This window comes from Patiria miniata, unplaced genomic scaffold, assembly GCF_015706575.1.
Source record: "Patiria miniata isolate m_02_andy unplaced genomic scaffold, ASM1570657v1 HiC_scaffold_6, whole genome shotgun sequence".
Taxonomy (NCBI): domain Eukaryota; kingdom Metazoa; phylum Echinodermata; class Asteroidea; order Valvatida; family Asterinidae; genus Patiria; species Patiria miniata.
The window spans coordinates 23072466-23144554 of NW_024037073.1; the positions used below are offsets into that span (position 1 = coordinate 23072466).

The following is a 72089-nucleotide window of genomic DNA, read 5'->3' on the forward strand; positions in this document are numbered from 1 at the left end:
AGTGCAACTAGAGTTTGAGTGAAACCACGAATCCTCTACACAAGGATAAACGACACATCTGAGCTTGTGTACAAAATGTGTGCAACGGTTTGTCTGCATTTATCATAAGCAGCGTCAGCGCATAAAACAACGTAGAACGTGTAGCGTAGAACGTGTAGAAAATGTAGAGCAATGACAACAACAGTGCACACCATGATCGCCCACAGCCATGACAGCTGGCATCCTGACAGAAATCTGACCACTGAAAGAACGCAGTCACATTAGTGTGCCTGCATTAGTTCTGATCAAGGTATGTCCCCCCTCCCACTTTTCAGAAGCGATTGACGCCCTTGGTACCTGTTGCATGCAGGGAACAAGATCCAAACTCATTCTTAGACCAAGACCAGATGGAATGCCCACTCACCTTTGTGCGAAGCCTTTCTATAGTGCCTTTCATCCTGTGCTCTGTCTGGGCCCACGTGGTCCGCTCCTGCTCTAGAGTCTTCTCCAGACGTTCCTTCTCCTGCAGCAGCAGCGACAAGTTGTGCTCTGTGTAGCAAGTCTCGTCCTCCAAATCCTCTTTGCTTCCTTCGTCTGGTATCTCAATAAGGACAACTGTTTACGAGAGGGAAAGGTTGAGTAATTATCCTGGATAATAATTCCTGTAATAATGAAAGTCGGTCATCAAAAGGTCACTCCAGGTGTGGGCTACACAAAGAGGGCAAATGATGGGAGGAGTTTATGGAGTAGAAAGGTCGACATATGTGTTGCGCTTGAATGGGACAAATGATATGTAGCGGTAAAAACAGGATACAGGCAAGAAAGTCCAAAGTGATGCAGTGTGTCAAGAACATGTAATTCCTTGTAACTGGGTGCGAGCAATCCCTCACTTTTTCAAACCTTATTCCTAAAATTAGGTGGGCAAGGTGAAGGACAAATGCCAATATTTAATTAATTGTTGAAGTCAGCTCTCAAAATGTACTGCGACCCTGACTTATTAGATTTTTTTTGTTGCTTAGAACCTTCCTGAATCCTCCAAAATTCAATATACTTAAATAACACCAATGGCACACCCTTTGCACCTTGTAATTTCAATTTGTAAAATCCTCTGTCAATATTGGCCCTCATCCACCCCAACCCCCTAAAAAAATGCTGAACTTTTGGTTGTTGTTTTATTTATTTTATTGACCAAACAAGTGCAGGAGTGAAGACAACTGTATTAAACATGCTGTTGTCTACCCATTCCCTTCTTCCATATGGATTCACGATATATCAATTGAAAACAAAGTGGGTGGGGGGGTGGGGGGGGGGAAGAGTTCTTCCTTGCATCAAATGCCTCCCCCTTGGCTTTTTGGTCAGCTTCTTCTAATTATCCTTCACTGCTGGTGGCATTATCCACCTTAACCTCTGGGTAGATGCTGCAGGATTTTTGGAGGGTCAGGGTTAATATTCTTACCATCTTACCTTCCCCATTGGCAGTGCTCTGGCTCGGATCATTGATGCAGGCGTACTGGTACTCGATCTGCGGCTGCTGCCCGTCAGTCTGCTCATAGCCCCGGGGATGATGTGTCCGTCTCTGATGGCTGCTGTGACTGGGGGACTATGAGGTGTGTTACCAGGCAGGTACTGTTGGGTGCTGGGTCAGTGTATGTGGTGAAGATCTGGTTGACATCCTGGGTAAAAATGGTGGAGTGCAGTCGTTAAGGTTGATAAAATGAGACTTAAACCTGCAAGGTAGCAAAAGATTCAATTTACGACACAAACGTACAGTGATTAACTTAGGTTCACAATTAATTATTTTAAAAGACACGAAGTGTTGGCATTTGATATAATCCACCCAAATCCTTGTAGAACTACCATACCTGCTCACAAGGTACATAAATTTCAACTGATTAAATTTATTTCATGGGGTTTTTTTTTCATGCAGATTGTACAAGGGGACCATTACATCACAGCAACGGCATACTCAGTTGTCTTGAAGCAGCACTGAAACTGTGAAGGTTAAAAATAAGTGCGCTTTCAAACACTTTAAACCAAAAAGGTGTGTCTAATCATTCTCAAAAGAATGGATACTTGAGGCAAAACTTTTCGATTAAAAAAACCCAGATTTTGTTCAACAAGTTCACTTCATGGTTTTTTGAAACACCCCTCTACAGGGAGTTTATCGAACACTGATATCTGCTAAGAATAACCAGCCCAGGTATCTGTCAATTTCATAAAACTCCCACAAATGCCACTACCTTGTCCTGCTGTCCACTACCTTCAACTTACCTTTATAATTAACCCTAACCCTGCCACATGCAGCACAGTGCGCATCAGCATCAGTCTTGTTCCCAAACTCACCCCCAAAGTTGATGCCTTTATCCACGTACTTGACCCTGTACGTAGTGCGCCTTGAGGAGAATCTCCTCAGTGAAGAGACTGTCCTGGGAGCAGAATGGACAGTGCAGATGCGGAGCCTTCATCAAGGAGTGGCTACACTCCCTGTCTGTGCATTGTATGGGCGTCCAGTCTGCCTCAGCGCCTTTCGTCTGCACTGATGGATGCGCCTACAGTTGCGAAAAAAACAATTGAGAAAAACTGTCAAGTTAACATGTATGATGTCAAAAAAATGTTATAAAATGGCTACGCCAATGAAATCAGTAGAAAATCTCATTTTGTACTCAAATCCAAATCTTCACAGCAGTTTTCAAAGTGGCAGTTCATAAAAACCAGGCATAAAACATTTAACAAAAAAAACACTCGCAGATGGGATCTCTTTTGAGGCGGTGGAAGAGGTTTTAGAAGGCTTTCTTGGAGAGCCAACAGTCACCTCGGAAAGAATGTTGCAACCTGACGCTACTTCTGCAGTTGTGTACAAAGTCTATGGAGAGTCAAGATTTTTTTGAAGTATTTCCTAACAAAATTGGAAATGTTTCTCAGTCCAAGATTCATGTCTTATCAATATATCATCATTTTTGCAATTACTGACCTTCATTGAGATGATATACGAAGGAAAAAGCAGCGTTAGGTGGCAACATTCCGTCACCTCTGATGCTGAACCAACACGAGGTAGTGATGTAGAAAAACATTGGCCATTTTTTGCGCACTTAGTACTTGGACCAATTTTTTTCTTGCATAAACTAAATCCTACACAGTTGTGGACTTTAACATTGAAAGAATGACTAATATTAACTACATAGAAAAATAATTTGAACAATATCGAACGTCAAGGAAGCACCAAGAACGTCATCGTCTGCAGATGAGTCAAATTGGCTGCCACGAAAGTCTCCATTGTGTCCTACTTCCTAAACCAAGGTGGATTTGTCATCCGACATTGTTATTAAATGCGCGTTTGTTTATATATGAAATAAATGAATTTCTTTCCATTTTGGTAAAAACAACTGCATGCATAATATTTAAAATCATATCATAATTGAAAATAGGAGGTAAATAAAATAAATCCACAAATATTATAATATACTTTTGTCGAAAGTCTAAGAAGCTTAGTTAAATCCTATGCATGGAAAGAGTTCCGAGAATGTTTTGCTGAAAATCATCCGTGTGCCAATTACATAACATTTTACAAATGTATACAGATTCTCCCAAAATAGAAACATTTGCAATATAACTTTAGTATGCCGTTGCTATATTTTTAAAGTTTAGTCGGACTCCCTATTATCGCAGCATCCCTATTATCGTGGAATGGGAAATTTCTCTTTTTGTGTTGCCTAAACTCCTTCAAGTGGCGATTTTTATCCAGTTCACCAGGCATTAAGGACTTTCTGCCGAGTTGTATAAAAAGGATGATTAAAAAATGTTGTGTCTTTCTAGTTTTGTTTTGACTACTTTAGGTATCTTAATTATTTGTGAGTTGTTGCTTCACCACTGTAGCGAACCAGGTTGGCAGTGAAATGCAGTAATAATAGGTGAGCTACAGTGACGCTGTGTTTAATCAATTTAAATTTTTCGGCAGTCTTTTTTTATTATTCTTTACTTCGTGTGAAACAAATATCAACCTCATTTATATTTCATAGGTAAAAATACTGTCCAAAGTATCTCAACAGTTTTTAGACAAAAGTCTGTTAATAATTATTTCTATTGGCAAAGTTATAGCCACAAAAAAACATTTCATTTAGTGTTTACTTATACATATGCACCCGTCACTGGAAACATTTAAGCATATAGTTCCCTCCAGCATTCGAAGTAGAATTCAATATTTTGTGTCGCTCCTGTACGGTGGGGTTCAACACTGCTATATTATTACTTTTTTATTAGTATAGATATAGGCCTAGTTTGATGCTCCCGGCCCGGGATTTGTAAAATGTCCAACATAATATTTGCACATAGCCCCTCTCTAGCTCTATTGACGCTCTTTCGACTTTCATTACCTTGGTGAAGAGCCACTCAAACTGGTCAAGGGGAAAAACTGAAAAACTAGTGTTCAGCGTAAACAGCTTATTTATTTCCCTTAAAGCCATTTCTCCCTGTGGAAACTTACTTGAGTTGCGTAAACAGCGCCGGCCTAGCCCTCCAGAAAAAAAAGAGAACATGGGTTTAAAGAGTTTTTAAAAATTCGATTCATTCCCAGCTGCGGCTTCGTCTACTATAAAAATTTAAGAAGATTATGAAATTTCCACACAGCTACCCAGAAAGCGTGAGTTGTCAAATAATTATAGACAAATAAATATTGTTGAGCTTCCGTTATGGAAGACGTATGCGTCTCGTTAAAAAAAAAGGATACCAGTTCAATATATGAAGCTGAAGCAGTAGGGACCTGCGATGGAGGCCGATGTTTCGAAAGAGCTTGCATGCCAATCGAACGACACATGAGGGCAGCATTCAACAACATAAACACGCGACTGTAAATCTGGCGCTGTCTTCCGAGTGGCCGAAACCTGTTGCCTGTGTCACTTTCTTGGTCAGTATCAGTAGATAATTTTATCTAACCATTTAATAAATGATAACATTAATTTAGTTGTTTATATTAGCTATTTGTGAAATCTGCATTATTTTATTTAGTGAAACTGAAACGTACTGCAAAAAGTGGCCATATCTGACATGATACTTTGAGTTTGATAGACGTAGGCCTACTGCGTTTATTATTTGTATTCAATAGCGTGGTATCTCATTTGTGAAAAGTTTGAGATGCTTAATTAACAATAACAATTAACATTAAAGGAAAGATTCCCATATCTGGCCATCACTTGCCACCCTGTGCACAAACCCTTTGAGACTGGTCTGAAAATTTTTAAGTGTTTTCTCAGTTGAGTTGGCTGGAGTTACCCAGCACCCAATTGGGTATCATTGGGTTGTCATCTAGATGACAACCCAATGATAAAATTTAGGGCTGGGTAACTCCAGCTACAGTTGAGTTAATACTTCGGCCATCGTGAAGTGCAGGGCCCGGTTCCTATAACTTGGGGAACAAAATCCACTTAAAAATTATTTGACCTACCATAATAGTTTGCAACATTCTCAATAAACAGGTTTGTCATAGATAGAGGACAGGGTTTTGATGTTTTGAGGGAAATTTGGGGGTAAAATGACAATGACGGCGCGGCGACAACATGCGACCCGAAATTTGAGATGGCAATCACCGCGCAATGTTCCGTGAGCATGCAAGGCGCGCTGAATCCCAAGGTACAAACCGCGCAGGAAAACCGTGATTTCTACCCCAAGAATCTGTTCAAAATTGTAAAATGGGTGTTATTAGAATTGAGAAAAGGCTGCTTTTGATTGTAAAAGTGAGTTTTGAGCAATAAAAAACATTTTCGATTTTAATTTGATCAAAACAAAACGGGGGCCCTACACTTCACGATCGCCGTAATTTTTCCCTTAAATGACCTATCAGCCATCAGAAAATGATATGTCCTAAAAAGTCAAAATTAGCAGGGACAAATTTTGACCCCTCCCCCTAGATATCCCACTGGTCATGGCTTTCAATAGTATACAACTGCTTTATGTGCAGTTTCTTTATATTTCCAGTGTGTTTTTGGTCCAACGTAATAACACCAAAATGGATGAGAAGCAGGGACCAACTTCTGATGATGTCCCAACTGGGGAGGTAACGTCAACCACAGTTACAGAGGGTGATGTTGTCAAGATGCCAACAGATGTGGCCATCACTATGGATGCTATTCCCAATAAAGATGAGGAGGACAAATCCAAAGGTAACTTGTTATTCTTTTACTTGGTGAGGACGTTTGCTCCTTTGCCAGGTCAGCTAAGTGTAATCTCATTCATGTTATTTTGTCCATTCTTGCTTATTGGAAACTTAATACTTTAACCCAGTGAAATTAATTTTGCTGCAAGATAGTTTTGTTGCTTTCCAGGTAATTTTTATAAATTGGGGGAATGAGGGTTCAATTTCATAAAAATATTGCACCTGTACTTGGTACTTGGTGGTTATCCTGAATACTCCACGTGGAAGTCTAGCAAGGAGGCCTTGGGGAAGTGGAACTAAATTAAATCCTTAAAGGTGTTGTGGTTTGGGGCGTCTGTGGTGTCTTGAGGGAGCTTGTTCCATTTCCGGATAGTTCTGGGTAGGAATGACTGCATATAGATGTCTGTCCTTGCTGCAATTTCTGTGAACTGGTGGTTGTGAATTCTATGAGCCGGTGCTGGTTTGGGGACTATGGATGATGAGTTAATGTGAACTATGTTGTGTATTATGTTAGTAGGTAAGTTGGTTAACTTTCCTTCTCTCTTCCAGTGAAGACCAGCCTAGGGTTGTCAACATGTCGGTCACACTGCTCAGTCTGGAATAATCTCGCATTACGAAACGAGCAGCCCTCATCAGTTGCACTTTTTCCACGGATGTTATGTTCTTAGCTATGTGAGGGTTCCAAGCAATGCTGCCATATTCTAGGTGTGGTCTGACTACTGCTAAGTACAGCTTTTCTTTGACTGATCTGGATGCAGAATGAAAATTTATTTTGATGAAGTTCAATATACGACTTGCTTTGGAAGTGGCATGTGCTGTTTGGTGATTCCAACTTGGGTTATTCTGAATGATTATTCCCAAATATGTGATGTTGGTTTTCTCTACGAGGTTGGATCCTAACATGGTGTAGTTAGTTTTGCCGGGGTCCCGCTTCCCGGAGATTCGCATGATGTTACATTTGCTGGAGTTAAATTTCATTCCCCAGGTTTGCGCCCAGTGAGCCAAGTTGTCCAGGTCTTTTTGGAACATCAGTTCATCAGTTGATGAGCAGATCTTCCGATATAACAGGCAGTCGTCAGCGAAAAGGAGAGTTGTGCCAGTCACTGATTTGCTAATGTCATCGATGAAAAGTAAAAACAGGTGGGGGCCAAGCACGGTGCCTTGTGGTACGCCACTGTCGACACTTTGCCATTTCAAAGATTTTCAATTTACCACAACTCTTTGTGACCTGTTGGTTAAGAATTCCCTGATCCATCTCTGTGTTTTTCCCCTTATCCCATTCATTCATTCGTTAAACATAGGCATTTGCCCGTGGTCTCCTCCTCAAATTATACACAGTTGGGATCACTGGCGCCGCTCCCACCACAGCCCGTCTTTCCAGTGCTGCTGCTTTCAGTTCGTTGGTGTCACACCCAGACCATTCACGGATGTTGTCCACCCAGCGCATCTTTGGCCGGCCCACGGAGCGACGACATCCCACTGGCATCCCATCCACAACAGATGCCGCCATGCCGGACCACATGGCCCAACCATGCTGCCTTTCGTTCCATCACTGCTGAAGCACCACCGGTCGCCGATCACCTCCATCAGTCTTTCATTTGTCACATGATCTTGCCACTTGATATTGAGCAGGTGACGCCAAATGGTTCGGCCAAAACTGTCTAGGCGTTTGATGTCAGCTGCCTTCAACGACAGGGTGGTGGCACCATACAGTACCCTTGATATGACTAGGGCCCGAGCAAGCTGTACCTTTACCTCAAGGCTGATGCGGGGGGAGCGCAGATACTTGCACTGCCGAAGAGTGGATCTGCCCATACCTAACCGCATCCGAACCTCCTTGCTGTCGTCTAGTGTGTGGTCGATCAACACTCCTAGATACTTGAAAGATGTGACACGAGGTATTTGTGCCGAGCGGTATGTGATGGTGCTGTCATCGGTTGTTGGCTGGATGATCATATATGCAGTCTTACTAGGGTGGATGGCTAACCCATACCCATCAGATATATCACCCAGGGTAGTAAGCATCTCTTCAGCATCAGCTCTGCACAGTGCCATCAGTACCAGGTCTTCAGCATATCTGATCTCCTTTAGGGGGATACCACTGACATCTGGAGCCGTTAGGTGTGCTGTGCGATTGTACCACTCTCGCATGAGACACTCAGTGTAGAGGCTGAAGAGTGTTGGTGACAATGGACAGCCTTGGCGTACTCCGACTGGTGTCTCAAACTCGCCTGTCATCCGACCTTTCCACCGGAGCTTGCCATTTGAGTTGATGTAAAGATCCTCAAGTAGCCGCATCACATTCTCCTCCACGCCAAGATATCGTAGCTTTGCAAACAGAAGTGCATGATTAACTGAATCAAATGCCTTCTTATAGTCAACAAAGACCAGATGGAGAGGGCGTTTTCCTGCGTAGTGCGATTCCGCCACACCTTTCAGGAGGTAGATTCCATCAGTTGTGCCTTTACCGCTTACAAAGCCACATTGGGTGTCACTCACTTCGATGTTAGCGGTTCTTTCCAGTCTGCATTGTATCACATTCAGAACAATTTTGCTGGCATGACTGATTAGTGCAAGTGTTCTGTAGTTGTTGCACAAGCCTCGGTCACTCTTTTTGTGCAACGGGATGTACACTGACTTGGTCATCGACTGTGGCCACTTTCCAGAGTTCCAGATGTTACACACGGCCCCATGAAGGGTTTTGAATATCTCTGGGTCCTGTGTCGCAGCTTTAAGAGCTTCAGATGTGACGCAATCAACTCCGGGAGCCTTGTGGTTTTTCAGTGCCTGTATGGCTTTCTTGGTCTCTTCCGGTGTCGGCAGGTTTCGTTCAACCTCAGTTGTGTGATGGGGTGGACGTGGCCGATTGGACTCAAATAGATCTACAGCATACTGATGCCAACGCTGTATTTCTTCTTCAGCTGTCTCCAATACCAGACCGTTTTCTGAAGGAGAACATCAGCAGTTTTGAACAGAGTTCTGCAATTGTGATTCTGGTATGCTTGGTTCAATGTGTTGATATTAGTTACCAACCATTCATTGAGATCTTTCTGGCATGCATGTTTGACCTCATTCCTCAGAGCTGTGAATTCTTGAGTGCCTACAGCCTTCCTCTTGCGCTGAATCAGATGAAGAGTTAATTCAGACAGGTACGACTGTTTCTTCTGGGATGTTTGTGTACCACAGGTCCCAAGAGATGCTTCGTGTATGACACATGCGACAGCTTCAAGAGAGTCACCTTGAGTAACACGGGATCGAACCAGCTGCTGAAAGACTTCAGACGATTGTTCCGACTTCAGGGCTTCAACGTTTGGATGTTGAGGTCGTAGTCCACGTGCAGTAGCATGACGACGGAATTTCCACTTCAGGTTGCAGATTACTAACCGATGGTCAGTACTTATCCCGTAGTAGTCTAATGTTTGGACCAGTTTTTGATGAGAAATTATGTTGAATGCTTTGGAGAAGTCAAGTACTGCCATTTCTGTGGTGATTTGATTATTGTAATTGTAGGAGATGTCATCCAGAGTTGTTACGAGTAGGGATTTGCAGGACAGGCCTTTACGAAAAGCATGTTGGTTTTCATTCAGGATGTCGTGTTCCTGGAGGTGTTTCATTTATTGGCTATCAATGATGTGCACTAATAACTTAAAGCAAACAGAGGTCAACGACACAGGTCTGTAGTTTGCCGGGTCTGCACGAGAGCCTTTCTTTAAAATGGGTGTTACGTTGGCTTTCTTCCAGGCAGATGGTAGAGAACCCAGGTCAAGTGATTGTTGGAATATGAATGCGAGTACTGGGGCAACTTCATTGGCAGCTAGTTTCAAGTTGAGCGACGTCAGTAACTTGAGGACTCCGCTAACAGACACGGTGATGTTTGTCAAGTCTGAGTAGGGACTCGGTGGTAGAACTGGCTGCACATCGGTGTCATCCCTGCTGAAAACACTACAGAATTGGTCTTGTAGGGTTTCAGCTTTTTCTTGGTCAGATGTGATATTTTTCCCGTTGAGTTTTAGAACCTGAACCCCTGTGTTGTCTTTGCGAGTGCTGTTTACGTATCGCCAAAATTTCTGGGGGTTATCTGTAGATGTAGTTTCTTGTAAATGTGTGCGTTTAGCCCTTCGGATTTCGCTGTTCACTTGCTTTTGCAAAAGTTTGAATGTAGACCGCTTGTTACTGCCTTCACAAAGCTGCGCTCTTTCTTCCTGCAGCAACGGATTAGGACAGTAGTGAGCCATGAGGGTCTAGAATGTCCCTGGACTGGTTTTTGTGGTACTAATTCGTTAGTTTTCAGCCTGTCCCTAAAAATACTCCAATTTGCCTCAACTGTTCTGGTTTCTGGAGATGACTGCATGAATTCAGTCTTAAGCTCGAGGACAGATTTTTTCAGCTTGGATTCATCCACGTCATTCCACTTGAAGATGGTCCTAGGGGGCTTGACAAACTTGTGAATTTCTGATGAATGAATGCAAAGTTTACAAAGCCATTCATATCTTAAAACATTCATTCTTTTATAAAGCCTTGTCCGCACTGGACTTTTTTTGGTCAAACTTACCGAGACTATGGGTACTTTTCCCATTTTAAGTCCAGTGCGGACAGCCTAGGACGTTTTCCTCTCAGTTACTTTTCCTGAGTCCAGCGGTTACTTTTACTGGCCAATTGCTGCCCAGGAAAACTGACCACGCACCCAGGAAAATTGACCAGGTCACTTTTCCTGAGACGATAAGTCCAGTGCGGACAGTGCGAGTCGGTAAAAGCCGCTCAGGAAAGTGAGATCCGGCCCGAGCGCGAGTATCATGCATACAGAGACCGCACGATCCCACACGTGATGTGGCCCAACATTTTGTGGAAACACGTACCGGTACGCTGCGGTGTGTCAAGTCCGAGCGGTAAAATCTCGTTATAAATATATTTTAACGGAGAATACATTCACAGAAAATATCAAGATCACGTTCTGGGAAATACTTTGCAGTTATTCTTTTTCTCCGCCAATGTTTGTTTTGTATTTTCTACGATCCAAATTCGTCCTGTTACGCCGTGCAGTCTGCATGGCACCGTACGTAGGCCGCAGTCCCTGGTTCCAGTCCTACATCATAGCTTTGATTCTGTTAGCATGCGGTGGGAACCAGCAATTACCGATGGAACTGCTGCCGTATGGCTTCGATGTCATCCATCACTAATGCGTCAGAATAGTAGGCATTTTCGTCAAGATTTATCGTGTCAAGATGAAATAACATCGTATGTTACGATTATATTGTGCATTTTAATGGTGTGTGTAATATTATACTGTGCGTATCGGGGGCTGAAAAAAAATGTGATCGGCATTTTATTTCCTGTGCACGTGACTGTGACAGCTCGGCCACTTCTCCCACGCGGTCTGGGTAAAATTTCCCATGTCGAAAGTCCAAGTGCGGACGTGGTCACATTTGACCATTTCTCATTTTACCATCATCTCGGTAAAACCTTCCAAAAAAAAAGTCCAGTGCGGACACGGCTTAAGATGGAATTTTGCGTCGGGGTGATGTAAATCAAATTGGGTTTTGCCCTTCACCGACTATCCATTTTATGAATAGTTAATGCAGTACCCGCTGCTATGACATCAGATTTGAACCAACCAGCTCGGTGGTCGAGTGGTAAGATGTCTGCACTAGAAAGTAGGAGGTTGTGGGTTTGAGTCCCACCCGAGTGATTTTTTTCCAACTTTTACTCGGGAGGTACCACACTGAGTATACAGTGATTATACATCGGTGAAGGGCAAAACCTAATTTGATTCATTCTTTTGTTGATTAATACAAAGCCCATTAAAAAAGGCAAATAAAAATATCAAAATATTATGAGGCATCAATAAAGTATCAAGTATCAGAAAAGCATACTAGTTCAAATACCAGAATGGTGATAGTACGTAGCATTATTTGTGCTTGGCAGTTTTGAATTGCGCACACAACAGCAGCTTGTAGAAATTGGTCATTTTTGGGAACCGTCCAAATTAAGATATTTATATATAGGTTTATCTCTAACTTTACAAAGAGGTTCATATTTTAAAGCATTAATTTTTTTTTCAGGTACTGTGTACAATTGTTGTACATCTATATTAACAGTATTCAACTTTGGGATGTTTTTTATTCAAAATTTGCAATTCATTGATCTGTTTGTCAGTGTGAACTGATTTTGTTGTGCAGTGTCTCACTTGAAAACTCATAATTAAACTTACAAATATCTCATGCTTAAAAAAAATCAAAGTAAATTTATTTTCTCTGATTGGAGTTGGTTTTTTAATTGTTCGTTTTTGTCTATCAGGTCTTGACCCACAAGATAACCATTCCACCAGCACCTCTGACGTACCAGTGATTGGTGCTGCCATAACGGATCCTTATCACTATCGGACACAACAGCACTTCACCTCAGAGATCTTCAAGATTGAGATCCAAAACCTCCCAAGACATTTTGGATTTGTGGTGAGTTTGCTCTCTAAGCATTCAACTCTCGATAATGATAATACAGTTTGTGCTCTATTAAGAGTTCACGATGTTCTCCATGGTGAAGATTTCTCAGGGTCTTTATGTAATTTTGTTTAACAGAATTTAAAGGCAATTGGATGAATTTCACTAAAGCCTGGAAATATCCTAGCCTCATGTCTATATGAAAGTAATGGTAAACTGCATGTAGAAAGTTTTGATGGTGGGTGATATTGGTTGGTCGTGAGTGAGAGCTCCCTCTTGCGGGGGTTATCGCTGCGGGGGTTATCGCGTATCAAACCATAATAACGTCTAGCCCCTAGACTAGGTATGTGGGGCTGTCTGATGAGACAGGCATTGGTGTCTGTGGTTATCACTTATTGCACCATTGGTAAAAACCTAGCCTATTCTATGGCCACACACTGGAGTAATCTCTGTGCTAAGGGCCATACAAATGTGAGCACAGCAAGTTGGTAAAATGATGCATTTTTTTCATGGAAATATTTTGGCCTGATATTTGGCATAGGGATTCTTTTTACCCAAGCGTCCCACTTTGTGCCGAAACCTCATATGGTTCAATACTTTGAGGTGTCCACTGGAACGTAAATTGTCAAACAATTGGCCATGCACAACGGCCAATTCAAGATCAACACACAGTCTGGCCTGTATGACTTCACAGACTTTTGTGTGTGTGCAAAAGCAGAACGTTACCCAGAGGTGAGTGGAGGCAATTTTGACCTTTTAACCCTAGAAAATCCATCAGCCCTGCCTGTGCATAAAAACAGCCAGTGCGTCTTATCACGTCCTCTGATGCAAACTGGTTAAGATGTTACTTTTTATTGTCAAAAGAAGTCAATTTGGTATCTTTCTTTTTTTGTTGGTATGAATTCAGGGAGACATCAGTTCCCAGCTCAACAGCTCCACCAGTGATCTTCAGGACCTTACCAGACAGTTGGAGAAAACTAACGCTATCATTGATGTGCTACTGTCACTATGCAAGGTAATGATCAACTCCGTATGGCAAGACAGAAACGTTTCCCTAACAGGAACAGGGTGTTTGTGTTCTTGGGCAAGACACTTTACCGCAGTTGTCTTTCTCAAGGTGTACAAATGGTTGCCTGTGAGGGTTGAGACCATATGTGACGCGATCAAGCTAAATGAATCATTTGTCGGGAACTTTCATTTGGAGATTCGGGCCAAAATAGAGCCACTTCATCACATCACATCTCTTGGTGTTCCGATTTCCATAACTTTTGAACTAAAGATGGTACCAGCATGCGGTTTTTACACCAGTAATGCTGAGATTGTGCTCTTTTCAAATCTGTAAAAAAAATTGACCAGGGTCAACAAACGACTCATTTAGCTCGATCGCATCATATATTGGACTGATCTTAGGCTGTTGCAGAAAACTGGTCTTGCAGCCTGGTGGACAGGGGTGAAATTTATGACGCACTTTGAGCCATTATAGTGTAAAGTTCCTATAAGAAAAGGGAAAATCAAGTTATTGAACTCACAAACTGGAGTTTATAGCGATGTTTATAACCAGCATGACTCATGGACAGAGGGTAAGATTTTGATTATTTATGGAAATTTTGGAGTAAAATTACAATGAAGACAACAAAACCCAACACGACAGACCGTGCGTGTGCAAAAAAGTTGATTTCAATGGCATCAGCTGAAAAAATATGTAAAAAAACTGCATTTTCTACCAAAAGATACTGTTCAAAATAAAACATATGGTCATATTTGTTTTTGTTGTGCTGAAGGAACACTTAATATGTTTTGGTGATCCGTGGACAGACTTTTAAAAGTAAGGTTGTGTTTAAAATTACATAAAATACATGAGTGATTTGAATGATTGTTGTACTAAAAGAAAACTTATGAATTGGGCTTTCATATCTTAGAATTTGAAAGTGCTACATGCAGAACATCACTAAAATAATGCAATTTTTTTTTTTTTTTTTTTCACCCACCCTGTCTGTACTTGACCTAAACTAAACAGGGGCCCGTCACTACATAATCGCCATTTTAAGCACCACATTTTTATCCTGTGATTCCTTGTGGATGAATCATTTTAGATCATGGAATCAAAGACAGACGTTGGAAATCATTGTTGACAAGTAAGTTTGTCTTATAATTTCATCCTCTTCATATTAAGAAACCCCACTTTCCTGACGATTCTAATGATTTGTCCGTCCGTTTTGTTTGACGGGTTAACAGTTTACTGACAGACTTTCAAAGCTTCGTCCAGAACAGTGAGTTCCTGCAAGCAGCCGATGCTGTCAATGAATTGGTAAGAGACAAATGAAAGTAATTGCCAAATAAAATTAAGATGAGACTTGGTTCCTATTTTCCAAATTTGTCTTCTAAAAGGAATGCAAACTTCTCTTCTGTACGAAGTTTACTTTAAAATTACAAATTTCAGGTTGTTTTTGTAAACTTGGAATCCACTGTAATCGAATTGTACTTTGCATATTTTGATTTTTTTTTTTTCCCTGCAGAAATCTGATTTGGATGTTCTCATTGAAGACGGATACTGTGAGCTGAAAATTGTCAAGGCTCTAAGGGTAAGGAGCTTATCCGTTGTCTGTTTACTTGTAGCAGGCCAGTGAGGATGCAGAAAGTGGATTGATTTTGTTAGAATCGCATTTACATCGCGTCAACACTGCTTGTGAAATATTGTTCAATTACAGATATACGAATAGACACGGAATGCGCAAAATCTGAGACAAACAAAACGTAGTGTACAAATATTCCATGGGGTTGTCTAAAGGGGCGTGGCTAACTCGCAAACGGTGACAGGTCAGTTGGGATGACGTTGTTGAATTTTGCCAGCCAGAGAGAGACATTGCTAATAAGAGTTTTTTTTCCCCCGTTTTAGTCTGAGCTGCGAGTGAACCAAGAGACACTGCTGCATCATCTAGGAGAGGCCTGGTCTGCCATGACTGTCTGGACTATACCCCATGCCAAAGAACCTGTCACCTTGACCAACGTCAGCCAAGTCCAACTCAAACTAGGTAGGTCAACAAGACGTGGGACGCTATGGCATGTGGGCTGGAGTATCATATTCAGGATCTGCGGGTAATTCTGTAGGTTGTGGGTTCGAGTCCAGCCTGGGGTCGTGGTGCGTGTGTCGTGCACATGACATTTTGACACTCATTGCTTCTCTCCACCCAGGAGTAAATTTTGTTTTACACTTTTTTTCACCAGTTCATAGTGAAAATCCTGCAGTTACTGTCAATACCATGAACGAGGTTGGAATTCTGAAGAACAAAATGCAAGTTTTCGGTGAGTTTCTTGAATGTTTGTCCTCTCTTTGTGACCGTTTTTCAAAACCAAGCTTTGATAAACCAAAAATGCATTGACGGAAGGAATGTATAACATCACATTAGAAACATAATTCGCTCATTTTATCCTTTCATTCCTAAATTTTCCATTTTCAGGAAAGAAACTGATGGAATATATTCTGAAGCCGGTTGTGACATTGTCAAATGTTGCGCCATCAATTAACGCAGCTAAAAAGGTACTGTCATTCTCCATTAAGTCTTAATTTACAGGTGCATTTTGGTTTCTTTTACAAGAACAAGAAGAAATGATTATATTACAAATTATGCAAGTTTATAAGTTCATAAATATACAACGTTTGTTTAGGCATGGAAAAGTTATACTGGGTGAATAACAGCATAAATTGTAGGCATAACTTGTATTAAAGCTCCTTGCTGCACTGACTGCTCATGATCTCCCTATAATGGACACATCCTCTGTTAGCAGAGAATAACTTGTTAAGCACTAGGACAAATTCCATAGAGCTGCTTTTAAGCAGAAAAGATTGCTTAGAAATTTTGTTTGCGAAAAATCAGCTGGGAAGCGAAAAATCAGCAGGGAAACAGTCTAAGCAATGACATTTTGACTGACAACCTGTTGTTCCTAATAACAACTTGTATTTTTAAAGCACTACATCATTATTACCCTGCTAATTGGGCCAAAGAAACATTTCAAAGACATTCTCAGCCCCCTGGGGAGTGTGTAGCTCGATGCTGCCTTTTCGGCACAATGCAGCTAAAATCAATCACAATAACCACCTCTGCCCTCACAGGTACCCATTTACTCCTGGGTGGAGAGAAGCAATGAGTGACAAAGTGCCTTGCCCAAGGGCACACGCACCACAACCCCAGGCTGGACTCGAACCCATAACCTGCAGAATTACCCTAAGACCACGAATTCAATGCTCCAGACCACGAGGCCACAGCACTCCTCAGCAAAACCTTTTTTTGTGCGTTTAGTGAATGAACGTGCTAACATCTTCTTTGCAGTCGCAGTCAACCACCGTTGGATTCAAGGTGCTACCCAAGAGCTCTGAGGAGGCGTCTGATCCCGTAGCTGTGTACAAGAGCACACTGGCAATACTGAAAGCACTGAGTGGGCCGTTACTTAGCCTCAAGACAGAGGGTAAAAACAGAGATGAGAACACTACGCTGATGGCTATGCTAGGTAGGGACCATCTCATTAGCAAATTGGAAACAGCTTTTGTTTTTTTCCTAAGAATTTTTTTTTCTTCCTTTTATTCTTTTCCCCGATTTTGTCTATATTTTGTGACAACATTTATTGACCAAATTATTGTTGAAAAGCATACTTGGTTTAAAGATAATAATAGCACTAAACTCCCTGTGAAATTATTCTTTCTGGCATGCTGTCACTTTGAAGAAAACAATATAAGAAGGTCATTTCCAAAGATGAGTCAAGTGACGCATTTTTGGAAATTTCCGTTTGTAATAATAATAATAATAACAGGTTCTTATATAGCGCTTTTAACTAAGATCAAAGCGCTTTACATTATTATTACCCCTGATCAATGGGCCAATTAAACATTCCATATACCATCTCAGCTCCCTGGGGAGTATACAGCTCCATGCTGCCTGTTATGCGCAAAGAAGCTAATTCAATCACAATAACCATCTCTGCCCTCACATGTACCCATTTACTCCTGGGTGGAGAGAAGCAATGAGTGACAAAGTGCCTTGCTCAAGGGCACACGCACCATGACCCCGCCAGGACTCGAACCCACGACCTGCAGCTTTACCCACAGACCACGAATCAGTGCCCTTAACCACGAGGCCAGTTGGTTTGTAGTTGTGTTTGTAGTTGGTTTGTAACACGCACACGCTCGCGCGTTGTTGCTATTACTCATCAGGTTCAGTTGCGCGACATCTCATAGCTGCAATCAGCTGAATGAGAATGTGTCCCGGATACTGATTTCGGGTGCAATTCAAAATATGAATGGGCAACTTTTGAATTGAAATGAAGATCCTAGAATATTGTTTTCTCAAAATATACAGCATTCACAGAGCTAAAACTTCATCAGGTCAGTTGTAAAGCATCTGTCTATAGATTTTGAGCACTTTTGTTGTTTCAAATGAAGCAAATTGCAAATGTTCTTATGAATGAAAGGTTTGCGGAAACACCTTGTGGGAATAAGTTTCTCAAACTAAAGAGAATGGTCAGAGCACACTGACCAGAACGTTGAGTTTATACATCTGGTTCTTTCCAGAACCATTCACTTTAGTTTGAGAAATATATTCCCACATGGTGTTTCCGTAAACCTTTCATTCATCTCCACCATGCAAAGCCTCAAATCTTACTTTCACATGATCTACTCTGCCTTTAATTGTAAGAGATCTTTCTGTTTCTGATCAAACAAGTGTCGGTGAAAGTTTCTTATTAAACAGATCTTTCTTTTCCAGGGTTTATTGCAGAAACTGCTTCTCTGCTACTGACCTACGCCAGAGATGTCAATGTCCATTTTGCTAACAAAAAGGTATAAACAATATATTTTTTTAATGTCTATTATTTTTAAAAATCTTGTGGGAACATTTCTTGAATGGCAACAGTTGGACTGTTTGGTCCCTTCTGAATCTTTGGTTCGTCTCATTCACATATGACCCTCCAGCAAACCAGTCGGAATTTGTACGGCCGTATTTTGAAATGCAACCTGTAATACATAGAATGTTGATGATATTTGGGAACTGAAAAAATCAATAGCTCCGTCAGATTTTGTCCGATTCACATATTCTATACATCATTGGAAAGTTCATTTAATGTCCTTTCCAATAAGCTCAAAATCCTGGTTTTCAAAAATTGGCTCTGGTTTTGTGCTGGAGGGTGACACAATTATTGTGGAATGCATCAATAAACTGCTCTAAACTTTGGGGTGAAAAGCGTTTTTGCCTTCATGACAAGGACATTCTAGTCTCTCGAAAGCCTATGATGAAAACTTTTTGTAAGTTTTCCCAGAGTGGACTTAAACACAAATGCTACTGCTTAATGCAATACTACAGCAATCCACCATATTCTGCATATTTTGAATCTTCATCAATGTTAACCTCTTGTGACTGGACTTGTGACTGGACTTGTGACTGGACTTGTGACTGGTCTTGTGACTGGACTTGTGATTTACTTGTGGCTGAACTTGTGATGGATTTGACTTCATTCCTGACATTGTTTATGTTTGGTTTATTTCCTTTTTGCAAGTGTCAAGAGCTGATAGTTGAAGCCCGCAAGCTGATGAAGAGAGAGCTGCACAATACAAAGAGAGTCGGTACAATGAAGGTTGACAACAAGAACGTCAAAGATCAAAAACAAGATGCCAAGGTTAGAATTTGTTGGAAATTGTGCGCTTCAAGACTAAACTGGATATGATTTTGTCATTCTAATCAGCCTTTAAGAGTTCTTGCAAGTTTAAAACATTAATTGAAATATTTATTGTTGAAATGTGTTGAATGAACTTATCGTATTAAATATTCAATTTCACTTGAGGACACTTGCAATGTAATTTTTTTACTTCTTTCAGGACAAGTGCCAGGTGAGCGAGGGTATCTTTGCACTGCCTGAGTGTGCAGTCAGTGAAAGCATAGAGTGTCTTGTTAATCTAGCCTACCAGACATTACAAGAAGCTGCTAGTAATACACCACAATGGTGAGTTGGAAAATGTGTCCATCTGGCTTTGCATTTTCATTAATTAATTTGGGGAGCTAATCATCCTTACTCGCAACAGAAGCTGAATTGTGAAGGACACGGCTACAACGTGGTTGAGCCGAAGGCATGTTATGTACAAGCGCCTCAAGCAGCCGTCGTATGACCCTCGTGGCACAGGAGAGAGTTAATGAACAACTCTACTCACATATTACCCGATCCGGGAATCGAACCCAGGCCACAGCGGTGAGAGGCAAGTGCTTTACGCACTGCGCCACCCATGTCATCTGATGTGTTTATAGTAAATTAAAGTCTGTCGTGAGCCAATATGGCCCATCAGGCCACCATTTATCTATGGTTTCCTTTGCATGAAACGACCGGGAATATTTCTATTCACCCTGGATGGGATGCTGGTCCATCTTAAGTTACTCCTCAGCAAATGCCGGTACCCATTTGTACTCCTGGTTTAAGAGAGTCAAGTGGGGATGAAGTGGCTTGCCCAACATATGACCAGTGACTGAATTCAAACCCACAACCCTCTTGCCTTTTGTCCAGGCAAATTGAATTGTGTTGAACATTTTGTAGGTCAGTGTACGCAATATATTCAACATTAACCCACAGAGTGTAAAGGATTTTTGATAATGTCTTATTTGTATGTTTGCAGTGCCATCCAGCTGCACACGATATATCACTTTGTGGGGCAACTGACACATTTTATGGGAAGATTTTGTACCATTACTAATTTTTCACCGAGTAGGCCTAATTTTTGTAAATAATTTGGCCAGTTTATTTTCAACAAATGAACGAATAATTAGAGTCCAAGTCTGTGTCATGAAAATGTGAACATGAGTCAGAAGTGAACATGAGTAGTCACTAAAGGCCTTTTTACACTAGAGCCTCTCAACCCGGGTTGAAAATCTCAACCTGTCAACTGTCTTTTGATCCAATGAAGATCCAAACTTTGCAAAAGCAAATGCTACTCGTGTTTAAAATACACTAACAAAATATGAATTTGTCGTGTCAGTGCAATAAGGTCGTAACTCCATTCTGCAAAAAAGTTGTATCTTGCACGAATAAACTCAGTGTAAAAACGTTGTATCTCAACGTCCGTTGACTTTGTGTGTTACATCCGGGTTATTTTAAGTGAGATACAACCTTTTGACGTTCTGAAACTCGCGTTTTTCGTACGGCCCATTTTAGGAGATACGACCTTGTTGCACGAACATGACGAATTGCTAACTTGGGTTGTTAATGGCACATAGGGACATTTGCAATTATCCCGAAACATACCTATCGATTTAACGAGAAAATCCTAGCTCAAAGTGAAGATAGGACCGGTACCAAATAACTTGTGATTGAAACTATTCTGCCTGGTATCATTCAGAAGAAAATAATCAGTGAAGGTGCTTTTAGAAAGTGTGCCCGCTGGCACATATTTTTCATGTGTTAGCAATGAAATCCAGTTATGAGACCCCTAAAATTGTGCAAACATTTTCTCTGTTTTCTCAAAATGTATAGTAACCACTGAGCTGAAATGTCAACAAGTTAGTTGTTATGCACCCTTCTTACGATTTTGAGCAATATTGAGCCCCCCCCAAAAAAAAAAAATTGCACCAAAGGCAAATATTCCCATGTTCCTTAAACCAGTTCATGCCGGACGCCATGTTTACACGCAAAGATGACAGATAAACACACAGGGAGCAAGGCCGGAAATATCTGTCAGCGACTCGCTTGCAGCGAGTGAGGCCGGAAATATGAGTGTGCTGCCCGAGGGTGATGGCTTCAACCCGCCTGGCTTGAGGTTGAGTGAAAATATATCCCGCTCTTCGTTCCGTTCTTGTCAAAATAATCTCAACTTGAACTTGTTAAAGCAAGGATGAAATCAACAACCAAAGTTATATTGATATTGTCTTACAATTGCTTTACAGAAATCTTGACTTCTGCATTATTTTTTCTCATTTTTCTTGTGAAACAGCAAAAGCTACCCCAGGTGTGCGCTCTCCACCTCAACAACTGCATGTACATCGCCCATCACCTGCTGACGCTGGGCCATCAGTATCGTCAATCCTTACCCCCACCCCTCTGTGATGGCACGTCCATGTTTGTCGAACTAATCTCTGTCTTCAGGAAGCTGGCATCCGAATGTTTCTTGGCTCAAATGGTAAAAAAAATAGAAGCCTATTTTTTCTCATTTATACCCAGTCAACACATGTTGGGTTTCTACTGTACCTCCCAATATTTCAGTCGGACTAATCTTCAGCACTGAGTTTTTAGCAGCGGCTAGCAGCTCAACAAATCATCATGTCTCTCCGTTAGTCCGTTCAAGGGCGGATCCAGAACACAATTTTTTTGGGGGGGCCAAAAAAAATTTTGGTGCCCCAAAAAAGTGGGTCAAAATTTTTTTGGATTCTAGATGCTCTGTGGTGCGATCTGAGGCAATTTCTGACCACTTTGACCAATGTTTTTTGAGGAAAAGATGGTGGTGTACTCATTGCCTGCCTTTATTGTGATGTCACATAAAAAAAAAGAAATTGGTTTCGTTTTGGGGGGGGGGCATGGCCCCCTTTGGCCCCCTGGATCCGCCCTTGAGTCCGTTCGTTAGTTGGTTAGTAACAAATGTTGACATTGTCTGTTGCTCCTACATACTTTGACAGATTTTAACCCAACTTTGTCAAAAATATCAGTAGCCCAGCCCCACCATGTCACATGACCAAACTGGGGTTAAAGGTCATCATGGGGTCAAGGTTAAGATATTGTCGAATTCCAAATAAGCTCAAATGACAAAAGTAGCACTGTCAACATGTTGGTTGTGGGTCAAACATTAAAACATGTCCCTGGTGTCCTCTTCATCTGACCTACAGCTATGGGGTAAAACGTCAAAATAAGTTGCACATGCATTTGTTGGCCCGCAGCCTCCAAGATCCGATCGAGCTTGTTTAATTATTGATGTAGAACTTAGCCGCTTGTTAACCCTAACACTGTACATCAGGTGTAATCCTCTGTGGGACCTTGCTGCACTGAGCCACCAACACCATTGCATAGACGGCCAATTCTAAAACAATCCAAGCTAGTCTCATTGAAAAATGCCACAGTTGTATCCTGCTGCATTCAGTGACCACAGACTCGGAGGCAGTTTTGACTGGAGATTTTTGACCTGATAGATCTTGCTGAAAGAGCAGACATGTCATTTTGACAAGTGTTACACATTGCTGCATTTAGCAGGGTTTCTAGCCTGAATACCCTGGAGGGTTAGGGTTAAGGCCAGTGTATCTTTCTTGGATTTGCCAATCCTAAGTTTTGACATCACAGCAGGTATTCTTGCTGCAGATCGCAGGAGTTGCAGATCAAGTCATCTGCAGCGAATTTGGCTTTGAATGTTATGTGATGTCAAATGTGCACATTCAAGCAAAATAACCTTCCTCATTGTGTTATTGTTACTGCTTCTATGTTGCAGAGAATTCAGCGAGATCAATTAGTGGAGAGTCTGTCTGGTGCTGAGGGCTTTGACCAAGTAGCGACTGACGACAACTTCTTGGTGTGTGAGAGGGCCATTAAACAAGTACGTTCCGCAATAATTTTAAAGAAATCCTCCATTTTGCATTTCTGAAAATTACAGCCAAAGCAAATGTTGTATATTAAGCCTTTAACAGGTGCGATTTTGTCTGAAATCAGACCTTTTGAATCTGAGAGAAAGACATTACCGGTCTCGAAAGGAATGCATCTTTCAGAGGCAATCTCATCCCTGTCTTTATCCCAATGCTGGTTGTCCATCAGTTGGGTCACCTCCAGCGAGTCTGAACCGACATCCTCCCCAGTAACATCTTCACCAAGGCCGTGTCTACACTCATCAACATGGTACTCATGCACATCGTGGAGAAAGTCTCGTCACTTGAGGTGAGAAGATCCCTAAAGTGTTTGACTGTTTCATGCACGTATGTCGTAAAGAACACACAACTGATTGAATTCTGTGCAAACCTCAGGCGTCTTGGCATGGGCGTCAGGCGCCGTTGGCAATGCATTAGATTGTCCCTCCCAGTGGTCTCCCTGAACTCTCCTTTTGAAAGTGTGGAGGTGGTACTTGTGCATGGAGTGCATAGGCTGCCAACAAATTCCTAACTCAGCATGTCTTAGGGACTATTGTTAAGCTGTGGCAGGAGCTTCTACATGTCACTTGGTGGTCAGTTGGTCAGTCTGTCTGTCTGTCCCCAAAAATTGACCAAAAATCTTTGACCAAAAATTGACAAAATGCCATGCCGTTGTCAGTAAATGCACTCTAGACGAAAGTTATCGGAAAATGAGGTTTGTCTCGATCGATGCGTATGCGCATCTATTTTGCATATGTCTGTCCTCGGAAAATTGAGCAAAAAAGCTAGCTCCCTAAGTTTCCAATATAATGTAACTACAACATTTTCGCAAACAAAAACAGTGATATAGTTAACAAAAATTGTTTGTAACATTTTGTAAAGTTGTTCATGAAAATTTTGTAAATGGAGGCAAGATAATGCTTAATAATGTAGTCATGTAGTGTGTAGCCCGCTATTTTGATGGGAAACTTAGGGGGCTTATTTCGGTCAATTTTCAGCTTGTGATGTTCACGTGAGACGGCTGCCCGGGCTTGTTTTTATGCACAATCATTTCATGCAAGGTGACCAGAGCTTATTGTGCACTCACACTTGTTTCGTCTGTGATATCCTTGTGGAATACCGCCACTAATTGGTTAGAACATTTTTGTTGTTGCTCAACTTGACAGGACATCTCAGCTGATGATGCGCAGCAGTTATATTCGTTACTCTCGGGACTGCAAGACAGAATTCCACACTTGATCAAACCAGGAGAAGTTGAGGTAAGAAAGCAATTCCTGAATCTAATTTGTTTGTTGTTGCAGAATTTTGTGCATACCAAACATAAACACAAATGTTGGTTGTTTGTTTTTAACAAGCACATTCTGTTGAATGCAAACAACATATTACCGTTGAGAGGTGCATTATTTCACATTAAAAAAATGAATCACTGTGGTTTTTGTTAGGTGTGTAGCAGACCACTCCATAGCTTAGAAAAGTGTATGATCTCTGTATATATTGTTGCAGAGGATGGACACGACCGATAATGCATTGCTTGAACGATACGTGATTACCAATTCAAGATTAGGCCAAAAAAAAAAAGTCTCCGGTTTCTGGTATGGAGCTTGCCCAAAAAGTGGTGCGGCGACGCGGCTTTTTTTTTTTTTTAACCGACTTTTTGGCTTCAAATGTGCTTCAAATGTCGGCTGATGACTGCAAATGGTGCCCGACTAAACTTAGTGCAAATATATGGGAGTCCAGAGAGGCCACATAAAGCTTATTTTCGATCATAACCCCATCTAAAAACACGTTGAAATTGCGCAGCAGCAGAATTCCAGTCAAACCAGTGAGTTTGGCGGTTTTGAGACATCATCTTTCATTGAAAAAAAAACTTTTTCATTTTGCCGACGCGCATGGCTACGGCGACGCGCGCGCATACCAGAAACCGGAGACTTTTTTTTTTGGGCCTTATGCTTCATTTGCTCATAAATTGCCCACAAATCCACTTTTCAAACAACTAGAAGTGCATGGGCGTCGCGAGGGGGGGGGGGCAAGGGGGGGCACTTGCCCCCCCCCCCCCCGGAAAAGCCCAAAAAAAGAAGAAAAAAGAAAAAAGAAAAAAAAAGAGGCGCGAAGACAAAGTGTTGTGTAAATTTAATGAGTTGGGGGGGGGGCAAAATGTCCCTGCCCCCTTCTAAAACTGATAAATTGAGAATGTGTTGAGAAATACAAGCATTTTGGGGCAAAAAAAATTTGCCCCCCTCTAGAAAAATCCTGGCGACGCCCATGTAGAAGTGTATTCCTTATTGTAAAGGAGGTTGACTGTTCGTATTTGGATTGATGCGTAGGAACCAGTTTTGGTGCAGAGTACCGTTGATCAGTGGATGTCATTCAGCGAGATGCTGTTTATGCTAGACGCCAGCATGCAAGATATTGTTGACAGGTGGGCGGAGGGCAAGGTGAGATACAACACAAATCAGATTCAAATTATAAGCTGGAAAATTCTTTCAGGTTGAACAAAGAAATTGACTGGAGTGGGGTTTGGACCAATGACCTCCGGATTGTCGTTCCAGTGCTCGATCAACTGAACTATCTAGCCCTATGCTGGCAATTACCCATTTGTAATAAAAAAAGTTGTTTCTTGTCTGAGTGATCCCCGTTTGGTATTTGTAGGTTTGCAGCATTGCTAACGTTGCTAGCATCGTGACTTAGGGCGTGATCCCTGGCTACATGGCATATATGGGATTATGGCTTCTGACTAGCACCCCTTGAACAAAGACATTTACAAATCACCAACATTGGGCTGGATAGCTCAGTTGGTAAGAGCACCGGAATGGCAATCCGAAGGTCACAGGTTCAACCCCTGCTCCAGTCAATTTCTTTGCTCAACTTTAAAATTAAAAACATTGTTTATGTTGGGAACTCCTCTTCTTGTCTAGTTGCTCTTTAAACATTTGAGACTGTGATTCTCTCCGTCATTCCAGGGACCACTTGCTATGGTGTTCAGCGCCAGTGACGTGAAGAGCCTGATCCGGGCCATCTTCCAGAACACCGACAGACAAGCCACAGTGCTCGCCAAAATCAGATAGGACCAGCCGGGAAAGTAAGCTGAGTTCAAGGCATATAGGATCATTTGCCATCATTTCATGAACTGGACCAAATTTAAGGGCTAATAATTTATAGCTGACGTCGTTCCACTGAGCTGTTCAATGTATTGTGTCTCCATGCTGAAAAAACACGAAAAAAAGCTGTTCTTTTTCATCCCTCAAAGTGCAGTTTGTAGAATCTGTCATGCATAGAATCCATAGGTCACAGGGTGTGCCTGAGTGCCAGCTCTGTCAGGGGAAAGTAATGCACAGATATATGTAGTGTACCCGAGCATATGCATGAAGTCAACAGCCAACTCACAGCTGTTTAACAGATGTAGTATTTTAGATAACTGTCTGTTCTCAGCGATGGTTGGGTCCGTATGATAGGCAGAGTGTGATATGGACCATGGTATATGAGATATTATCTTCATATAAACTTGAATCCTCGATCCTGATTGGTGAATCCATGGCAACAAGCCGTGCTACATATAACAATGTAGCACGGCCACAGTCCATACTGCACTCCGCATATTGCACTATTCTAAGATGCGCGCTCCATTCCATACGAACATGAACAGCGGCATGTGTGTTTCATCTTACTGTGCCTCAAGTTTGCTTAAAGATGAATTTGTTATCGCGCTCACGTTTGTGGAACACAAAAAATGCAGTGCGTCTGTGTCCCACATACCACTCAGCCGAATGTGGGACACAGACACACTGCATTATTCCGTGTTCCACTCGCACTCGCGGGATAACTAATAATACCACATTGTTGCCATGGATCGACCAATCAGGAACTAGTCATGGCGCCTTTCATTTGCAAACATCAAAAACCAAAACTGCCAAGTTATTATGAAATATCTTGACTGTTAGTGAATAATAGTCTCAAGCATCCTGTGAAATCACAGCACCTGGTGTGCTGTCATTTTCAAGAAAAGTGGGATTTTGTATCAATTTCCACCGATGGTCGGCCCTGTTTGAGAGAGAAGCTTGACTTTCTGTCTGTTCCCATCCATCTACTGTTGCCGTATACCTAGATGTAGAACAAAAAGATATATTGCAATAGCTTTTTTTCCCACGTGCTGCATCTCCTTGGAATTCTTTGCTTGGTGCTTATTTCCCTCCAACCTATGATCTGTCCTGCTTCAAGAGGCCCTTCAAGGGCGTTGGATTGGTGGTCTGCGGGTAAAGCTGCAGGTTGTGGGTTTGAGTCCAGCCTGGGGTCATGGTGGGTGTGCCCTTGGGCAAGGCACCTTGTCACTAATTGCTTCTCTCCCACCCAGGAGTAATAGGCTATCAGCTTTGGTCCAAAAAATGGGCCACCGGTACCAGACGATTGAAAAGAGCAATGCTCATAGCGATTTTTTGAAAGGCATATCTAGAGTTGGAGAATGTGTGATAGCTTTGCAGTGTGAGTGGTGGCAGTTTTTTGGGTGTTATCACTTTTGATTTGTGTTTTCATTCAAAATGGCTGTACGTCAATATGCTTGAACCAAATAAATTATATGTGGTAATTACAAGCATGTTTTGGCCTCCATTTTAAAAAAGAAAACAAGGGACAGCACCCAAAAAGCTGCCACCGCTGCAATGCTGTCGCATATTTTTTGACTAGAGGGGTGCATACCTTGCCAAACATCACAATGAGCATTATTCCCCTCATTTGATACTGACCAAACCCCCACACTGATGGCTTACAAGTGGGTACCTGTGAGGGCAGAGATGGTGTGGTTGATTTAGCTGCTTTGCGCCGACGTGTAGCCCTGTATATCTGGAGTGGCTTGTAGCCTTGTTCAGGGCGAATAGGCATAAAAAAAAACAAGTCTAAAACCCGGATGGGGATCTTTCTGTGCCTCCTAGACCACTGTTTTGGTGGGGAACACTTGGTTTTACCATGAATTAATTGGAGTGGGGTAATCGTTTCTCTTGTTTTCCAGATTTATATGCTCATTCAGAGTGAGAAGATCAAGAATGACTACACATGTCTCTGGTTGGCAAGATGCTGTGAGTATTACCGTCAGTTGTTAATGACGTTTCTTCTTCCAACTTCAAAGTTGCTAATTATGGGAATGAATCTACCTGTTAAGCCTCAACTCATAATGTATTGACCATGCACTCACAACTGTGACTGCACAAGCAAATGTCCAACTAAAGTCACGACACGTCGCGTGCATGCATTTCATGTACTGCTGGAAAATCCAGAGTGGCATTAGGGAGATGCACATGTTGCCCATGTGTGAGGTAGACTGACGTGTCTCTAACAATGACATAACCAGCATGCACTTGCCCTGATCATATATTAAGGATGTGACTTGGCGTTTTATTTTGTAAACCTTGAGCAAATATTTTACGAACTGTTTTAAACATTTAGCCATTGACAGTGGTTTTTGCATACCCATTTTGTCTGATCTGCAGAGCGGCGTGATTGACATGATAAATCAACAATGGTTGACATAGTAAATAGCGGGCAGTCGTTGATAAAGTAAACATGTTCTGCCTGTTCCCCAAATGTAATCAATTATGAGGTGCTTCTAAGGTTTTGTAAATTAAGTAGGTTTGAAAACAACGTTAATTATTTGTGCTACATATATGTGTGGTTGTCTCAAAGGAAGATCGGGTGAACGGAGATCCCTTTTATATAATTCGGGTTTTGTTTAAATGTTTTGAAAAATTAGTAAACGGAGTAAAAAGTTTTTTTGTTTCATACGTGTAAACGTCACATCTTAATCCTATATTTGCCATGTTGGATTTGTTCTATCACATTTCAAGCAGATTGTACTACAGAAATTTGCTACATTGAACATCCCTCTTGGCTCCCAAATATTGTACACAGTTACACTGAGCATTGCTGGCCGAAAATTGCTGAAATGAGCATCCACTGAACCGAACCATCTTTTGTGAACCCCAATGTGTTTTCTTACAGCAGTATCCTATGTATTTATAACCTTTCTTTGTGTTGTTTTTGTTGTTCAGACATCATGAATCGTAAGGCCAGACTAGCCTGGGAGTTGTACCTTAAGATGGAGACGTCTGGCGAATCGTTCAGCCTGCTGCAGCTCATTGCCAACGACGGCTACAAGGTAAAACATCATCCCCTATTTTTGTCCGTTGTATGTTTGGTCAAGATTTTGGCATTAGCCCCAAATTAGCATCCAGTCACTCAATCTCAACGTGCAGCCAATTTCACAAAACAGATTTGTCACTTCATCCAAACGCAAATGGTAGAGGAGACATAAATCCAAATATAACGCATGTGTAGAAAAGAATGCAGTATCCAGATGCTACTTCAGCGGTTGTGTACAAAGTCTATGGAGAGTCAAGAAAACTTTCCAAGTATTTCTGAACCAAATTGGAAGTGTTTCTCAGTCCCAGATTCATGTTTGTGAAACATTTTTGCAATGACTGATCTTTATTGAGATGATGTGTGAAGACAAAAGTGGCGTCAGGTTGCAACATTGTTTCCCACATGTAAAATCAACGAGAATACGAATCCCTGTCAAAAAAAGAGAAAAATGACTCGTTGCACATTTACCACTTTGTGTCATTAGCTTGAATAATGAAGGATGCACTTTTGTGTCCCAACTTTGGTAAGCATGTAGAGGGCATCATAAAATATTAGAATAGCCAAAAATCCCAAACTGCTTAAAATATTGATTTTTGGACAATTTCAACACGGTGGGATATGATCGAAAAATTCAGGCTTTTCATTCAAACTTCTGGGTTTTTTGCTCGACCTCAAATTGTAATTGTCAAGGTCTCCTCTCAATTTTCATATTCCAACTTTTCTGTCGGTAGATGGGCCAGTTCTACTATGCTTTCGATGTCCTGGAAAGATTGGACCCCAATCCTGAATACTGGGAAGGCAAGCGAGGGGCGTGCGTGGGCGTATTCCAGCAGATCATTGCTGGTCATGAACCAAGGTGGGTGTCATCTCTGTCAATCAGCAGTGCACACTGACCAATTAGATCTCAAATTCTGGTCAGGTGACTACAGTACATCAATCAAACGGTGCACACTGACTAATCAGATCTCAACCTTTGGTCAGGTGACAGTCAGGTGACCACAGTACATCAATCAAACAGTGCGCACTGACCAATTACATCTCAATTAGTATATCACTCCGGTGCTCTACCAACTGAGCTATCCAGCCCAATGTTGGAGGTTCCCATTGTCAATGTCTCTGTCAAAGGTGCGCTAGTCAGAAGCCCTCAACCCGCATATGCCATGCAGCCAGGGATCACGCCCAAAGCCACGATACAGACCTGGCAAATATAAAACGGGGATCACTCAGAGAGGATACGGCTTTTTATTACAAATTTTCATGAATACTTTTCAACTTCTTAGCCCTCTAGTTCAAATTCATTGATCTTTATGGATTTTTCCTTTTTTCCCCTAAATTCTATAAACAGCTTTCATTTTCACTATTAGGTTTTGCACTTCACCGACTTATAAACACTGTTTACTCAGTGCGTTACCTCCCGAGTGAAAGTTGGAAAAAAATCACTCGGTTGGGACTCGAACCCATGACCTCCTGCTTTCTAGTGCAGACATCTTACCACTGGACCACCAATCTCGTAAACTCGGTGGTCGAGTCATGGGTTCAAATCCCACCGGAGTGATTTTTTTCTCCAACTTTCACTCGGGAGGTAACACACTAAGTATACAGTGTTTATACGTCGAAGAAGGGCAAATCTTAATATTGAAATGCATCATCCCGACGCAAAGTCCATCTTGTTAATAGCTTTCATTTTTATGTGCACAAAACCCAGTGAAGTTCAAGCCACTAGATTTTTGTCATTTTTTTTCCTCTACAGAGAAACACTCTGCGAGACATCCTCCAAATCTTGCGCAACACCGGTAACCCGCAGGTGGAATACATCATCCGTGTCATGAAGAAGTGGGCCAAGGACAACAGGGTACCAGTTTCCTGAGGTGGTCCCTATCCTAGTCTTGAGATTGTTTAGATTTGTACATCCCAAATGTCCTGCTTCGCAAAGGGATTTTCCAAAGTATTTGTTCTTCACATTGGGAAATTTGCCTTGAAATATTTCTCTATTTAGCTTTGGCAAGATGGTTATGCAGGAGAAAACAACAGTTCTGGAGAGAGGCTTAAGTCTCTCATGGCATAAACAAAGTAGGCTTGCCTGGTTAAGCTGGACTGTGTGACTCGGTCAGTGACTCAGTCAACAACTCAGTGACTCGATCAGCGACTCAGTGATTCAGTCAGATTCAGTCAGTGACTCGGTCAGTGACTCGGTCAGTGACTCGTCAGTGACTCGTCAGTGATTCGGTCAATGTCTTGGTTAGTGAATCACTCAGTGACTCATTGAGCAACGTGGTGGCTGTCATCAACTCAGTGACTTGGTCAGTGACTCCGTCAGTGCCTCATTGAGCGACTCAGTGACTCAGTCATGCAGTGACTCGGTGACTCGGTCAGTGTCTCATCCCGCAGTCAGTGATTCGGTCAGTGACTCGGTCAGTACCTCATTGAGTGACTCAGTGACTCAGTCATGCAGTGACTCGGTGACTCGGTCAGTGTCTCATCCCACAGTCAGTGATTTAGTCAGTGACTCGGTCAGTGCCTCATTGAGCGACTCAGTGACTCAGTCATGCAGTGACCCGGTGACTCGGTCAGTGTCTCATCCCGCAGTCAGTGATTCGGTCAGTGACTCGGTCAGTCAGTGATAATAGTGACTGACTCGATCAGTTGATACTCAGTGACTCAGTCGGACAGTCAGTCAGGCAGCATTGAAATATTCATCATAATTGTGAATGTTCACGTCACAAATGTTGCTTACATGTAGGACAACTCTGCAAGTTTGTTTTCTTGGAGTTTCTTGGGCCTGTTTAGAGACAACCCAACGGCATGAGAATGGGCCAGGAATGGTTATTCAAGGAGGGGGTAGTCATCTGTATGTAATGTAATTATACTAAATAATGGTTTATATTTATATAAATATACATGTACAAGTTTTCAGAGCACGTTTGTCAAGCAATTTGGGTGTAAGGTCCAGAAGGCATGAAACAAATTGAAAATAAGTGATTTGAACAGGGCCCAATTTCATAGCGCTGCTAAGCACACAATTTCTGCCAGCAGAGCCTCTCTGTCTATATTATGGAGATCGTAAGCAGTAAACACAGCAAAAGGCACGCTAATACCTCAGAGGAACAATGTAACTTACCGTAAGCAGTAAACACAGCAAAAGGCATGCTAAAATACCTCAGAGGAACAATTTGCTTAGCTTTTGACGTGACAATGTACATGTAGATCTCAATGCGTGCTGAACCGTTAGCACATCCACGCCATGAGTGCTTAATAAGGATGGTACAATGTTCTGCTGTAGTAATGAGCACAGCTTTTCTGGTAACTGTTAAGCAACGCCATAAAATTGGGCCCAGATTGTATTCAAGTCCCGAGTCCACACAAATCCTTGAAAGTCAATCTTGTCATCCATGTCCCATGTCAGTTTCAGAAATTTCAATCCAACAGAATCTTTCTCAAAGGCAATCTATCACATTGTAAATACTATATTTTTTTCATGTACAATATTGGGAAAGAATGTTGTAACCTGATGCTGCTTTTTCTTCATATCGTGTCAATGAAGTCATTCATTGCAAAAATGATGATAATAGACATGAATCTGGGACTGAGAAATACTTAAGAGAACATTTTCTTGACGCTCCATACTTAACGCCGCTGAAGTGGCGTCAGGTTGCAACATTCTTTGCCAATATTGTGTGATATTCTGACTTCATTTCTTTATTTCATCTGTAAAAACATTAAATGTTTACTGCCTTTCTTTAAAGGGAAGATACAACATTTGCAAACATCACAAAACGAAATGATCAAATTATCACGAAATACCTTACTGGATTGTTGGGGAATGAAAGTCTAAAGCATCCTGTAAAATTGTGGCTCCTGATGTGCTGACATTTTTAAGAAAAATGTTACTTTTCCAACGCTGGTCAGCCGACCAGCATTGGAGAAAACTGGCTATTTTTCAAAAATTGCTCCCAATTTTTTTATAATTAGTTATTCCGCATTTTCTTTGCAATTGATTACACACCCGTGAAGAGGTATAAGTCTGCTAGACTGATTCTCTGACCTTTTGATTCCCCAAAGTCTATTAATTGCTCCGTTTTACCTTATAAGTGGGGTCACCAGACTGCAAATACATGACTGGTTTTCTTGGCTTTTCCAGCTTCTACAAGCCCAAACGTGAAAAAAGTCATTTTAACAATATTTGCTAAAACATACTAATCCTCCAAATCCATTTATTTCTGAAAATTGCAGCGAAAGCAAATGTTGTACATGCCCTTAAGTCCGATAAATATTTTCTTGCAGTGTAAATATTGTGTAGGTCAATTTTAAAAGTAAATGTGTACTTAAAATATTGTTGGAATGCTGTGCATAGTTCTTTGAATAAAGGGATATTAAATCAACACAATAAATGAAAGTGAAAAAAAAATACCTGTTTGTTATTGTTTTGTTTGTTTTCTTGGAAGTTTGTTTGGGATTCTGAAAACAAAACTTCAGTTTATTTAAAAGATAAGTTCAGTAGATTTATGTTTGGGCATGGAGCTATAAAAAGTTGGGAAGGTAAGAAAAAAAATAATATAATTATGGTGGGACTCGAACCTGAGTCGCCTGATTGAGAGTCCTACGCCGGTCCACAAGACCATTAAGGCACTCAAATGTTATACTAGTTCTGCTTAATTACAATTGTAAGATAGGCTTATCGTGGCTTTTCACGTTGACGCCCATGCACGCTTAGACGTAAAAAAACAGTCTGACGATGTAAAACATTCGTTTGATTTTGGGTGTAGCTGTTCTAATTGATCTAAATGTAATTGGAAAATGGTAAAGGGTGTCAACTGAACTAAACTCCTGAAATTCAATGAAATAAAACTCGTACAATCTTTGGTTTCAGTACGAAACACACGTGTTCAACGGATGCAGAGAAGCCTATTTCTTTTGTTAAATTCCTTTGTTGAATCTGGCGTTAACAATAAAATGTTTCCATTGAGGGAAAAGGATTAAACGCCGCGATCTTTTTTCACGCTTGAGTGCATCTGAATGGGGAATATTGAAGCGGAAAATCACGATTTACAGCACTTAGGCAGCATTTTATCCCACATAATGATACTTTTTGAAGAGGAAATTGCATACTGAATACATCTATAGTTTCAAAATTCAAAAATTCGCGGTATTTAAAAAGTCCAGGAAATTTTTTTGGAACAATTTCACCAAAACTTTCCTCATCCTAACGTAGGCGGCGCTATATATATATTTCCTTCTCAGTGCGCGCGATAGCCGCCGCCCGATCTGTGTATCACCTGTTTACCCAATCTCATTTTAGCATCACAATTTCAATTTATTTCACGAATAAAAGTTGAATAGGTCTAAAACTAAAATAATACATAATTAAGGTCAGTGAAAAAATGCAATCCGAATAAAAGTCAACTTTAATGGAACAAAAGTGACGCGTATCAGGATATTAATTAAAGGGCTCCGGTATACACATGAGCAAGAGGGAGGCGGGATTTTTTTTGTCGTGTGAGATGGGGGGGGGGGAACAAGCGAAATATATTTATTAAACTTGAAGTCGTAAGTGGAGAAATGTTTTTTAAATAAAAGGGCTATAAACTGTATATGTATTCAAAAAAGGAAGCCAGCCCCGCCCCCATCCCCTTGCAATGCCATACACACACACGCTAATGCGCTAGCCAACTCTGGATACGGTGCACGTGCGGGAATGAATATATATAGCGCCGCCTACGTTAAGATGAGGAAAGTTTTGGTGAAATTTTTCCTAAAAAATTACCTCGACTCTTTAAATACGGCGAATTTTTGAATTTGGAAACTATAGTTGTGTTCAGTATGCAATTTCCTCTTCAAAAAGTATCATTATGTAGGATAAAATGCTGCCTAAGTGCTGTAATTCGTGATTTTCCGCTTCAATATTCCCCATTCAGATGCACTCAAGCGTGAAAAAAGATCGCGGCGTTTAATCCTTTCCCTTCAATGGAAACATTTTATTGTTAACGCCAGATTCAACAAAGGAATTTAACAAAAGAAATGGGCTTCTCTGCATCCGTTGAACACGTGTGTTTCGTACTGAAACCAAAGATTGTACGAGTTTTATTTCATTGAATTTCAGGAGCTTAGTTCAGTTGACACCCTACACCCTTTTCCAAATAAATTTAGATCAACTTGAACAGCTACACCCAAAATCAAACGAATGTTTTACATCGTCAGACTGTGTTTTACGTCTAAGCGTGCATGGGCGCAATGTGAAAAGCCACGATAAGCCTATCTTACAATTATATTTAAGCAGAACTAGTCGAGCATTGAGCTCGTGGACTCGTCTTGTGGACTGGCATATGACTCCCGATAAGGCGACTCAGGTTCGAGTCCCACCATTATTTTATTGTTACTTAATTTTCTTCCCTTTTTTTTTTTTTACATTCCCGAGACATAAATTGACTGAACTTATGTTAGAAAAATTGAACTGTTGTTTTCAGAATCAAATATAATTAAAAATATAAATATTCTTTTTTTATGAATATTCCTCCAGGAGAGACAAGTTTGGAAATAACACAGTGTTTCCTGAAAAGCATTTGAAATTTAGATTTTTCAACTTCGTTTAACAGTTTATATGAAACTTAACACAGAGTTATCACTGACTATGGTATTATTCTCGAACTAGTTGCAGAGCATTACACAAAATAAAACATATTTAACCAAAACATTTCACGCATGTCAGTACTGCAAGCGTACAGTTTTAAAAACCAATGATATAGGCCTAATTTGTCTATTTTTCATGATAAATCACCTGGCCACCGTTCAATTTAATGCGTTACTTAATTTTTGAGATAGTTTGTCGGCCAGGACTATCGTTTTCGAGCAAAAAGTGAGAAAAATAGTATGTTTGGACTGGGACTGCATCCTATCTCCAAGTTTTTCTCTGCGTTGACACAAGACACTGTTAAGGGAGAGAAAAACAATATTTTGTCTAAATCTTCTGTCTAGTTTGTCTATTTTTCAGGATAAATCACCTGACCACCGTTCAATTTAATGCGTTACTTAATTTTTGAGATAGTTTGTCGTCAAGAACTATCGTTTTCGGTCAAAAAGTGAGGAAAATAGTATGTTTGGACTGGGACTGCATCCTATCGCCACGTTTTTCTCTGCGTTGACACAAGACACTGTTGAGGAAGAGAACAAGTATATTTTGTCTAAATCTTCTGTCTAGTTTGTATATTTGTCATGGTAAATCACCTGGCCACTGTTCAATTCAATGCATTATTCAATTTTTGAGAGAGTTTGTCGACCAGGACTATCGTTTTCGAGCTAAAAGTGAGGAAAATAGTATGTTTGGACTGGGACTGCATCCTATCGCCAAGTTTTTCTCTGCGTTGACACAAGACACTGTTGAGGAAGAGAACAACAATATTTGTCTAAATCTTCTGTCTAGTTTGTCTATTTTTGATGATAAATCACCTGACCACCGTTCAATTTAATGCATTATTCAATTTTTGAGAGAGTTTGTCGACCAGGACTATCGTTTTCGAGCAAAAAGTGAGAAAAATAGTATGTTTGGACTGGGACTGCATCCTATCTCCAAATTTTTCTCTGCGTTGACACCAGAAACTGTTGAGGGAGAGAAAAACAATATGTTGTCTAAATCTTCTGTCTAGTGTGTCTATTTGTCAGGATAAATCACCTGGCCACTGTTCAATTTAATGCATTACTCAATTTTTGAGAGAGTTTGTCGACCAGGACTATCGTTTTCGAGCTAAAAGTGAGGAAAATAGTATGTTTGGACTGGGACTGCATCCTATCGCCACGTTTTTCTCTGCGTTGACACAAGACACTGTTGAGGTAGAGAACAAAAATATTTTGTCTAAATCTTCTGTCTAGTTTGTCTATTTTTGATGATAAATCACCTGACCACCGTTCAATTTAATGCATTACTCAATTTTTAAGAGAGTTTGTCGACCAGGACTATCGTTTTCGAGCAAAAAGTGAGGAAAATAGTATGTTTGGACTGGGACTGCATCCTATCTCCAAGTTTTTCTCTGCGTTGACACAAGACACTGTTGAGGGAGAGAAAAACAATATTTTGTTTAAATCTTCTGTCTAATTTGTCTATTTTTCATGATAAATCACCTGACATTCGTTCAATTTAATGCATTACTCAATTTTTGAGAGAGTTTGTCGACCAGGACTATCGTTTTCGAGCAAAAAGTGAGAAAAATAGTATGTTTGGACTGGGACTGCATCCTATCGCCAAGTTTTTCTCCGTGTTGATACAAGACACTGTTGAGGAAGAGAACAACAATATTTTGTCTAAATCGTCTGTCTAGTTTGTCTTTTTTTTCAGGACAAATCACCTGGCCACCGTTCAATTTAATGCATTACTTAATTTTTGAGATAGTTTGTCGTCAGGGACTATCGTTTTCGAGCTAAAAGTGAGGAAAATAGTATGTTTGGACTGGGACTGCATCCTATCTCCAAGTTTTTCTCTGCGTTGACACCAGAAACTGTTGAGGGAGAGAAAAACAATATTGTGTCTAAATCTTCTGTCTAGTGTGTCTATTTGTCAGGATAAATCACCTGGCCACTGTTCAATTTAATGCATTACTCAATTTTTTAGAGAGTTTGCCGTCAAGAACTATCGTTTTCGAGCTAAAAGTGAGAAAAATAGTATGTTTGGACTGGGACTGCATCCTATCGCCACGTTTTTCTCTGCGTTGACACAAGACACTGTTGAGGTAGAGAACAAATATATTTTGTCTAAATCTTCTGTCTAGTTTGTCTATTTTTGATGATAAATCACCTGACCACCGTTCAATTTAATGCATTACTCAATTTTTGAGAGAGTTTGTCGACCAGGACTATCGTTTTCGAGCAAAAAGTGAGAAAAATAGTATGTTTGGACTGGGACTGCATCCTATCTCCAAGTTTTTCTCTGCGTTGACACCAGACACTGTTGAGGGAGAGAAAAACAATATTTTGTCTAAATCTTCTGTTTAATTTGTCTATTTTTCATGATAAATCACCTGGCCACCGTTCAATTTAATGCGTTACCTAATTTTTGAGATAGTTTGTCGTCAAGGACTATCGTTTTCGAGCAAAAAGTGAGAAAAATGGTATGATTGGACTGGGACTGCATCCTATCTCCAAGTTTGTCTCTGCGTTGACACAAGACACTGTTGAGGAAGAGAACAAGTATATTTTGTCTAAATCTTCTGTCTAGTTTGTCTATTTTTCATGATAAATCACCTGACCACCGTTCAATTTAATGCGTTACTTAATTTTTGAGATAGTTTGTCGTCAAGGACTATCGTTTTCGAGCAAAAAGTGAGGAAAATGGTATGTTTGGACTAGGACTGCATCATATCGCCAACTTTTTCTCAGTGTTGTACAAGACACTGTTGAGGAAGAGAACAACAATATTTTGTCTAAATCTTCTGTCTAGTTTGTCTATTTTTGATGATAAATCACCTGGCCACTGTTCAATTCAATGCATTACTCAAGTTTTGAGTGTGTTTGTCGTCAAGGACTATCGTTTTCGAGCTAAAAGTGAGGAAAATAGTATGTTTGGACTGGGATTGCATCCTATCGCCACGTTTTTCTCTGCGTTGACACAAGACACTGTTGAGGAAGAGAACAACAATATTTTGTCTAAATCTTCTGTCTAGTTTGTCTATTTTCAGGATAAATCACCTGACCACCGTTCAATTTAATGCATTACTCAATTTTTGAGAGAGTTTGTCGACCAGGACTATCGTTTTCGAGCAAAAAGTGAGGAAAATAGTATGTTTGGACTGGGACTGCATCCTATCTCCAAGTTTTTCTCTGCGTTGACACCAGACACTGTTGAGGGAGAGAAAAACAATATTTTGTCTAAATCTTCTGTCTAGTTTTCTTTTTTTCAGGATAAATCACCTGGCCACCGTTCAATTTAATGCATTACTCAATTTTTGAGAGAGTTTGTCGACCAGGACTATCGTTTTCGAGCAAAAAGTGAGAAAAATAGTGTTTGGACTGGGACTGCATCCTATCTCCAAGTTTTTCTCTGCGTTGACACCAGAAACTGTTGAGGGAGAGAAAAACAATATTTTGTTTTAATCTTCTGTCTAGTTTGTCTATTTTTCATGATAAATCATCTGGCCACCGTTCAATTTAATGCATTACTCAATATTTGAGATAGATGTCTTCTTTTTACTCAAAAGTCGGACATCTGTGTTGACGCGGTACGAGTAGCGACCACTGTGCATGTGGCGCGCCCTCTATTGAAAGATTGGCTAAAAATGATATTTTTTTTATCAATTAGTCGGTGATTTTTGGCCCAAATCTTCAAAATAATGTGCTTGAATGTTGATAGATACTCATCTGATATCGAAAGAGGTTTCGGAGTCGTTTGGAGAAAAGTCTTTCTTTTTTTTGGCCACGCATTTGAGAGAAACAAAATAATAAAAGTTAAATATTTCAAATGTCACACCTTATACACAGAGCTTAGTAGTTGCACTCTGCAATTTTATTCAATCTATTCATTCCAGAAACCTTAAACTAGAAAATCATTTGAATCATAGCAAGAAATAAAACAACAAGACAAAGAAATCCAGTGTTAACCTTGTAACAATCACTGAGAAAATGCAATCATTTCCAAAAACCAGAGCGTGAATTTGGACACCAATATTTGTTAGACAAAATGAAACAATGTTAAAACAAATTATACTGTCACATGCAGTTCAAATTTCCTTTCGTAACTTTGACTGAACATACTTGTACATACTTTGAGCAGATCTATTGATATTAAAGAGGGCAATAACGTCTAAGTTTTGCGGTTACTAAATCGGACGCATGGCAAGTCTGTTCCAATAGATTTCTCGTCTACTTGTATTTTTCAAGTCGAGTTTAAGAGTACATGTTGCATCAATAAACCGCAGGCTGGTAGACATTTCTGAAAAAGCAAGTCAACAATGTCAATTCTGAGTACTGAAATAAAAAATATGTCTCTAAGGCCAAAAAAAAAAAGTCTCCGGTTTCTGGCATGGAGCTGGCCCCAAAAGTGGTGCGGCGACGCGGCTTTTTTTTTTTTTTTACCTGTTTTTTTTTTTTTTTTTTGGCTTCAAATGTCGGCTGATGACGGCAAATGGTGCCCGACTAAACTTAGTGCAAACATATGGGAGTCCAGAGAGGCCACATAAAGCTTATTCTCGATCATAACCCCATCTAAAAACACGTTAAAATTGTGCAGCAGCAGAATTCCAGTCAAACCAGTGAGTTTGGCGGTTTTGAGACATCATCTTGTATTGAAAAAAAAAAACTTTTTTCATTTTGCCGACGCGCATGGCTACGGCGACGCGCGCGCATACCAGAAACCGGAGACTTTTTTTTTTTGGCCTAAATCTTTGAACATTGATTTTTTTTCAGTGGGGAAATAACGGATAATTTGAACATAATTTTTTCAATTTTCTTTTCATTATGAGGAGAAAAACATGTTTTGCATTCGAATGTTTTTGTTTTAGACAGTTACATATCCAGTTGAAAGGAAAGAAAGATACTTGAAGTGATATATGATAATATTTGACAAATAGTGCAGCTTAATGAGAAATGAAAGTAACTATTCAGCACTTGATTACAAGTACATATTATTGAGAATATTTTAGAAGGATTTCTTAACAAAACATGAGAAAGTTCTAAGAAAGGACTTTTGTTTTAGAGAAATCGTCTTTTGGGAAAATGTTATTAAAAATGTATTCTATTTTAATTCTGGCAAAATTGTTTAAATTGCTTTAAACTTACAGGATACTTGTCTGAGGCCAAAAAAATAAGTCTTCGGTTTCTGGTACGGAGCTTGCCCAAAAATTGGTGCAGCGACGCAGCATTTAAAATTTTTTTTTTTTTCTTCAAATGTCGGTGATGACTGCAAATGGTGACCGACTAAATTTAGTGCAAAATATATGTGAGCCTGCAGAGGCCACATAAAGCTTTTGCTCGATAGTAACCCCATCTAAAAACACATTAAACTTGTGTAGCAGCAGGATTCCAGTCAAACCAGTGAGTTGGGCAGTTTTGAGACATAATCTTACAATGAAAACACTTTTTAAGTTGGCTGTCGCGCATGGCTACAGTGACGCGCGCGCATACCAGAAACTGGAGCCTTTTTGGGGGGGGGGGGGCCTAAAGTACTTGAGGCCCAATTCCAACACGATTTCTGGTCAGATATTCCATCCAACAGATAATCACATCAAAAATGGGGGAGAAATTGCGGTCACAAAAGATAACTTCTTTCCAATCAATAAAGCAGTAATTTTTGCTCAAATCTTCATAAAAATGGATTTTTGAACACTGATTGAAACTCATCTCACATCGTAGGGCATTGCCGAGTCATTTGGAGGCAAGTCCTGTTTTGGCCAAATTTCATAAGAAATGTTCGGTTGAACCCTTGCAATTTGTTATGAGTTTTGGTTAAAAAAACCCAAAACTACTTGAAACTAAAAGAGCGAACTGTGAAGAAAGTTTAAAACTGCACCTTGAAGAAATACCTTACAATACAATGGCATAATTATCTCTAGAAATTTGGTCTTAGGGCATACAATCAACCCCCCCCCCCACTTGATCAACCTAGCCCCACCCCTTATTTATCTTGATTTCCCACACCAAATAAGCAATGCTTAGAATCAGGAATTGAAGGCGACATGTTGACACATCTATGGCGTGCATCGTTTTATGAAGCGTTGGTAGAAGCAGACGTCCCTGATATGCATGCGGTTTAGGATCCAGGTCAAGAATCGTCCAGTCCGAGACCGTAGATCGTAGCCTCCGTGAGGACAGGTACCGTACTTCCTCTGTGGAGGGAATAAATACAAAAAATATTCAGTACGCACAAATTTGGCTAAACTGGGGGCCATTAGATGGAACCAGGTTCAATCAAGGACCATAGTATACAAATATGGAATGCTTGGAGTGGTGTAGTAAACCTAGCCGCCTCGGGTTATCAATGGACATCTATTTCCCTGAGGGGAAGCAAAGGCAAAATTGAATGCTCCATGGATCATCGACGGAGGCTAGTTTTACTGCACCACGAGATAAGGCATTCAATATTTTTTTCATAACACTTCACCCACAAATTCTGCTAGGTTTTTAATACCTTAAATTACATAAATCTGAACACAGTTACAATGAACTTCTATTTCAATACAAAATTGGTGGGAACTCTTCCAAACCACCCCTTCACAAAACGCTTGAATCCAACTCTGTGGAGCGCTCTCTTGGAAACAATACGCGCTACGCGCAGGCCAGCATGCATTTGCACACAAAAACCACACCATGGGTATAGTACTTTGATTGCTAGTGGTATAGTACTTTGGTTGCTATGGGTATAGTACTTTTGGCTGTGCTCTGAAAGATAGCAAAAATAGAAAGTACCATGTGACTCGCTCTCGGCCAATCAAGACACAGAATCTCTGGGTGAGGTACCGGTATTGTAATTAATTATAGTTTGACTAAATCTGATGGAACGCACGCCAGTCGAAGATGGTTGGACTAGTCTAGTCGACTATTCAGGACCAGCCTACCGCGGCTGGTCGGGCCACGATTTATAGCTGGTTATCAATAGCAATTTGTCATAACATTGGGCAGAGGGGATCAACTACGATATCGAACAAAACGGCAGAAAAACAAAAATTGTGAGTGCTAAATTCCACTTTCATGGCATAGTTTTTCTTTGTTAGTTTAGGATTCTGTCACTATTGTCATCATTGTACAATAATAATGGGGATTATGTAAAGTGTCCTAAACTACGCAATCAATATTTCAATATTAGGCTTTGCCCTTCACCGACGTATAAACACTGTTTACTCAGTGTGTCCCCCCCCCCCCCCCCCCAGCGAAAGTGAAAAAATCATTCGGGTGGGACTGGAACCCATGACCTCCTGCTTTCTAGTGCAGATGTCTTACCATTCGACCACCGAGCTTAAAAGCTATTATTTGTGTAAATAAAACAGAAACATCAAGTGTTGAACAAATCTTCAGCGAATGTGCGAGCACCATCTTCTCACGGCTGTTGACATGTCAATAGTTTGACTAGAGTTGTACTCACTTTAATTTCAGTGCGCATGTGCTACGTACGTCACCAACCAACCACTATTCAACCATTGGTCCTAGATCCAACTTGCCCCTAATGCACTCAACACTCCTTTTACCACTAAAGTTGCCGAGATCTGCAAGCGCATCTCAATTTAGTCACATTGGAAAATGACTCAGACTCGGACTCGACCATGACTCCTCAAACTCCAGCTTGGTGACTCATGACTCGAGTCACGTAATTTCATCAAAAGAAGAAAACTAACGCAGGGATGGGAAAGGATCATTGAGGAATAATGTTTGGATGATAAAACATGGAGGGAAGGAATGGAGGAGTTTTTTTGGGGATGGGAATTAAAAGGAAAACACATTTTGGGTCTAAACAACATGTACACACACAACTATATACACCGGGATTTACATAAAAGACAGAATGGAGGATTAAAAAATAATTAGTTCGGTGAACAACTAAGAACAAGTGACTCGAGGACTCGGACTTGGACTCGAGGCTTGTGACTCGGGACTCGGACTCAAACTCGACGTTGGTGACCCAACTACAACACTGGTACTTGGTCACAGAGTCCACTGTACCTACCAGGTAATTCTGAGTTGGCCACCCCAGGGTAGACAGGTAAAGGCCCCCAAGAGGTGACGTCATGAAGCTTGTCCCTCAGCTCAGGATTGGTCTTCATCTGTAAGGCTAGGATGTTGGAGTTGATGCCTGTACCGTCTGCTGTCTTATTAAGGATCATCTGAATGGACTTCAGATGGGAACCTGGGCAGGATTAAAAAAAATTTACGAGATGGAAATGATCTTTTTTTTATATTTGATTTTTGTTTGCCCTTCGCTGACATATTTTGTAAACACTGTACAGTTAGTGTTGTCTGAAAGCTTAGGTGGGACTCAAACTAATGACCTCCTACACAAACAAAGTCGGGTTTAAGCACTGCTACATCAGACTCCAAATGGCCAGCTTGCCACAGCAAGCTCAGCTCGAGTGGTTGATGCATCTGCACTAGAAAGCAGAAGATTGTGGGTTCGTGTCCAACCCAAAGAAAGCTTGTTTTTTTCTTTTCTTGCAAGCCCTCAGACAACACTCGAGCAGAGATGAAACTGGCATATGGCAAAAAAATCGGGAAATAGGCCAAACAAAAATACGAGTCGGAAATCTGGGCCGCGCTGCAGTTACACACATGTAGATATGCATGTACAATACACTTCATGCCCAATTTCCGGACACCAACTCCTGCTCTATTTTCGATTCAAACAAAATTTTACGATGAAAAAAAATGGTCAGTGTTTTCATTCCATAAAACGCCTGAATTACGGTTGGAGTAATGGAGTCATCAACAAAGAAGTTCAGTTCTTACTTGAGAAAGTCGAGGAAAAAGTCCAAAAGACAAGGGCACCATTCATGTTCATGGTGCTTCAAATTTCATGTCCATGATTCAACTATTCAACCACACAACTCCACAACTCCACTTGCATTCGTACGAAGGGAAAAATCAGGCATTATCGTCTTTCTCTTCCAACAAATGCCAGTGAAATGTTTCGCTAATGCTCTCTTCGCCATCCTCGAGATAATCATCATGATTTTTAAAGCATTGCATTTTGTACAACTAAATCTGAAACCTCCAAAAATTGCACAACATAATGATTTTATCCACTGGTTCGTTCACGAAAGACACGAGGCTACCCGTTCCCGACCGGCCATGTCAAACACTTTATATAAAGATCTATCATTGAAATATCATCAATACAATTATGATTAGCATTGAAATATTTACACAGAATCAGGGGCGGGGGGAGGGGGATGTCAGGGGAAGAAAAGGGGTTGGGGATTATATCCCCCCCCCCCCAAACAACTAGAACGGCGAAGCCGCCATGGCTCTCTGTCCAAGGCAGGAAGGGAGGCTGAAGGTAGGGTTGGGGATGGGCATGATGGAAGGGGATCAGGATTCTTGTTGATGTGCCTAGGTGTAGGGGTCAGTTTTTAAATGTCAACATAAAAAGTCAACAGATTACCTAATAAATACATGTGTATATAGGTTAGCCGTCACTGTATTATGGGGGAGTTTTCCATTGTTAGGGTTATTAGGACCCACTTGTGGATTTTTGCAGCTCTCACAGTGTCTTCTGCTCCCCATACTTGTATTATCATGGGAAAACTCTTGTGTAGTCTCCACAAATGCAGAACAAGAATGGGTATAGATGTACATGTAGACACAGCACCATCACCACCTCCCCCAAAACTTACCCCATCCAAAAACCTTACCCCATCCCCAACCCGCCCCCTTCCCCCTTCCCCACCCAACCCCCTACCCACACCCATTCCATCCTCCCCTAATCATCCCCACCCTATCACCTACACATCCAAACCCCACCCAAACTCCAATCCCTATCTCCTTCCCCCTCCCTGACCCGTACCCTACCCTACCCCAACCCCCTACACCCACCTACCCTATCTTCCCCTATCTGTCCTTACCCACCCCTACACATCCCCACCCTAACCCTTACTCGAATTCCAATATCCCGCCCACCCCATTCCCCCACCCATACATCCCCACCTGACCCCATGCAACCCCTACTCTGATCCCTATATACTGCCCCCTCCCCTTATCCAACCCCTACAACAACCCATCCCTACACATCCCCAACCCAACCCCTACTCCGATCCTATATCCCGCCCCCTGCTCAACCCCCTCCTAACCCAACCCCTACATCCATGCCCATCCTCTCCCTACCTGTCTCCCCCTACCTGTCTCTCCATACCTGTTCCCACCCCACCCCTACAAATCCCCACCCCACCCAAACCCAGTATTCCAACCCCTCTCCCCACCCCAACCCACCCCAACCCACCCTGCCCCACCCATCCTAGCTCCCCTACTCATCCTACTCACACAAACCCTAACTCCAACCCTATCCCCCACCCCACCCCACCCCACCCCACCCTCCCCTACCCCATCCCTACTCCAACCCCATAAACTAAAAGATCAAACCAGAAGCTCATGCACATCCCCAAAATGCATAGTGTACATGTACATGTTATACCGGTATACACACATGTACATGTTATACCAGTATACATGTACATGTAACAATTAAAAACTTTAACATTTCCTTGAATTAAAGTTCCTCAATAAAATCATAAAATTTACTGCAATGATATGAACCTAACTGAAGTTATAGGCCTAGAGATGATACCTGACAACTGCATTTATTTTTTTTCCCCATGTTAACTAGAACCAAAATCTTCAACATTTTCATCTGAACGTGGACGGACGGACGGACGGACGTTCTAGCCAGACGGACTTGTGGGGTGATAGCATTGTGTTCCCATTATCCCTTTTTCTAAAGATTCCCTTCTGGGGTGATGTTTTTCCATTGTGTAAAAAGTGGGGTGATGTGTTCTGAAAGGAACATCACCCCACAAGGGTGGTCTGGTCAGAACGTTCCGACGGACGTCCGTCCGTCCGTCGGAACGGACGTCCGTGTCCGTCCGGACAGACGGTCGGAAATTGGTATTACATAGGCTCGCATCTGCTTCGCAGCTCGCCAAAAATGGACAAACACACTTTCCCCTTCCCAATTGTCACATTTGTGGAAGACAGTGTTCTAGTGAAGATTTGCAGTTTGCAGTAACACCATGTAGGCATGCAGAGTCTCTTTTGGGAAGATGTGTGGTTCTGAAAAGAACCACACATCTTCCCAAAAGAGACTTCTACATGGTGGCACCGCAAACCTTTACTAAACCATGCCACCACGTAGTTAGACCAAGTAGTTAGCCCTTGCAAATTGTCTTGCAAAGATGTTCCATCAACAAAACTGAGAATATGACAACATCAACTTGATCGTCAGGCAAGGCAGAGAATGATTTCAAATGACAACAACCCCAGGAAGTGAAGAAGAAACTCTGATCAGATGACAACCAACATTTGCCCAGGAAAGAAAAAAAGGCAACTGATGAACAGAAATCAAATTGTGATTTGTGAATAAAAACTTCCATTTGACTTCATTCCTTATCAGATCAAATTGTATATCAAACATAAGGGAAGTACAGAATTCATTTTGGGGAAAAAGACAAGAAGGATTGATAGAAAAGAAAATCTCCTCTTTTTTTGCTGTTGTCTACATCTACATATACCTTTGTACAAAGTAATATTAAGGGAATAAATGTGTGCTCCGGAGGTTTTTATCACTCTGTTTAATACCACTTAGAGTCTGGGTGCTGATAATTACCCGAGCCGGAGGCGAGGGTAATTATCAGCACCCAGACTCTAAGTGGTATTAAACAGAGTGATAAATACCGACGGAGTACATATTTATTCCCATTCATAAATACCTTTTCGGTAAAAAAAATCATATAATTCGTTCAAAACATCCCGATTTTGTTCAACAAATTCACTTTATGCTTTTTGAATCATCCCTCCTGCAAAATAATGGAGTGTTCAGCTGGCGAGTAAGATGAAAACAACCCTTTTATGGAGATTGACGCGCGCGTATCATGTTCTATGCGATGTCGCGCAGAACGCACCTGGCGCGTTGCGTTTTGAATTTAGAACTATAAAATTCTAACTCCCTGGTAGTGTTGCGCATGCCTACGTGAGGATTGTGAACGTTCAACCAATGAAACGATAAGAGGCACTGGATTTTTAGGAGTCCACATTTTATTGTGACACTGGAAAAGTGTTTAAGACCAGCCAGCCATGTCTTTATCATCCGTTTAATACCGGCCACGTGACGGGCTCTCGACCAATAGGAATGGCTAAACTGTCTGAGGTATTTATGAATAGTGCTTAAAGATGTTTTGAGTGAATGTTACTTTCCGTCATCAGTAACATGACCAAATTGAAACCAACTACCAACTACCTGCTCCTCCGTCCAATCACATCCATATACTGTCATTATCCCCAAAGCCATTTTCAGGATGTATTCATCAAGTTTATTCCCACGTGACCGGTTGAACCAACTACAGGATGAGTCAAAAAGAAAGTGACCGAATTTGAAAAAAATATTTAAAATATTTGGCTCGTTCTATGTTAATAAAAAAACACGGATAAAGTACATCGAATCAGACTTGTATGACTCATGACTCAGACTCGAGTCACTTTGACTTACGACTCGGACTCGGACTCGGGGCTACGGACTCGGACTTGGACTTGAACTGACTTGTGACTCGACGGAAATTACCGCACTGCACACGTGCACATATATAATTCGATCGTTTTCTTTTGTGCAATACATGTACAGGGCGCTCGATGTGGTGCATGCATGGCCGTGGCCTGTTACCGATATACATTGTATTGACTTATAGAAATCAATGTACAGTACTGAAACTTGTACCCCGACATCAACACGCAATACTGCATTGGTGCAAGATTGATAGGGTGAGGTACCAGACTTTTCTTTTCAGACGTCCTGTCTTTCACACGTGTATTGCTGTCGCATCGCGATAACGCGATATGAATAGTCTGCTGATCTGCCCGTTTCGGTAACGTTACATGCATCCACTCCAAAAAATGTCAATTTTGGATATCTTAACTTCAAGAGAAATGCCAATGGAAGATCAAGTGCAGAATGCAAGTTCTGCAGGAAGAAAATAGAGGACAAAACCGGCACTACGTCCAACTTCAATCGCCACCTTTCACGTATATAGAAGTCTAAACAAAGTTATTTGAAACGCCTGAACTTTAAATGCAAAAGTTAGGCCAATACCAATTTTGTCTGAATTGCCTTTATAACTGTTTTTTTTTTTAAATGAACTCCTCATTTCCAGAGAAAATTAGAGAAAAGCTGTGGGGAAAAATGAAATTTACAGCACCTGAAATGTACGTATTTCCATACTATATCAAAGGTGACTCTGAATCTCTGAATTCCCTAAAATGTACGTTTTTTGATACAAAGAGGTGACTCGTGACTCGGACTTGGACTCAACTTTTGTGACTCTCTGACTCGGACTTGACCTGGAGGACTCGGGTCTCGGACTTAGACTCGAAAAATGTTACTCGGACTCGGACTTGGACTTGATGTTTCGTGACTCGAATACAAGTCTGCATCTTATTGACTATTAACCGTGAAAATTTCACTTAAATTGCAAACTCTATTCCCAATTCATGTCTATTTCAATAAAACGATCACAAAACTTGGCTGTCCACCACTTATCAATTACCGTGCTGCGAACTGATAATACATCTCCCAATGAGGATAATGAAACATCAATTGTTTTCCCACCTCCATGAATGAATGAGAACTTGCAAAGGAAAAGATACAAAAATCACCATTGATATTTCGAAAAAAAGAGAGTTAACTTGCTTCTCATATTCAAAACACACAACCTGATAGTAAAAAATTCTCTTGATTTCAATTATTAAAATCTCATTTGTATTTGAATACTTGTGTGTAATCTGTATTTCTCACTTAGCTCATTTAGCTTTCAATATTATCGCATTCCTTGGACAGCTACACAAACAGATTCTTTTTAGTAAAACATGCATAACTTTGGATGGCATGATCAAATTTAGTGATTGGGGTTTTTCAGATGAGTGTAAGAACATGCTCTTTTAAGACATATTTCTTCGGTGTATCTAATTTGATTGCTTCAGTAAAAAAAAAATCTTGAGTGCGGGTCACTTTTTTTTTTAATCACCTTGTATAAACACAATGTGAACATGCATCTCTCATACACGCTAAACTTAATTGTCTTCATTTTCTATCATCCTCTTTTTTTTCTGTCTTTTCTTCTTGTGCGGTAGCCCTCACATTGAGTGGCAGTTATGCCTTGTGAAGGGACGACTTGCATAAAAAAACAATTACATGTACACAATATGCATGTTTAATCTGGAGCCAATCATTAAAACTGAAACAAATTCAATTCTCAGATTTCATGTCAGTGCAAGTAGTGAAACTGACTCACATGCATCTGCTTTGGTTACAGGAACTGATACCACAAGATAGTCACATGCATTAAAATCGGACAGAAATGTTGGGGGGAAAAAAGGAAAAGAACAAGAAACTTTCTGTTTCAATTACACTTTGCTCAAGGTCTTACAATCCCTGTAAGTATAAATCTGGAGTGATCTTGAAATAGAGAAGAACATTCTTCGCTGCATCTGAATAAAATGTAGCACACAGAGATCAAAGCTACACTGGGCATGAACTATGGGTGATGGCTACCAAAACGGCTCCACTCTATCAACTGAAGTACAAAAGCATCTTGAGGACTATTACAAGAGTCAATACAACAGTTACAAAATAATATGGTTAAGTGCTGAAATCATTGCACCAATCGGCCTCTGCTTAAACTTTGTCTTTTTCTTCACAGTCATTCGAGTGAAGTCCATGCATACAATCATCAACATTTACTTATCCAATCTGGCTGTAGCTGACTCGCTCTACCTTATGACTTGCTTCATAACTGCACTGTTATCAACTACAGAGTACAAATTATTGGTCAACAAGGCAACATCAAGTGTCCTATACACGTTCTTTGCTACTTCTAATTTGTTTGTGGTTACCATAGCGGCTGAGAGATTCTCGGCAGTACGCAATCCTTTGACATTCAAGGAAAAAGCCTCTAAATCTCGGGCAGCGAAGATATCAGCAGGACTCTGGGTGCCAACAATTATTGTTGGTGTGATTCTGATTTTCTTACCATTAACAGACGCTGTCTTCAATAAAGTCAACCTTGGGATTCTTTCCATTATTAACATTGCCTCTTTGATAGCAACTCTTGTTTTGTACATCTATGTAGTATGGAAAGTATGCAAGCAATCAGCCCTGTTGCCAAACCGTCCCAAGCGAGCAGGCAAGGTCCTCTGCATGGTTATCATCAACACTGCTGTTTTCTTCATTGTGAACTCACTGTACACTGCAGCTACAATTATGACAATTCATGTACTTGTAGTGGCATCAAAGGTTACTTCAACTGCTCAGATTGTTGCCAATCTGGAACTTGCAGAGACAATACATATTCTGACTACATGCATTGAAATTTTGCTACTGATCAATAGCTCAATCAATTCCCTAGTCTACAGTGTCACAAATGCTGACTTTCGTGAAGCTGTAGTCAAGGCTTTCTCATTCCTGAAACTGTGCTGTCGTTGCTGCCCAAGATGGAATCCCAGCCGACCATCGCAGCCAGAGAAGCAGATCGAGCTTCGTGTGATTCCACAGGCAGAAAATGACCAAGAGCACCGTGCTGCCAGGCCAAGCAGCAGCAAGCCACCAAGCCAAGGGCATGCACAACACACAGCAAGTCAGCAGTCACTGGATAGCTGTCAAGAACAATGTTCCAGGCCAAGCAGCAGCAAGGCACCCATGCACAGTCAGCAGCATGTTCAAGTGCATGTTGAGGTACATGCAGAACCAGCAGGGACCCCAGAGCCCTTGCAAGTTCTCATTAGGAACAATGCTCTAGTCTGACTGACTGCAAGCTATCCATGCAAGGGGAACAGTGTGTACATCCAGAACCAGCAGAGAGCCAGCAGTCACTTGCAAGTACTCAGGAACAATGTCCTGGGCTGACTGGCACCAAGCCATCAGCACAAGGGCAGCAGTATGCACATCCAGAACCAGAAGGGATTTTAATCTTTGGAAAGTTGTCAAGAACAATGTTCACTGGTACCTGAGAAGTGCAAGCTGTCTTTAAGGGCAGCAGTGTGTAGAGTGAGTGCTGCTTTTGAACTTGCTGTGTTCAAAGTGTAGAGCAGATTTAAGGCCGTTTCATACATCTTCTTCATTGGAATGCCAATGAAGTAGATTTGACATCGAGAAACATTAACAGCACATTATGCTGGAGTTGAAATGTGTTTTACTTCAGTGAATTGCCAATACATGTACGCACCATGACATCAGTAATGTGCAGGCCCGCCCAGAGCAGATTGCAACCAACTATCAGTAAAGGGAACAGCTGGTATTCATGCAATGTATGTATGTAAAAGGTTCAGAAATTAACAAATCCTAAATAGTTTAATAATTTGAATCAAACTTTTGTTCGTGTTTAAAGGTAGAGTAGATCATTTGCAGCTATCCAAAAAGTAACTGACAAAATTATTGTTAAAAGGCTTTTGGTTTTAATGGCACTAAACTCCCTGTGAAATCTTCTGGCATGCTGTCATTTTGAAGGAAACAATGAAAGAAAGCCATTTCCAACGATGCATCATGTTAGTTCATGTAGTTGGTTTGTAAATTCGGTGAATCCATGAATATGTGCGCGCAAGCGTTGACACGACGCACAAGCACACTAGGTTGCTATTATTCGTCAGTTCAGTGCATGACATCACGTAGCTGCAATTGACTGAATGAGAATGTGTCCCTGGGGCTGAATTCGGACGCAATACAAAACATGACTCAGCAACTTTTGAATTGAACCTGAGATCCTAGAGTATATGTTTGGAATACTGCATTCACAGAGCTAAAACCTCATCATGTTAGTTGTTAAGCACCCGTTTTTAGATTTTGAGCACTTTTGTAGCTTCAAATGAAAAAAAAAATGCACAAATGACAAATGATCTACCCTTCCTTTTAATGAGCTTGTTTGTTACTTTTTTCAGTGTGACAATGTACATGTATTGGTACTAACATATGGAAACCCTGAAATTGTTCACTGTAAATAAAGGTGTTTTTTTAAAAGTGCCTTTAAACAGATTTGAGGTTTTAATTTTAGGAACTATATTCCAAGACTTTGGATGTTTCAGGCTTTAAAAATTTGTATAAAGTTCCATATTCATGAGCAATAGAGCGATGTCATGAGCTGGAACTTCAGTGTCACTACTGTTTGAGGGGAAAATAATGTTAACAGAAGTGTTCTGATCAAGTTTGATGTGAGATACTTAAATGTACAATGCAATTAATTCTAGGTTCATAAATTATCCAGAAAATCCCAAAGCTGTGAAGTGTAAAATACCTAAATCGACATCACAGCAACATTAGAAACAATTGTGAACATGTGCACCGGCATTGCAAAAAAATGTGCGTAAAATGTGGTCGTTACTTTCATACAAACACAGGGCTGGGATATTTCATGTTTTAGTGAAATTCATTTTACAGCCTTTTGATGCTGTTATTAACAGACCTTGACAAATCCCAAGCATGGAGCACAATACATACATACTCCTAAAAAGGCACAAACTGTATGGTTATTGTTATTGAGGGTTCAATGTTAACCCTAACCGCCCTGAATCCTCCAAAATCCTTTTTGCAAATTGGAGGAATTTGCAGGATTGAGGTTACATGGCAAAAGTGGGTTGCTGATTTCGGAGTACGCACTGTGTCAAGGTCTTGGGCCGGACCTTGTGTTGTTTATACTCAGCCGTGCATAAATTTAGCCCTTGATTATACTTGACATCCTCCGCACTGCTCCAGGATGTCACTGCCTCTGCCTCAGTCTATTGACAGTCATAGCCGGAGGATTTTGCAGGATTCAGGCAGTGGTCACCCCTCCATGGACCATATTCAAGAAATAGCGGAGGAATTTGCAGGATTGAGGCTATATGCTATTTTTCCATGAGGCCAATTTGAGGATTTTGCAGGATTGAGGCTACATCCTAGTAAAAAGGCCTAGGGAGTTAGGGTTAAGGGAGCAAACTCACCACAAATCCAAAATGTCTTGGGAGGTTTTGGATCTCAATCTTGAAGATCTCTGAGGTGAAGTGCTGTTGTGTCCGATAGTGATAAGGATCCGTTATGGCAGCGCCAGTCACTGGTACGTCAGAGGTGCTGGTGGAATGGTTATCTTGTGGGTCAAGACCTGATGCACAAATGAACAGGTTAAAAGACCAACTCCAATTAGAGAAGAAAAAAAGATTAAATTGGTATTTTTTTAAGGTATATTAAAGTCTAATATGGGCAAGTGAGATGTCTATGGCTATTGTCTAGGTCTTCACCCATTATAATTACATGGGAACAATCTGACAATAGCCGTAGCCATAGCTCTAGAAGCCCGTTTCAGACACAGCCTAAGTAACAGACAAACAAAGTTGCAAGTTATGCATTAGGAGCATCTGATTCCAAATACATTACACCAATCTTTGTGCACACATCGTCGCTTTGCTCACGAAGTGACAAAAACCTCGAAAATCTATAATTATTTGATTTTGAGTTTTACTAGCCATTTTATTATAGTTGTCTCAAGGAACAATTTGACCAAGTTTCAAGGCAAAATATTGTTTATTTTCTTAATTATTGTAAACAAACAATTGACAAAAAGCCTGAAATCGGTGATTTTCATTTTTAAGTGTAAAAAAGTGTAACATGTTCTCACTAAGTGACAAAAAGTCACCTCTTGAGCAGGGCCGGAGGAATAATGAATTGGTCTACACGCGGCAGGATGGGAGCATACATGGCGCGCGAACGATGTTGAAAAAGAACAGATGCGCACGCGCTCAACTGTCCTGATGCGCAAAAGTAACAAGTTTGTTGCGTTGAAAAAAAGTACAAATTAGTAAAGCCTCCGCGATTCATGATCCCACGAAGTGACAAAAACGATGTACGAAGTAATCGGCAAAATATGGGAGCCAAAGTATTGATGTTCTCACGAAGTGCAAAAAAGTTTTATTAATGAATTACTGTTTAATTACGAACTGTTTTTAACAAACAACTATGAATTAACAAAGAGCAAATCATATCCTATCGGACAATGCAAAAAAATCCGAATTCTGTTACTGCAAAGTGGTCGAAAATGTCTTTTGAAAAAATGAATAACTTCAAATGCGATTATCTTAGGATGAACTTTTGTCAAATTTTCAGGTTTTTGTCACTTCGTGAGCAAAGCGACGACATGTTGCACAACGTGGAAAATGCTTTTTGAAGACCATTCTATCTTTAGCAAGGAGAAATCCATTGTATAGACTTTTTGCTGCAGAGCACAGATATATAATATACGAGACCATTGTAGGCTTTAGATGTACAGTATGGGATTTAAGTCTGGTGTATTAAAGGTGTCTTCACAGCTACTAGCTGGAAAAAATGCAGTTGATGGTTAAAGTCAGCAATGTGTTCCCCACTTCTGTCAATAGAGCGTGCAAGTTGACCTCAAAAACCTAGGTGATTTTACTAGGTTTATCCAGTCAAGGGCAAAGAATGGGTTCTGAACAAGAAAAAAATCATTCCAATTTACAACATATTAAAAAAAATTTGCAAGTTGATTACTATAGTAAATTGAAGAAATGTGGACCTCCACTTCCGTTCATTGGGTGAATTCAAAGACGGGAGTCTGTGGCTAGACTAGTCAGTGTTTGGTACCAAGATGTTCACATGAAAAGTGAATGTGAACTGGCGAGATTTGCATGCTCTATAATTGTACATAATCTGTGTAGCACCACTAGTCTGTTGTATTACATTATGAGCTCCACGTCTGTATGATGTTTAAATGCAAAGCAATATTCTAATATTTCTTTTAGATGGACTCAAGGGTACTTCGAATTTGGGTAATTGAAAAATCAATGCTGTAAAATATGAATGTCGTTGTAAAGTTAGCATCATACAAGATGTATCTTAATTTGCACAGTATCCGAGGAATTGCTGCTCTTTATATGTTCATTAAAGCTGCTATTTCCTTGTGTAATTTAACACTCTAAACACAAATAATACAGAAATGTACTATCACCAAATCGGTGTTTGAGCTCTTACGTCTTTCTGATACCTAGCAATATTTGCAAAAAAAAAATTGCAGGGCAAACCATGTTTCTAAAAGTTACACACTTTTTATAGGACAAACAAATTTGCGTGTAAAAGCAAGATCAGTGATAAAATAAATAAAAGTGTACACTAGCAACATTTAAACAAACAGTGATTTTCCTGAACTTTTTTATTTAAAACCTAATTCTTGCTTGTTCAAATGTAATTGTTAAAAAATCCCTATTGAGTAAAAGAGCTTGCTGGTCAATGTTGAAAGTACAAACATATACCCTCAATATTCATGCCACAAAAGTAAGCCAACATATTGGTCAGCCAAGGGGATGACAAGGGTTTAAGTCTTTTGTGGCTTGTTTCTTTCTTTTCAATAATTAATTACTGACAGACATATTAGACAATGCACAATATGTACATCTGTCAATCTTTCTGTGTGTTGCATTCTGATTGGTTGGAATTGATCAGCATTAGCTACTAATAGGCCACGCCCCTCGACAGCGGATCCAATCAAACATAAAAGTTGATCTACGTCTTTTGCAAAAAGGAAACTTCAGAGGAAATACTTACCTTTGTAAGCGCCAAGCCGGAAACCAACAGTGTTATCTGTCAATGAAAATAATAAGACATGAAACTGAAACGTTTGCACAATTTATCCAGGGCCAAGTTTCATGTAGACCTGACAAAAATTTAGGGGAATAACCGAGAAAATAAATTCCTGAAACTTTCTGTTGCGGTTTTCATAACAGGCGCATTATGTATATGTGTGCACACTTTATATCCAGGCGGGGGGGGGGGGGGGGGGGGGGGGGGGGGGGGGGGGGGGGGGGGGGGGGGGGGGGGGGGGGGGTGCTTGTGAACGGAGCGGATACATACAAAAAAATGAAGAGGTTGCATAAATAAAAATAAATGCCAGTTTCACTCACCGATGCCATCTACACTCTTGCCGATGGTAAACTCACACTTGTTGCGATAACTCTCTAATACTGGCTGTGAGTGTGCAAACAAACAATGAAAATGAAAGGAACAAATCAGACATCTCCAATGTCAGGAATATTTACCCCACAAAAGATTCACATAATTTATCTAACAAGAAATCCAGGTTGAATGCCATCCCACTGTGGCTCTTCCTGCCAATGAAATGAAGAGTGCACTATTACACACGAGGTTGTGGGTTCGAATCCCACTCCAACAGGCTTGTGAATTTCTTCTTGTGGTAACCACAGCTATTATATGCACAAGATTCAAACTGGCTGACCAATCTTGCTAAGCTCTGCTGTCGAGTTGTTAAGATGTCTGCACTAGTAAGCAGGAGGTCATGGGTTCATATCCCACCCAAGCAAGCTTGCAGAATCTTTGCTCGTAAGCTCTCAGACAGCACTGAATATACAGTGCATTCAAATTTACATTGGTGAAGGTCAAAACCAGGTATTCACATTCACAACTCCCCTACGTAAACAATTAATTAAACTCATTGATTGTGGCACCTGCTATATCAGATTGGGACCAGCCAGCCAACCCCAGCAAGCCTGGTGGTCAAGTAGTTGAGACATCTGCACTAGGAAGCAGGAGATTGTTGGTGCGAGTCTCATTCGAGCAGCTTATGAATTGTGAAGTTTTGGTTTTGTGTTCATTTTTCTGCTTTTTGTTTGTAAACATTTTTTTTACCAACTCCCCCCCCCTTTAATCTTTGGGACTTTTGTGTGTGGAAAGGAAGTTTATTTCAGAAGTTGGCCCAAAGTTTGCTGAGTTTTAATTGATTCTCAAGAAAAATGAGGCACTGATCATTTTCTGGACTTTTAATGAAATTTCAGGGCAGCTGTACATGTAAGTCCATTTGCCAGAAAACTGTGTCTGGAAACAGTTTCTTGTCAACGAAGATCACATTTCCATTCTGGCCCATCTCCATCCCATGTCTTTGGCGGGTAGCTCACCTTTGTTGCTTCAGCCAGGGAGACATCTCCCCAATGTTCCATTGCAGCATCTTGGATAAATTCCTCAGAAACTCCCTGGTGTTGGTCTGTTTGGTGGATAGCTGGTCCTCATATGGCTGGTTCCACAATGGAGTCACTGTGTTGTTTAACCTGTAGATTGGGAAAAGATGTGAAAAGCACATTCAGTATTCCACAGTCTTAACAAATTTTGGAAAAAGTGAATAGCTCAACTGCTCTAAGCCTTTTGCGATATGGCAGACACAATACAAGGGTGTTATTTGATTTGGGTATATTGGGGTAACTTATGCAAAAGACTAGACCCAAACCAAATAGCGCCCTCGTATTGTGTCCACCGTATCTCCAAAGGGTAATGGATTATGTGTGGAACTTGTCATCTTTCTACATACAACCATTCTCCTAACTACAGTTCATAGTTCTGGTAGTGCATGAGCAAATTAAAGATTAAGCTTGAAACAATGAGGGTAATGTGTTCAACTTAGACAGTTTATCAGATAAAATAAGAATCATCTGAAACTGTGAATCGCACACACACTCTACACAGACATGCAACCTTTAATGCTGTACCTTCTAGGACAAAAAACAAGGAAAACTGTCCACATAACAGTTTTACTCAACAAATGCCGGATGAAGTACTAAATTTACTTAAAGTTCCGTGCTATTTTCGAGTTTCATCCCGAAAAACAGATAAAAAGACAACAGACAAAAGTTATTCACTTTTGAATGAAACACCAAACACAAAAAAGCTCACGTTCAGTTATTGAATTATTACTTTACAATTCCAAATTATTGGCTGCCAAACATAATTTCTGTTCTTGCTGGATAGGCTGGTTCCCCCCCCCCCCTACAATCAGTATCAATAATGTACGGACGGAAGCAATCTGTTGGCAAAGCTGGTCATCAGTTTGAGCCAAGAACAAAAAGAAAAGTTCATGGGTACTTTCTTAGTATAACATTTGATAGCAGAAGTCTAAGTACACTTTCAATTTCAAGCAAGAGAGTGTAGGAATTCCATGGTTTCAAATCTTTGTTGATGCAGTGACTATTTGTATCTGTATTTTAAATGTCTTTCTTGATTATCCAAACACCAAATCTAAAGCTTGTGTCAAGTTTCTATATGTGAGATATAAATAAATATGTTGTAAGCAAAATGTAGTGAACGACCTGAAAGATTTTGAGTCATTTTTTGATCTGCATCTAATTTTATTCAATTATAGATAATTCAAGCGTTACGTTATGTCTGTGATCTTTTACGAGCTGTAAAACTCTGTAAAAAGTGCAGGGTGCCATTTCACTTTTTTTTAAAAGTAACCTAGATATGAGCAAAACCTTAGTGACAGATTACACAATGTACATGTAAAAAAGTCTTGAAGAGAAAATAAAAAGTTATTCTGAAGCACATCTATGCCAAAGTCAACTGTGAAACTCTATTGTCTACTTTGGTTTAGTGTGCATTCAAAACAAGGAACAAAGAACTAATCCTTACAAATCTTAGAGATAAAAAAACACTTAAGGGGAAAAAATGCAGAAGCTTTTTGTTTCAATTACACATTGCTCCAGGTCTTATATTCGCTGTTAGTATAAAACTGGAGTGATCTTGAAATAGGACAGAACACTCTTTGCTACATCTGAATAAAATGTTGGATATGGAGAACGATGAAGTTGAAAAGCACCTTGAGAACTTTATCAAGACTCACAAAAGAAATGAACAAATACTATGGTTAAGTACTGAAATCAATGCACCAATCGGCCTCCTCTTAAACTTGGTCTTTCTCTTCACAGTCATTCGAGTGAAGTCAATGCGTACAATCATCAACATCTACTTATCCAATCTGGCTGTGGCTGACTTGCTCTTCCTTATGACTCAATGTATATTTGTATTGTGTTCATCCGAAGTGTACAAAGCATTCCAGAGTGTCAAATAAATCCCGGGACATACCGTTATTTCGTTTTACGGTTTTGGATTTCCTCAAAAACAAAAACAGTGAACGAACCATTGACCGTTTTGTCATTTTACACTTTTATAAAACGACAAACGGTATTAATATCAATACGGTTTCTACGTTTTATAAGTTTAGTAAAATTCATTATAGCATAACGATCGATTATTTTTGTTTTACACAAATAATTTTGAAAAACAGCAAAACGGTCAGTATTGAATACACACTGTTTTTTATTTTAGTGTCATAGTTAACAGTCCGTGGAGCATTTTGTGGCGGTGGGCAAGGGGGTGGAGGGGGACCCTGCTTTACAAGAGTGTTGGCTTGGCATAATTAATGCGTGGTGTGATTCCTGGCGAGGACCCTGACCCCCTTCTCATGCCATTCAGTTGGTGGGGCTTAAAGAGTTGCAAGCAAAAATGGCGCTGGAAAACTGCAAGGGAGGGCATTACTTTTCACAATGGATACAGGATGGTAAGACGTTTGATGAAGTTGCAGATATTTTGAAGGAAATTGGAGTTTAAGTCGACGCGGCTCTTCAATAGCTAATTCGCAAATTATGTCGTGAGAACGAAAATGTAAGGAGGGCCCAGGCAATGACTCGATCCCTAGGACGCATTAACATTCCTAGGTGCATTGCTTAATTGCCGAACCTAAATCAAAAAAATGGTCGGCAAGACTATTGACCGTTTTGTCATTGTCATGATTTTGTAAAACAACACTCTAAAAATAAAGCAACTAGCCGTTTAACGCTTTCTACAATAAAAAACAACAACAAAAAGTATTTTTTGTGTGTGACTTAATACCGTTTGACCGTTTTACAAAACTGTAAAATGACAAAACGGTCAATAGTTCGTTCACGGTTTATGTTTTTGAGGAAATCCAAAACGGTAAAACAAAATAACGGTATGTCCTGGGATTCAAGTACAAGGAAAAAGCCTCTAAGTCTCGAGCAGCAAAGATATCAGCAGGAGTCTGGGTGCCAACAATTATTGTTGGTGTGATTCCAATATTCTTGCCAGAGACTGTCTTTAAAGACATCTTTTTTTGGATTAATTTCGTTACCAACACTACCTGTTTAGTAGCCACTCTTGCTTTGTACATCTTGGTAGTAGTTAAAGTGTGCAAGCAATCAGCACAGTTGCCAAATTGTCCCAAGCAAGCAGGCAAGGTACTCTGTACGGTTATCATCAATACTGCCATTTTTTTTCATTCTGAACTCACTGAACGTTTCAGCTGCAATTATTTATTCTCTGGGAACAACTTATACTTTGCCTGCCCCAGCTATTGAATATCTAGAACTTGCAGAAAATCCTCAGACTTATCAATAGCTCAATTAATTCCCTCGTCTACAGTGCTGACTAACGCTGACTATTGTGCAGCTGTAGTCAAGGCTTTCTCATTCCTCAAACTGTGCTGTCATTATAAGATGGAATTTTTGCGTCGGGGTGATATAAATCAAATTAGGTTTTGCCCTGCACCAACGTTTTTAAAAACTGTATACTCAGTGTATTACCTCCCGAGTGAAAGTTGGAAAAAATCACTCGGGTGGGACTCAAACCCACGACCTCCTGCTTTCTAGTGCAGATGTCTTACCACTCGACCACCGAGCTAACGGGATCGGTTGGCTGGTTCGAATCTGATGTACATAGCGGCTGGTACCGCATAAACTATTATAAGATGGAATTTTCCGTTCGAACCGGCCATCCGATCCCGTTAGCTCGGTGGTCGAGTGGTAAGACATGTGCTGTTGTTGCTTCCCAAGACGGAATCCCAGCCGACCATTGCAGCCAGGGAAGCAGACTGAGCTTCATGTGATTCCACATGCAGGCAGAAAATGACCAAGAGCACCATGCTGCCAGGCCAAGCATCAGCAAGCCACCAAGCCAAGGGCATGCACAACACACAGTGAGTCAGCAGTCACTGGAAAGCTGTCAAGAACAATGTTCCTTTTTCTCAGTGCTTGCACACGCGGTACACAACGCATTGATATTCGTGTATGAGGCAACTTTCTCTCGGGAGGTAAAGCCCCTGTCACACTGTCTGCGATCTTATGTGCGCTCTTACTGCGTCCTTGAAAAATAGCTGGGGTGCAAAAAACAACTACTAGATCGCAGCGACAACTACATAGGTCGCCAGATGGGCGCCGGAGGGTCTTAATGGTCTCCAATGAGCGCCAAGGACTCTGAACATGCCCAAAACAATCGCAACACCTCTGCGCTCTGGCCAGGGCGCCGCAATGACCCAACTCGAGGGGCTGTGCGAGCGTGAATCGTGCGACATTGAAGTGGCATTGAGGCAGCCTAGGCGCAAGACAGTTGATGTAGTCTCCATGAGAAGGTAACTCGACTGCGTTGAACTTGTAGAATAATTTTGAAACTGGACTGTGTATTGACCGTTTTGTCGTGGTATTTATACAGCGTAAGTGACATCACATGAGCATATTTTGGCCTAATAGAGAGCGCGACGCGACCTATTAGGACGTATCAACAGCGAGCAGAGCGTAGTGTGAGCGCAGTGACAGCGACTAGATAGAGTAATTGAGCTTGACATGGGCGCATAGAGAGCGAGTTGAGCGCATCGTAAGCGTGTGGAGAGCACAGTGAGCGTAGCTTGAGCTTCTTTGATACAGAAAGTTGTCATTTTCTTGCGTCCTCGCTGCGATTGTTAAATTTGTGAAATACTTTTGGTCGCCGTAAGGTCTCCTATGAGATCGCATATAATGTGACAGGCCCTTAACACACTGAGTAAACAGTTTATATACGTCGGAGAAGGGCGAAACCTAATTTGATTTTCATCTGCAAAAATTCAATCTTGTGATTGGTGCATATTACCTTGAAACACCTTACTGGTAACGAGAAACATTCACAGTATATTATCAAGAATAGAGAAGTATTTTACTTTAACGTAGGGAATTGTCAATACTTCCTGTGTCATCAGTAATGTGCAGGCCCAGAACAGATTGCAACCAACTTTCAGTGTCACATTCCCTGGTTTGTCCCTCCCCAAGAAATATGACCCTCAGAAGTCTGGTACACCCGTCATACAAAATAAATTGTCACACAAAATAAATTGTCAATTCACTCGACGATTTATTTTGTGTGACGGTGTACCAGACTACTGAGGGTTATATTTCTTGGGGAGGAGCAAACCAGGGAATGTGACAAATGGGGGCTCGTCCGGGAAATGAAAACACAAATTGAGAAAAGCCGGTAGTCTCAGGTGTGTGGTTATACACGATACTTCAAGATTGATACAGGGTGAGTTAAAAAAAAAACGGAACCAAAATCCCAAAAATTATATTTCATATTTAAAAAATATGTAGCATCAAAAATAATGAAGGGAAAGCAAACATCTTAAGGTACTTTAAGATGAAAAAATGGATAAGTAAAGTGGTCAATCCATTCAGAAAATATCACCATTTAAACAAATGTGATTTCAAGAATCGTTGTCACAATTGTCTTCAAACATCTCCAGCAATAAACTCTCAGCTTAAACATTAAAAAGGTTCAACAGAATCACTTTGAAGGCCTGTCCTTTAAAGCTATAGTCCATCATTTGTAATTAGTGCATTTTGTTCGTTTGAAGCAATAAATGTGTTCAAAATCTAATGAAGGATACTGAACAACTTACTTGATGAAGTTTCAGCTCAGCTTCAGCTTTATATTCCGAGAAAAACAGCATTCTAGGATCTCAATTTCAAATCAAAAGTTGCTAAATCATGTTTCGAATTGTTTTGAATTGCAGCTTTACGCGATGTCGCGCACTGATCTGACAAATTATAGCAACTGCGCGCGCCTGTGCGTCGTTCCAATGCTTGTGCGCACTGCCCTGAATAACAAAACGAACTACTAATTTAAATTTTCCTATGGTGCTTCTTAAGACGCACCATTGGAAATGAGTTTCGTTGATTTCTTCGAATTGAGAGCTTGCCAGAAAGGATAATTTCACAGGGAGTTCAGTCCCCTTACTATCTTTATTAGTGCATTAAGTCAAAAGCTATTGCCACAGACAACAATGCCTGTCTCATCAGACACGGCCTCACATACCTAGTCTAGGGGCTAGACGATGTTATGGTCGGATACGCAATTACCTGCTACAGCGATGACCCGCCGTCGCAAGAGGTGGCTATCAAAACCAACCAATATCCCCCACCATCGGAACGTCTAGGCCAACTCATAAAATCTCTCCCCCCCCCCCCAAAAAAAAATGGGGGAAGTGCGCATGCGCTACTTCCGCAGGCAATTACTGTTCATTTTCAGTCCCACACAAACTACACACAACAAAAGTGCTGACCAGTGAAGTTGCACAAACGTCTTGCTGCATCTTTTACGTTACTTGAAGAAATTTGAAAGTTTTCTTGGGAACTACTGTGAATTGTTTTTGAATGCGCGCTGCATATATTAGGCCAAAGGTGCGCGCACATTACACAACCAGTAGGAATTGGCCTATACGTTGTTCCGACGGGTTCGTGGGTGATATTGGTTGGTCAGTGGGTGTGGGTTTATCACTGCAGCAAGTTATCGCATATCAAACCATAACAATGTCTAGCCGTTAAGCCTCAGTCATACATTCACTGTTTGGAGCTACAGCTATCCACAGTTGAGAATTGTGATAACCGTGGGAGTACTGTATTCATCCTAAATATCTGCGTGGTTATCCCTCATCTTCCTTTGGTATTCGTGGAGGCGCTACGAAACTTTTAAACTGTTCCAAACGTCCGTGGTGAATCGTCATGAAAATCAATGCGCAGTGAAACCCGGGGACATCCATAGAACAACTGTACTAATTCGTAGTGTTATTTGTAGCTATTTGTACATACTCTTGGAGATTTGTAGCTCATTCGTGGTGGAAATCTATTCTCTACGAATTCACTACAAATGTCCTACGGTTATGCCCAGATATGCTTGAATTCTGCTAAGGTTGTACTACGAATATGACTATGCTTTATTTGTAGGAGAACCTTGGTCATCCGTGGCCCAATCGCAGACAACTGTGGCATTAACATCATTATTCTTGGTAATACTGTCAATATTCGTAAACAATCCGTTCAAGAAACTGTGGTGTATTCCTAGAGAAACCTCCGAAAGTTGTGGCTATCCGTCCTGAAACCCTAGTGCATTCTTAGAAAGTCGATTTCTCCATGAGTCTTGACGGTTCATTGTGATCAATTGATTCTTGGTAAACGGTGGATATTCGTAGGTCCAACCGTGAATGTGTTACTAGGGCCTTAAGACTATGACATACCTTGATCTTATTGCTGAGAGTCTGCATCTCAGTGGACAGTGTCTGCACCTTGTTGTGTAGCTCCTGGGTGGAGTCCCTGGTGGGTCTGTAGTTGGCATACTTCTCGTGTACGGCGTGGTAGATTTCACCCTTGATCTCATCAATGTGAGTTGATAATTTGCCGATGCGCGTCCCAAGGTCTTCCTTTTCCAACAGATCTGGGCAAAGAATTACAAAATATTGGGTGAGTAAAAAACACCAAAACCCAAATAGCAGGACCAACTTTCCAATGAAGTTTTGCCTGTAGCACTTTTAAACTCTAGGATATAAAAACCCAATCAATAAGCTAGTGGACTTGTAACGGTTAATAAGGCACGTATGTTTCAGCCGCTCATTTAGTTTGCGTGCATGTGCACTCAAAATATGAAATACTGATAATCAGCAAACATGGATGCCTGCAGTGGCAGTTTGAGCCACTGAAGTATCGGTCAACATCACGCTCAAAGTACTTAAATAAATTTTTCTTTCCACGTAGACAGGAATTTAAGGCAATCAAAGTCACTTTTGCAAACCTTAGCGCTAAAAAACAGAGAGTATTTGTTGCATTTTTTTTGTTTTTCGGTGTCGTGTAGTGGGAAAGTATTGGGTCACAAATTCAAAACAGGCGACAGTTTAGGGGATATTTTTCAGTTTTGCCGAGTAATTGTAAACTTGTCTTCATTGAAAAATGGTAAAGAATGCCACGGAAAGTGCGATGTGTAAATATTATTTAAGTCGGAAACCGTTTCAATGAGAAAAGTAAGGTCTCACGTTATATACGTTTTTGTTGTTGAATGTAACGTTAGTGTGCACGTACCTGTACACAGACCCTGGAATTTGGCCCGTTAACATGGCTAGCCACGCGCCACGTGCCGCGGCGCTCCATTTGTAATCTTTCGACGCGTTGGAAATGTATACATTTAACTGAAACGATTTACAACTGACTGGTTCCCGGCCCAGAAATGCAGTTAAGTACAATCATAGAGGGCACGAAGCTTTCAAAATGGGTTTACTCGAAAAATGACGATTTTTATAAGCTACAGGTTTCCTCTTACATTAAATCACATGTAAAATGAAAATAATCTATCATCCTTTCCGATGGAACTACGGCTGATCTAAGGTAAACCCGGCAAATTGTCCAAATGTGTGAACCAAACTCAAAGGCAAACGATGTTTTTTCCTTTTCATTTTGTACGTTTTTTGTCCATAATTATTATTTTTTTTATATATTTGAAAAGGTAGAGACAATTGTAGAGAGACACTGTAGAGACAATTTATATCTTTGAAATTTCCCGTTCAATTCTGAGAGCTCCCCTCGCGATCTTGAACACGTTAAATTTCCGACTCGTGTTGTTAATGTTTGAACGACGCGATTTCTTCTTCATGCCCAGCGTACATTCGATGGTCCCCGTATCCCGAGTGCGATTCCGTTACCGAGCGCGCGCAATGCATCGATTATGATAATGAGTAGGCTGGATCAGGTTTGTAAACACATGTGCATTTCGAACGATAATAGGGAGTCGTGAACTCTAGCGCAGCTTTTATGGCGGATACCAGTTCAAGCTGGTTCCCGATATCCTTTTACAGTTCGAAATGCACTTGTGTTTACAAACGTGATAATTATCATAATCGATGCATCGCACGCGCTCGGTATCGGAATCGCACTCGGGATACGGGGACCATCGAATGTACGCTGGGCATGAAGAAAAAATCACGTCGCTCAAACATTAACACGAGTCAGAAATTTAACGTGTTCAAGATCGCAAGGGGAGCTCTCAGAATTGAACGAGAAATTTCACTTTTCTTTCGGACCGTAAGTAAACTTCAGTACAACCATCTTAATCATTGATATCTACTTGTACCTCAGGTGGCATATCTAGTAATTTGGAGGCCGTTTTGAGGGTGAAATCTGATGTTTTTTTGTTGGAAAATGTTGGTTTCTGGGACAGTGACAGGATGATGTTGTCCAGCTCGCACTATTAGCTTGGACCTTACTATCGCCAGACCATGTCCGAATGTTAAAAAGGCGATAAGTTTGGTCCAAGTTACTCGGACTAAGTATGTCATTGGTCATTCAATGCCAATTGTTCAGATGGGTCAAGAAATATCAGAATGTCAATTTTGAGTGTCATGATTTAGTCAACTGTTTTGGTGAGTCTTTCCCTCCTTACGTAGGAACAGGGTCATAATATACTCATAGAGTCAGAACCCCGCAAAATTGTTGTCAGCACAAAACACTAATTAAGTACAAAAACGTCCATCCCAACCAAGCTTTTTCCCACAGAACCGCTGCTCAGTTTGCCCCTACACTCCGTACAATACCTCATGACATACTCACGTTATGTGCACCCAACAAACATCGATGGATTCTGTCTGTTTTCGGCAAAAATGATGAAAAATATGCCCTTTCTGCACTGAGCCAACCTAACACTTGAAACGAGCACGCGCGCAGAATGATCGCAGTCATTTTCGGGTTCAATCGCTAGGAGCGCGCCGCGGGGGGTACGTACTTGCACTTGAAGTTGTACGCATGCGCATACTATCGTTCCGCTCCTACACCATACCCCCGCGGCGAGCTCCGAGCGATCGAACCGAAAATGACTGCGATCATTCAGGGCGCGTGCTCGTTTCAAGTGTTAGGTTGGCTCAGTGCGGAAAGGGCATATTTTTCATCATTTTTGCCGAAAACAGACAGAATCCACCGATGTTTGTTGGGTGCACATAACGTGAGTACATGTATGTCATGAGGTACTGTACGGAGTTTAGGGGCAAACTGTGCAGCGGTTCTGTGGGAAAAAGCTTGGTTGGGATGGACGTTTTTGTACTTAGTGTTTTGTGCTGACAACAATTTTGCGGGGTTCTGTGTCTATGAGGCTCACTGGAGAGCCTCATAGTTCTTGGAGTAGTCATAATACTAGTAAGGATTACCGGGCGAAGCTTAGTGACCGACACCCGTTCTCATACGTTGTATCACGCAACCGATGCAACGATAAAGATCGAATACTTACCAACCAAAAAGCGTTTCAAATACTCGGCCTACATAGGAATTAAATGCACTAAGTTTTTTATTTTTCCTACAATAATCTCTGGAACTTTTTTGAGAGAACCTTTGTCTGAAAGGTTAGTATTATTGGAAAACAGCTGAGTTTTACCCGTGTTTGCGAGCAGAACATCGGTGACATGGGACGTCATCTTGATTCTTGGATCTGCCGCCGGTACAGCGCCCTCTAAACAAGTTTTTTGACAGTGACGTTTCTGAAATTTCGGATTAAGCTTCGCCTTAGAGTCATAACTGTCTACGTAATCATTTTAACAACTAATTAAACAGTCTAATGCAAGCATAACAACTGTAACATTAGATCTGTTTACAATCGATGTTTTCAATGCAGAACAAAGACCGTTACCAATATATACAAAAATTGACAACAATCCCAAGGTATGCGCTTGGTATGACGTATGCCCACGTGATGGCGCGCACAGGTGGTGGTGTTTTGTGACACTGACAGGTGCAAAATGGATGGATAATATTCACACGTGGTGGTTTGTTGTCCGCGTGTTACAAAAATGTAACAATGCCCGTCTCGCAAAAGTTGGTGTGTCCCTTGCCCTATGATGTCGTTGCCATGTTGGGTCATGCAACTTTCTCCAGATTCGTTGTCGAGGAACGTGTTGTATCTCTACTTGTGAGGTGGTTTCAGTGTGTCCGTCGTCAACTCGATTTTCTTAAAAACCTGAAAAACTGCAAGACGTTCATGGTCCGGTCGTGAGTATTTAGCAGGGAAAGAATCGTAGGCCTATACCAAGGTTGCGATCATGGCGATTTGCATTCACAAAGCGTGGGATTCGCAATTGTGCCAATCCTGTTGCATAAACCGCAGATCTAAGATTTTCACATAATCCTATTTAAACATTTTGGATTTTGAGCATGTTAGGAAGTGACAATTAAGCTAGTGGTTACTCACGTACGTCACAATATGTGCATCCCCCCCCCATGTTGAAGCACTTGAAAGTGTTCAACATATTTAATTGGCCTGATCGAAGATCAATCTGATAATTGACAATTATTATGTACCAAAAACAGGGCTGATGGCTTTCAGGGACTTCATTCATCCTTGCAACATATCTCTCTCTGTTATTTTAGTCTCTATTGTATTGGAGTGGTGATGTGAAGTAGTTTTCTACAGGAAATAATTAATGCTGGGTTCCTTTATTTTCAATAGGACCCAAAGAAATATTGATTGTGAAAAGAATGCAAAAGTCATATCCGTCACACCTTTTGTGACGGAAATGACAATTATTATATTACTTGGCTTTTGGAGGTATAATTACCTTTTCAAGTTGTTTACTTTACAAATTATGGCAGTAGGTACATATTGAGAAATACACGGGGACATGCATTTTGAGGGGGTTTTGAGGGAGTATTGTAAATAATGAGCATCTTGTCCATTATGTTAAAGAGTTTTTAACACTGCACATAATAGGAGTCGTGTTAATTTCACTGCTCAAAAATCTTATTTTCATTCTATATTTTTTCGAATTATAGTGCCTTAAAGTGTCGGGACATGAAAGTAGACACTTGATACTGAAGAATGACCCATAGGCCCCTTTTTAATAAGAACTTGCTGGGAGTGTACATGCGGGAAGAAATTCATGATAAACTATCTCCAGCATTTAGGATAGAGATAAACCCACGAATGATTCTAGCGTAAGGTTGATGCATTGGCAGTTGTACTGTTTAACTATGTTCACTATAGGGTGTCAGTGGGTACATTTAATTTTTCGAAAAGAAGCTGAAACAATTAGAAGCAGTAGGTGAAAATTAACAAAAATCCACTTTGAAAAAAGATGTATATCATAAATTTAATTTAGCTACTTAAACTGTGCATATTAATTTACTTGTGCTTTTAACAAATTCAATAAATATATAAAATCTGATATCAAAAAGTATTTTTGTCCTCTGCAGGCTGAGTGTAAACATTAAACTGAAATCCACAGGCAAAAGGGGAACTATGTATTGGTGGAGTGAGGAAATTATGGATGTGACATTTACACATTTAAACATTTAAAATAATAAACAAAATTCTAAATCGTATTTTTCCAAAAGTTTTAACAAAACTCAAATTTTAAAAACAGGAACCTATTTTCCGCTATCTTCCTTTGAGTTGAGCATGCATAACAAAAATAATCCAAACCTATTCAATTTGCTAAAAGCTAAGGAGAACTGCAGTACTAGATTACTTTCAGGCTACGTGCTCATCTTTTTATTGTTTTCAATGACAGCCCTCTTTTTATTATGTTACTCATTTATTATTTGTTGTGTCGATCATGTTGGTCTGCACAATGGGCAGTCGTCAGTCTTTGTGAAAGGGCTCAACATTGAGATGGTTCTTTAAATGTTTGCTAAACATTTACAAAATGAAACGTCACATCCTTAGAAGACATTGGAGGAGGAGGTCTAAGAAATTGGAGGAGGAAGGCAATTGGAGGTCTGTGGATGTTTGAGCTACTACGTACATGTAGAGGGTAACAGATGTCTCTGATGGTGATGCTGAAGTTTTGCAGAGCTATCGTCTGTTTGCTGACCTTCATTGCTAGACGGACAGAGCATGGATGTAGCTGCTTGATACTCATGATGATGGTGTCCCTTTTGGTGAGTGCTGGGTGTTCACTGATTTCCTGTAATTCTCCCCATCTGCCATGTGCTCTGTGTTTGTGCTGTCTGGCGTTGAGTTCTCTTGCTGGTGTACCCAGTGTACACCTTCTGCATTCGCAGGGGATGCATCAGGTTCGGTCTTGGAGGCTTGCTTGTCCTGTGGGCTATTGTGGATCTTGTGGGTGTGGAAAGCCCGGATACCTTTGTCATTTAGGAAGTACTGGATGTGATGAGAACTGCCTGTGTTGGGCTGTGTAATAGGCGGGGTGAGCCTTGTGGGTTCGACCTTGGGTGTAGGGGACCCTTTGGTAGGTGAAAGACTTTGGATCTTGCGTCTTGACTGGATGAGCCTTGAATCTGTTGTGTTGTAGTGCTGTCTTGATATGGTAAAGTTGTTGCCGGCCAGGATTGTGGTTGCTGATGCAGGCTTCCCGGACAAGGTTGCTCTTTGACTGGTGTTTGGATTTCCGGGTGCAGGAAGGATTGGTTGTCGATGTTGCCAGTCAGTGTCTGTCGGTCATCTCTAATAGACTCAGGGGTCGAGGGTGTTGTCAGACTGTTTTCAGACCTTAGCATCCGGGGATGAGATTCAAGGCGCCTGATCCTCACTGCGCCAGATGCTGCTGTAAATCCAGTTGAAGTCTTTCAGGACCTGCTGGAGGTCCCATGCTGTATGATGAAGTGATGAGAGTCTCATCCATGTACTGAAGACAAACTCTTGGTCTCAGATCTACGAAGGCAGTACTCCTATATGAAGGCATTGACTAAAACTGGGGATAGAGTTGATCCTGTGGAAGTTCCAGAAGGCTGCTTGGACAACTGGCTGTTCATTGGAAGAAAGACAGCAGGATGTAGGTGGGTCGCAGATCATGAACCTGGTTTGGAGTGTGGGGCTTCATATTTCTGCAGGGCGTAGTCAAGTCGGAGTCCCCCTTGGCACCGAGGCATGAGTAGCCTGTGGGGATGGCAGTGAATATCTGGTAGCCTTCATCGGGGTTGACCATGGTGTCGTTGGGAACACTGTGAGGTTGCGCTCATGGTGTCATTGGGATCATCACCCTCACCATCCCCATCACCCCCACTGGCGGCCGCCACCACCCCCCTCACCCTCACCACCACCATCACCATCATCATCATGCTGCTGCTGCTGCACTGCGCTGCGCTGCTGCTGCTGCTGCTGCTGCTGCTGCTGCGGCGAACACCTTTACTTGTGATCCCAACAAAGCCATGTGCAGCTTCAGTGGAGACTCCAGGTATTCATCACCAATCCCATGGGTGAGGCATGTCTCAAGGTCTCGGTCAGGAAACCTTCATGAAGACAAGCTGTGTGAGTGTGAAACCCTCTCTCTGGATTAGGTT

General features: G+C 41.0%; 2 protein-coding genes, 1 long non-coding RNA gene, 1 other non-coding gene and 1 pseudogene across 9 annotated transcripts; 3 read left to right on the plus strand and 2 right to left on the minus strand.

Annotated features, from left to right (window-relative positions):
- Positions 1–484: 484 nt before the first annotated feature.
- On the minus strand, positions 485–4802 carry LOC119742969. 6 transcript variants are annotated; one of them, XR_005272940.1, is made up of 5 exons: positions 4460–4629; positions 4111–4190; positions 2323–2528; positions 1444–1652; positions 485–594 (listed from the first exon to the last, which is right to left on the minus strand). It is a non-coding gene; the product is annotated as an uncharacterized LOC119742969 (long non-coding RNA). The 6 variants fall into 6 exon arrangements; XR_005272939.1 differs by lacking the exon at positions 4460–4629 and adding an exon at positions 4350–4453; XR_005272941.1 differs by lacking the exons at positions 4111–4190; positions 4460–4629 and adding an exon at positions 4703–4802.
- Positions 4803–12551: 7749 nt separating this feature from the next.
- On the plus strand, positions 12552–26347 carry LOC119742967 (annotated as a pseudogene).
- Trnaa-ggc lies at positions 25907–25980 on the plus strand. Its single transcript has one exon. It is a non-coding gene; the product is annotated as a tRNA-Ala (tRNA).
- A 1640-nt stretch (positions 26348–27987) lies between the features above and the next one.
- On the plus strand, positions 27988–31679 carry LOC119742968 (intraflagellar transport protein 56-like). The gene is made up of 4 exons (XM_038219257.1): positions 27988–28195; positions 29165–29271; positions 29987–30111; positions 31006–31679. Exons 1-4 carry the CDS (start codon positions 28135–28137, stop codon positions 31082–31084), a joined length of 372 nt encoding a protein of 123 aa, XP_038075185.1. The 5' UTR covers positions 27988–28134; the 3' UTR covers positions 31085–31679.
- Positions 31680–41376: 9697 nt separating this feature from the next.
- Positions 41377–53907, minus strand: LOC119743616. Its single transcript, XM_038220028.1, has 3 exons — positions 53883–53907; positions 43888–44067; positions 41377–42055 (listed from the first exon to the last, which is right to left on the minus strand). Exons 2-3 carry the CDS (start codon positions 44042–44044, stop codon positions 41832–41834), a joined length of 381 nt encoding a protein of 126 aa, XP_038075956.1. The 5' UTR covers positions 44045–44067; positions 53883–53907; the 3' UTR covers positions 41377–41831.
- Positions 53908–72089: the final 18182 nt, after the last annotated feature.

Coding starts and splice junctions, on each gene's coding strand:
- LOC119742968 (XM_038219257.1), top strand. CDS start 28,135: ATGCTCATTCAGAGTGAGAAGATCAAGAATGACTACACATGTCTCTGG. Junction 28,196..29,164: donor TCTCTGGTTGGCAAGATGCT/GTGAGTATTACC, acceptor TTTGTTGTTCAG/ACATCATGAATCGTAAGGCC. Junction 29,272..29,986: donor TTGCCAACGACGGCTACAAG/GTAAAACATCAT, acceptor TTCTGTCGGTAG/ATGGGCCAGTTCTACTATGC.
- LOC119743616 (XM_038220028.1), bottom strand. CDS start 44,044: ATGATCCTTAATAAGACAGCAGACGGTACAGGCATCAACTCCAACATC. Junction 42,056..43,887: donor GGCCAACTCAGAATTACCTG/GTAGGTACAGTG, acceptor TTCCCTCCACAG/AGGAAGTACGGTACCTGTCC.